Below are 70,581 nucleotides of genomic sequence, written 5' to 3'. Positions count from 1 at the left end.
AATCAAATAGACCACAAGGAATAATAAAATAAATAAACAAGTAAAAAAATAAACTACGAGTAATCACTCCTCACTCGTTGTGTAGAAAACGTTTAGCCCATGTTTTATTTGAAGATGCTACGGTATCGGAAGCTAAGAGAAGTTAGGTACCACTGTCCGTGGGTAGTGACGGCACACACTGGTAGAATTTTACAATAGAACTCGGAGATGAAAACGAACGTTTGTCATCTGACCTAGCAAATTCAACATGGAAGAAACCATCCTGAAGAGTATGTGTTGGAGTTTGCTGCGATTTCGTTTTTCTGTTCCTCGTTATCTACCCAAGGCATTCTCTGATTGCCTTTCATAAAAATGTGATGGCCAATTAGCTGAGCAGGAAGTGGATGGCAGGACTTCCTGGGAGGGAGACAGGAACTCTGGGAAAAAGAAAGAGGAAGAGGCTTTCACCAGGCGTTGTCAGAGGAGATGGATGTGACTATGGACCTGGAAGGTATAGCCGGCCATGAGGCTGGATGGGCTTGGTGGTCCAGTTAACTTAGATGAGCTAGCTGATAGTCTGCCCACACAAGACCCGAGGTTTGGAATATGAAAAGGTCTCTGTGCGATTATTTAGGGGAACTAATTGATTAAGGAATAATTGGCATCGTATTAATTTCTAGCCTTAACTAGATTAATTAATATTAATTAATTTTTAATATGTAAATAGTTTTAATTACCATCCTTTTTGTATGAATGTATGACAGACCCTGGAATAATGAATAAATGATGGGAGCATGATTGCCTATCAATTTTAGAAAGATTGGTTGATCTAAAATCATTGATAGGATCAGTTACTTAGAGCAGCACTTCTCAGCCTGTGGCTGTGACCTCTTTGGAGGTCAAAGAACCTGTTCAGAGGGGTTGCCTAAGACCATCGGGAATATCAGATATTTACATTATGATCAGGTAGCAGAATTACAGTTATAAAGTAGCATTGAAAATAATTTCATGATTGGGGGTCAGCACAACATGAGGAACTGTATTAAAGGGTCGCAGCACTAGGAAGGTTGAGAACCGCTGGTTCTCTGGAATTTGTTAAAATTAAGGATGAAAGCAGCCTAGCATGTTGTTCTCTTTGTGTTGTTGGCACTTTCATAAGAAGCTAATACACGGGGTTGGGGATTTAGCTCAGTGGTAGAGCGCTTGCTTAGCAACCGCAAGGCCCTGGGTTCGGTCCCCAGCTCCGAAAAAAAAAAGAAGCTAATACACATGAAACAATTATTATTTTTAAAGATGATGGGTTTTCTGACTCTAATTTGTTTTTAATGTTTTTTTGTTTCTTTGCAATATATTAAAATATATTTATCTTCATTAAATTATGATTTTCATTTTTACCTGCATGTATTTATGTGCATGATGTGCATGTAGTGCCTATGGAAGCCAGAAGAAGGTGTCAGATCCTATGGAACTAGAATTCTAGATGGGCTCTGGGAACCAAATCTGATCTTCTGCAAGAGCACTAAGGCTCTTGATGGATGAGCCATCTCTTCAGCCTTGTGTTTATGGGTTTGTGTGCGCGCGTGTGTGTGTACATATATGTATGTATATATACATATACACATGTATATATACATATATGCGTGTGCATACATATACATATATGTGTATATATTATATATACACACATACATATATATGTTGGGTTTTACAAATTGGCAAATTACATTCAATACTTAAAAGAAACTCTTGTTTTCTTGCAAGCTTTTCATGAGTCTGCTCTCTTGTACAGACACTCTGATATCATCTTATCGATAAAGTAGCTATCATTTCTTTTCAATGCAAGAAAATAAAGATCTTACCATTGTAACGGAGAAAATATCCCACAAAACCCTTGATAAATCAAGGGCTTAGACCATGTCTAATTCTGTTTGCCTGGTGAAGAATTGAACACATGGGAAAGGAAATCATAAGTAGATCTATAATAGCCTAGAAAATCAAGCTGACTAAAGGGTTCGCTGGGTTCTGATTGATAAGCACCACAAAGATTAAATTATGATTGCCAGTCTGACAAACCCTTACTGTGGGAGATTTATGGAGCTACCAAAACTAACCGTACAGAAATTTAGCTTTGAATCACATACCCAAGCTTATTTTCTGGAGAGAGACTGGGTATTGAATGGAGCCTTAGGCGGTAGACGGGGGATGTATATGTCTGAAATAATCAACGTGTTGGTTTCCAAGTCCATTTCACAGCCCATCTAATTTGAGTATGTGGCCATTTGATTTTGTCAAATATTTACCAAATGTACAATGGGTTGTGGTGCACTTCTAATGGGTCATATGTAAATCTGATCAAATCATGGAGCAAAACAAAAACTCGTAAGCCAACCATATGTCAGATCTCACATATAGACTTTGTATCCAATGAAGAATCTGGGCCAAGGAAAATTGGATCTGTAAAGCAGATATGTTTTCCCTGTGGAGAACATTGGCTCCTGCCAATAGTGTGGCTGGAAAAATACTGATGGCTGTGGTCCTGGTATCTTGGGGGGTTGTTCCTTCCTTCTGGTAATGATTGCTGCTTCCTATTATGTAAGAGGTCCCATGTGACCTGTATGACAGCTAGCAGCTGCATCGAAAGCTGAAATTATGTCATCAGATCTTTTTGGTTTCAAATGGTTCAGGTGACTGGTGGGTTTTACCAGTCTATCTTGATCAAAGGACTTTGTAGATGCTGGCTTTGCTGTCTCTCCTGTTGTCCCTCTATGTATCACAGCTGCAGCATGTACACACTATAAGAAGAGCACACCGGTTCTCCTGCTCAGGTACCCACGACAGACTCGGATGTATCCTTTAACCCTGCTCTTTGTTCTCGAAAGTCTTTCCTAAAGAGCCCTCGGTTCTGCACGATGTTTTGGTTGCTGTTTTCTTAGTATGCTCCTCTCCCATCTTTAGCCAGCCATGGATAAACCCAGAGTTCTGGAGAAGAACAAAACAGAGAGAATGAACATAGATTGCAAGAGAATGAACATGGATTGCAAGAGGGATTTATTTGATTGGTTTACATAACACAGGCTGGGGGCTGGGCCATCCAGTCATGGTCATCTGCACACCGGGGAGAATGACATGAGGTTGGGTGTCTGGGCAGTCACAAAGGCGTTGCTGAAAGCCAAAGGGTTTCGTGGGGAATCCACAGTCTTCAGTCTAGTTTGGAAGGATGAAGAAGCTGGCTTTCAGTGTTGGTGAGGTTTGGTGCCAACACTAACAGCAACACAGCAGATGTGCTTACCAGCAAAGAATGCAGGCGAGTAGGCAAAAACAGCCCTGCCTTGTGCTCAGATGTATTTATATCTGGGATCCTACCCACTAAAGGTATTGCTTACTCTAGGGGAGATCTTAGATCAGGAAGTAGCTTCACAGAAAGATCCTGCTTAGTTGATTCCAGATCCAGTCACACATCTCTGACCCAAGTACTTTGGTTTAATTTAGCATTTCAACCTTTCTTCTCGCCAAATTGCTACCCTTCTCTAATCAGTCTAATCTGTCTGCCCGATTTCAGTCTACAGAATAATTTCCTAAGCTGCTTTCATATTCATGTACCTCCTCTATTTAAAACACTCTTAAAAAGCCCACTGCCAATCAAATCAAACTTAATGTCCTAAGACATTCCCAAAGACCTGCTAGTCTTGATCCTATGATTCATCTCCATTCTCTACAGTGCAGTCCATAAAGAACTTTCCTGTATCTCTCATCGTCTTCCAACACCATGTGCTTGGAAGCAAAGCTTTTTGTGTTTTTGTTTTGCTTTTTTATTGCAATTTCCCTACAAGTCCCATCTTACTCAGTCGGTTCGTGTCTAGTTGTCATCTCCTCTCATGAGCAGCCCTTGACAGAACCTTGACAGCCATTCATCCATGCTGGAGCAGAGCACCCAGTTGTATCTATTGATTTCTAGAGTTTCCAATGGATCAATAATGCCAGGGAAGATCAGGTGGACACAAGGCCATGGCTGCTTATTTATCATAGACCTCAGCTATAGATTCAGAAGCAACAAGTCCAAGTTTGCTCTTTCTGAGTCTGAATCAGCTGTGTATTTCCTCCAGTGTTCACCAATCCATTACTTCTATTTAGTCTGCCTTGATATTGCCTTCCCACTGATTCCTGGTCCCCACAAAGATGCCGATTACCACTTCCTGTGGTGTTTCTCAGTTACAGTTCACCAGCTTGTGGGCACCACCCTTTACAAGAGCTTCGGAAGGCTTAGATCGTGTACTGCACTTTTCTGCTTCCCAGCTGAGGGGCTCTCCTCTTTCCCCGAGGTTTATAGCTCGCTGGACTTGTCTTTATCCGACTGTCATCATCTGTACTGTGACAGTGTAATTACAATTCTTATCTCTGCTGTCGGGCTTGCAGTGCCTGGAGACCTCAGGTTGTGTTTTATACTCCCTTACAATAAGGGAGTTATGTTCCCAGAATACACTGGGAATTTTTTTTCTTTAACTTTCTGGTACTACTTGGCACACCCCTGCCTCAGAGCCAGGTATTTCTCATTTGACAACAGTTTACATTGCAAGATCCTTGGGGGAGACTATCACATTTCTCTTTCCCCAGTAGTCTCGCTTACATTTGTGTTATACATTTATTCTAATATACATACACACACATACATATATATAGAGAGATTGATGAAGAGATGATTGATATATATGTGATAGACAGATGATAGAAGTTAGATGATTACAAGATATAGAGATAGATTATAGATCGATAAATAGGTGATAGATGGATAAATGATGATGATAAATTATTATAAATAAATCATTATAGATAGATGACAAGTAGATGTTAAATAGATGATAAATAAATGATAGACTGATACATTATAGGCAGATAAATGATAGATGATTGGTAGATGACATAAATGATTGATATATAGATAAATAAGTGATGGATGGATAGAGGATAGATAACAGATAGATGATTGATTGATAGATGACAGATTGATAGATAGATAGATTTGTCACATTAGCTCCCCATTACTGTCTCTCTTACCATGCTCAGCTTTCATTCTGTATAACCTCTTTCTTCTTCCCAACAAGCCCCAATTGTGTGTGTGCATACACACATGTATGTATATGTATGCATGTACGTGTGTGTGTGTGTGTGTGTGTGTGTGTGTGTGTGTGTACACTTGTGTGTTTGGTAAGGCCACTTGTATGACCACAGATGAGATTAATTTGCTGAAGGCAAGAGCCACTTGTTAGTGGTCACACCACTGAGGAATTGCAGTCTCACCTCCATTAACCTTCATTAACTGTCTGCAGCCCCCTGGGCACAGAAGAAGCCTTGGGATCTTCCTATGAGACACAGCTGATGGCCTGGTTTTATGAAGACAACCATAGCTGAAGTGAGTCCATGGCTATGGCAGCCATGCCCCAAACAGCTTTGCCTTGCATTCTTCCTCATCCTCCACCCTCCCACTCTTCCCATGCTCTTTCCTTCAGCATTTCCTGATCTTTGCGGAGGGATGTGATACAAACACCTTGTTTAGGACTAAGCACTGAACAGTTCTTTATTCTTATCATCTTGACCCATGATTAGCCACTGCATTTTTCCTCCATCCACCTCAAACCGAAGCTTCTCTCACCAAGGCTGAGAACAGTGCTTATTTGTGTACAGACAAACATTTAGAAGGCAATTTGACACCATGTCCATTAAACAAAACTGCCTATGACTTCCTCAGTCATAGGGTTTCGATTTTGTTGTTGTTGCTGTTGCTGTTATTGTTTTATTTTGTTTTGCTTTTTAATAGTACAAGACAAAATCTCCTTGCTGTAAATCAGGCTTGAGAGGTCATTGGAAAGTGGTTGATTATACCCCTAACAGTTTTGCCTCTAATACATCTATGGGTGATATACCCTTATTCCCTATGGGCACCATAGTTCTAGGGGGGGCAGTCAAAAGCAATGGCAGAACCTTGTATTGCTTGGGGGCGTTCTAAAGTCTCCTGATTAGCAGCCCATTAAGGAGGCATCCCTTACCACGCACTGGGATTTTCATAGGTTTCATTTAATAACCCCCTTCATCTTTATTTCCTTGTTAGCATTTTGACAAGTCAAAGTTTCTTGTTGAATTTATTCATAGTGTCTCACTTACCTACAATAAAAATGTGGATTTCAAGACTGTCTGACTTGTTCATCTCTGTCTGTTGGCAAACAGTAGTGGCCCACACACTCGTGTTTCATGTGCGTGCGTGCATGCGTGTGTGTGTGTGTGTGTGTGTGTGTGTGTGTGTGTGTGTGTAGACAAAATCTCCTTGCTGCAAAACAGGTTTTAAATGTCATCAGAAAGTGGTCGCTTACACCCATAACTGTACCTCTAATGCATCTATTGTTACCGTTATTGTAGCCCATGGGTAAGTTTATTGTTAACTGCTCCCTTTCAGCAGCCTAGCTAACACCATGAAGTCTATTCAGCAGGGAGGGAGCTTCCAACCAAGTTCTAGTTTGGTTTCTTTATGTTTTGCAACATGTGGCAACTTCAGCAAAGGAGACTTGCCATAGTTACGGTGGGTGCTTATTCCCTGACATTACTATTACTGTTACTATTATTGTAGCCCATGGGTAAGTTCGTTGTTAACCTCTCCCTCTCAGCAGCCTACCTGGTACCTTCAAACACGGTGAAGTCTAGTCAGTAGGGAGGAAGCTTCCAACTAAGTTCTAGTTTGGTTTCATGATCTCATGTGTATAGTAATTCTTTTACAGTATGAGAATCACACTTTACAGTTATATGTGTGAGTATATTAATGTGGCATCATTGCTTGTGCATTTCCTGATGTGAACTGTTTTTCCCCCTTAAGGGCATTCATTCCCATCTACTCTCTACTCCTGAGTATGAACTTAGAAAAGATCCAGTCAGAAAAAGCACAGACTTTCCCACCTGAGTCCTCCCCAGGTCTCTGCTGTTTCTTTGTGGCCTCCTTGTATTTCCCATGGTGAGATGGGAGCACCACTCACCACTCCTCACATTTCCCATGGTGAGATGGGAGCACCACCCACCACTCCTCACATTTCCCATGGTGAGATAGGAGCACCACTCACCACTCCTCACATTTTCTCAGCATCACCGTCATTCCCTTCTGCTCTGATGGGGCTGGTTGGTTCTTCATACTCAGAATAGCAAGACCCATCTTCGTGACCTGGTCCTGCCTCTCCTCTCACCATCTCATTGAGAAGCCGTTTATCATCACCACAAGTTTTCTCATAGATTTCTATATTTACACACACACACACCTGAGCTCACAGCATACACAGACTCAAATCGTCTCTTGAATCCATCTTTTCTTGCCTTCCCTGCTTATCAACAGAAATTCCCTCCTTCTAGTCATTCCAACTCAGTGTTGGGGCGCCTCTTTGGTCAGCTTTCTTCCTGCACTTATTGAATTCTAGCAATCCTGATTTTGTTTTACAGTTAACACAGCTGTATTACTTTCTTGGATTTTGTAGGTCACACGCTCACAGCCACGATGTCAGGTGTACAAGCATAAAGAAGAGGGCAAAATGACCTCAGATCCCACCTTGGTGTCATGTTCATTATCAGCAGTTTGTCAGAAATCATCTTGTGAACTAGTAAAGATAAATAATGGTTGCTGGAAAGATAGATGGAAATGAGATGATACATCGCTATTAAAGACAAAACCGCATCATGCTGCAAGAGTTGGAGAAAGTTATGCCTTAAATTTGTAGTCTGAAAAACTTCAGCTCTCAACGTTCTTATTATGGCTTCTCTGAAGACCAGCATAGCCTCATTGGGAAAAAAGAAAAATGCCTTAGAACTGTGTGATTTTTTTTTTCAGAGTTGGGGACCGAACCCAGGGCCTTGCGCTTGCTAGGCAAGCGCTCTACCATTGAGCTAAATCCCCAACCAGAACTGTGTGATTTTGAAGCTGGGCCTAAATGCTTTTACCCTGCGGTAAATGGAAGAATTGGGACTTTATTTTATTCACGATCTATTCCCCTGTGCACACTGTTGTGTTACATGGAGTATATATACATATATGTGCACGCGCGCGCGCGCACACACACACACACACACACATATGAATGGTCAATAGTATCATCAGAAATTTTTTGAAGACAGATCCTGTATGAGCCATTGACCATCCTGTGAGGAATGCACAGGTAAGTTAGACACTGCCCATGGTTTGCAGAGATATATGTCAGCGCTATTTAAAAACACCCACTGTAACCCGTAACCCTGTAAGCTTTACTCTGAGCTGCCCACCTTCATTCCCGGAAATATGTCCTTTGGTCCTCGGGTTTTGTATGGATTCTGAAGTTCCCGGCCTTGCCTCTGCACTTTGAAACATGAGAGGCCAGGCACATGGGAAAGGAGATCTGAGGAAGATGGTTTGAAGGGCATGAGAGTTGTTTGTGTTTTGAAAACACATTTTTTTTGTAGGCTGATGGCCATTGAGTTCTGTGCTATGGCCGCTGTCGGATCCCCAAACGTTGCAACATCTCGTCTTGAGCCTTATACGATGTTGACAATAATCTACCGTCTTCCTTTCACAGGCGAGTCCTCTCTTCTGGCAAAGGCTTCTTTCTGAACTCAGCCGTGTTTCCACATTCAAAAGTCAAAAGCCCATTCATGTGCAAACACGGCGGGGTATACTTAAAAGCATCATGAGCACCTTCAGAAGAGTCCAAAGTGAGTTCCTGGGAGCTTTCCAGGCCAGGAGATACCATTTTGTCACAGACAAGTGAGCAGCAAAATTTATTTTTACAGAAGAGGGCTAAGAACATCGCAGAGAACACCACCACCACCATCAGAATCCAACAATCTCAATCGTAGCAAAACTATTGTATTTGAAAATGACAATTTCTCTAATAAGAACGCTCTCTTATCACTTTGCACAATGCTCGCAATGATATTTAGGAAACGTGGGCTGGAAAGCCTTAAAAGAAAACGCAACCTGAGGGCGATTGTCAGTCTACATAAGAGCAGGCGTCCACCCACGCTCTTTAGGTAAGCACTTTTCAACTGCATGATGCTAATTTGGATACGAGAAAACAAGTAAGCGGACGCTGTCAATTTTGCCTGGGAGTCAACAGCAGGAAAAAAAGCAACAGTTGGTGTTTCTGAGTTCCCCTTTGATTCTTGACAAATTTTCAAAAATAGACGGGTGGAGCTCACAAACATCGCTGCCTCTGAGGTGCTCCTGACTCTGCAGACTGGACATGTGCCACCCATTCCCTCACAGTAATTTGGATTTTAAACTCTTATACCTGCCCGTGAAGTGGCCCCGGCAAAACAACCTGGCGATGGGCTCTGTGTTCACTGCGCTTCCCTAGAAGACTGCACATCCAGGAGCGGATCCATTTATTATACTGTATGTGGCATCTCCTGGGTGACAGCCACATTCATCAAAGCTCCGTTCCCGGAGAAGGGATAATGTTCAGGAAATATTTGAGCAGCTATCTTTCTTGCCCCGTGGCTCTTCGCAAAGTTAATTTTAAAAAACCTCCTTTCTACCAGTCTTCCGAAGAATACAAATTTTGTGTCTCCAACTTCTTGGAGAAGCCAAAGCAAACAACTATTAAAACTTTTTTTTTTACGGTACAGATCCATCAAAAGAGCTCTTTGTTTTAGCATCCTGCTTTGATGTCCTATCAGGGGCAGCCTGCTACTGACTTACCATCACAGACGACTCTATTTTCCAGGTATATTTTGAGTCATGGGCTCTCCAAATATTGAGCTCAGAGTACAGTATTCTCTTTCCTTAGCTTTCAAAAAGCCGAGAACAGGGTAGGTAAAAGACAGTCACTGGGTTGGCAGTCACAACCCAACCAAGGGCAAATTAAAGATCAAAATGGCCTGTATACAAAGGCAATGTAAAAGAATAGAACAAAATTAAGCACCTTCAGTTTTTACTGTCACATCCTGAGTCCTTGAAATAGTCTTACCTGCTGCAATGTGAGAGTTCAATTTCGCATTTTTAACTTTATTTCTGCAACCACTTTGGAAGCAAGTTTTAGATAGATTCCTTCAGCGAGAAGGAATGAGCACGTGTCAAAATTAAGTATTTTCTTCTCTACTGATTTGAGGTTTTCTAGGCTTAAGTCTAACCAGAAAATTTCATCTGTTGTTTTAATAACGGCATCCAAATGCACCCCACAATAGAGACAACTCCAGGAGCTAGGAGATTGTTCAGTCAGTAAAATGCTATTCTGCAAGCACAGACTTGAGTCTGTATTACCAGCATCATGGAAAAGCAGGTAAAAAACCTACATATCTGTAGTCCCGAGGACCAGGAGTGAAGGCAGGTAGCTCCTGGGAGTTCATTGGTTAGCCAGCCTAGCTGGATACGGTAACAGGAAGGAAGTTCTGTGAGAAACCCTGTCTCAAAATAGAGAGCAATCAAGAAAGGCACCTGATTTTCACACATTCACACGTGCACACACACACACACACACACACACACACACACACCACCATACCACATGTGCGCGCGCAAAAATCCACACTAAGGTATACCATGAGGGTGTACACACACCTCTTCATGCACGAGCACAAATCCACACTAATGTACACCATGAACATGTACACACACACACACACACACACACACACACACACACGATGGCATACAGGTGACAACTATGCCCGTAGGTGTGATGAAAGTGGAATTATAGTGTAAATTCTTAAGCCATTAACTAGTTTGCTATCAACAGCTTCCACCTCAGAAGCAAGGCTCGACCGGCCCTTTCCAACGAAATGTTCAAATTGCCCACGTTTGTTTGGAGAAAACGCTTGCTATTGTCTCTTCGGCACTGGGACTAATTAGGTCAGAGCATTTTCTTTTGATTGTCTCCCTTTTCTGAATTTAATGAAGGTGGAAAAAGAAATAAAGCTAATTTTTCCACCACATGCTAGAGCCCTCACCACATCTGTAGGACAATTAAGAGCATCCAGAGCACTTGAAATGGACAGGGTGGTGGCAGGAAGTAGGCGGGGCTCTGGAACAGAGCTTGGGAGTTTCCAGGACACAGAAGCCCCGCTTCCCTTGCAGCCCAGCCCCTCCACGTATGGGCTTGAAGAGACCCTCACGGTGAGTCTGCGCATCAGGACTCTCCATCAGGAAACAGAAGGTCCCCTTCTCAAACCTCATCTGCATAAATTGAAACTTATTCCAACTGGCTTGTCTTTGCCATGATGTTCCTCAGCTCTTCTGTCCTGGCGTCCGCCCCACTCTACCTTCTCCTTCCCCTCAACTCTTTTCCCCTCAACTTCCCCAGGCTTTCTCAAATCAAATTGGCATAATTTCCCTCTGTGAAAGCTCAATTGGTGACCTTGGGAAGTCAGAGCGGCTTCCAAAAGGAATTCATTACTGCGCTGAGGTGACATTGGCTTTCATGAAAAAAACGAACGTTCTGAAACAAACTATCAGCTTTGGAAAAATAATTCATCACATTTTCTTTTGGTGGGGAGGGGGATAAAATGTCTCGCACTAAAAAGGACCTCTCGCGTCGGTATCCTGGGTGACCTGTCTTGTCATGAAAGCGTTGTTGGGACAGTCCGCTGTTCGGAAGCCTGGAACATGGAAGCTTTCATGCCGACTTTCAGGAGAACAAGGTGAATCATGAAAAAACTCAAAATTATTCTCCGGTGGTTCTATTGAAATGATTCTAATTGTTTCTGAGGGTGCACCTGGGAGACGCAGTACACGGGACAGAGACGGGAAGTGGAGTAACTGGGCTCTGTCCAGTTCGGTGAGTGATGGGGACGGCGCTTCTGTGTCCCTGTCCGTGGACTCCTCTCACTGGGCAGGGACTGCCACAGTTTGCTTCTTCTCAAGGTGACAGAATACATACCACTTGCTCCAGGATTTAAAGGCTAACAAAATACCTTCCATGATTTTTTTTTCTCAATTTTGAAAGATTACCTTGAAAAGCTATTTAAGTCTAAGATTAATGTCTAGTCCGCAAGGAAGCTTACTGGGTAAAGTCTCATGCTGCCAGGTCTGACCACCTGAGTTCGATCCCCAGAATCCACATGGTAAGAAGTGACACCTGCAACTTGTTCTCTGGCCTCCACATGCTTACTATGGTACCATATGTGCATGTGCATACACACGCGCACACACATGCACACACACATGCACACAGGCTAAATCAGACTTAGGAAAACATCCACGTGTCGACTAGCTTAAACCTTACGATCGTGCCATGTTTGCTTTAGACGTTTACTTATTTCAAAGAAGGTGGGGGTGTCGTTTTAATATTTTTAAAAATTATGTATATGTCTGTGTGCCTGCGGTGGCACATGTGTTTGGATCTAGGAGCCAGCAGTGATGGAAGATGGCCTCGGATGCTTTGGACATGGGTTTACAGGCGGTTGTGAGCTGCCCAATACAGGTGCTGGGGATTGAACCCGCAAGAGTAGGAAGTGAATGAGCCATCGCTCCAGCCCCATTTTTCTCTTCTTTCCTCTTCTTCTTCCTTCCTTCTCTCCTTCCTTCCATTCATTGATTCATTCTTTCTTTCCTTCCTTCCTTTCGTTCATTCTTTTTTCCTTCCTTTCATCCATTCTTTTTTCCTTCCTTTCATTCATTCTTTTTTCCTTCCTTTCATTCATTCTTTTTTCCTTTCATTCATTCTCTTTTTATTCATCCTTTCCTTCCTTCCATCTATTCTTTCTTTCCTTCCTTCCTTTCTTCTTCCCATTCATTCTTTTCTTCCTTCCATTCATTTATTCTTTCTTTCTTTTTATCTCTTTCCTTCCTTCCTTTCATTCATTCATTCTTGTCTGTCTTCTTTCTTATGACTGCATTTAAGTCTGAGTGATGTGCATGTGCACACACTTACTCGGGTGGACTCACGGAGGTCAGAGGACAGCTCTGCAGAGTCATTTGTCTTCTTCCACCTTTATTTGGTCCCAGGAATCAAACTGAGATCACGAGACTCGTGTTGCAAGTACCATGAGGCCGTCTTGCCCATACCCGACCTCCTCTTCACAGGAATATATAAATTAGGCAAGGATGGAGTGAAAACCTTTTTATCCTTTTTCAGTCACACTCCCCTCTCTCCTACCCTAGAGACAAACACTCTCATAAATCAGGTGTGTATCAGTCTTCAGCTATAGAGTTTTATTGCCTATCTTTTTTTTTTTATTCTTTTTTTCGGAGCTGGGGACCGAACCCAGGGCCTTGTGCTTGCTAGGCAAGTGCTCTACCACTGAGCTAAATTCCCAACCCTTTTATTGCCTATCTTAATATGTCATATCTGAAACACACAGTTCTACTCCTGTGTAATGGCACAATTCCAGTTTGCATCCTGTCAGAGTCCTGGCACACTCATGAAAGCCCCGTTCACTTCCCCTCTTCAGCTTGGTGGTCTCCAGGTAAAGGGCAAAGTAATGGGTAAGAAAAACACAACTTAGTTTGGAACAGGGACCTATAAGCAGAAGTGTAAAAGCTGGACTTCCAAGAAAGCCTGTGTTTCTTGATATGAGGACATGAGTTCAGATTCATCCTTGCTTTTTATCCTCTGACTCTGGGCCTAAACAAACATGCCTTGTCTGGCACAAGGACTATTAGTTATCTTATAATCTTAAAAATGAAAGATACCAGAGAAGAAACAGAATAAACCATGAACCCTGTGGAAGGGGTCCTGGCTGCTCATTGGAGTCTGTATGAAAGACAAACCAATTAAACATTTCTACACATATTCTGCCCCATTCCCCTTGGACCCCAGGCCGAGTTAGTTGCCTGAGTCTCCAGTCCCTCCCTCTGTGGGCTCACACTGATCTGTGCCATCTACAAAGCCACCTTCAGCTACACTGTAACAGAACAACTGGAACTATTGGATTTTAGAACAATGCCATTAATACAATCCTATTGGGTTAGGACTGCAGCCAAGTAGTCCTAACTCACAAAGCCTTACTTTGGAGAATTTTACACAAATGCCAATATCCTACCAAGTCGTTCTGAAACTTACTTTCTCCACTACATAATTTGTTTGTCCCCTGTCTACCATGACACTGTGTAGTTTTGTGTGTGTGTGTGTGTGTGTGTTTGTGAGAGACAGAGACAGAGACAGAGACAGAGAGACAGAGACAGACACAAACACACAGAAAAAGAGAGAGAGAGAGAGAGAGAGAGAGAGAGAGAGAGAGAGAGAGAGAGAGAGAGAGAGAGAATGGCTGGTCACAGCACTTCATGAATGCTGGAAAGTTACCTCTGAGCTCTATCCCCAGACCTCTGTTTGCCTTTCAAGACAAGATCTCACCAAGTTGCCTTGGCTGCCTTGACTAGAGTTCAGAACTGTCTTACCTGCGTTACATTCCTTCTGCTTCAATTGTTCCAGTCGCGGTGATTAAAACCCACATCAACAGGCCTGGCTATATCTTGTTTCACTATACATGTTCTTATAACCAACTCATTTCTTATGGGTATTTAGGTCATATTTGACTTTTTAGTTGCATTTGTTTATATTGTCACAGAATCCTGTCCACCTGCACAGGCAAGGGTTTCTTTGGACAGACAGACAGACACACACACACACACACACACACACACACACACACACACACACGAGGGCTCTGGCTGACAGCTTGGAGGCTCTTATTAACTACCAGGTGGCTTTACGTTGACAGTAACTGAACATCTTCATGAAGTCCGCTCTGATGTTTGAGGATGTATTTGTGTTATACACCAAAAAACTCCATATACTTAGGATTTCCTTTACCTTAAACATGGATCACTTCTTTGCAATGAGAATATTCCGGATCCTCTTTCCTGGCTCTTTTGGATTACTGACTAAAACACCATTGACTGAGTCATCCCCCACTTTTAATCAGGGTTCAGGTATTCTGCATGTCTCTCTGTTATGTGGTTCCCAATAGTCGTTCTCGTCAAGTAGATTCTTAAAAGTCAAATTATTTGTGAATGATTATTTGTCTGTAGTTATATATAAATGTTTATAGTGGCAATTTGGGGACATCCATATTGGGTCAAAAGTTCTTGCTTCTGTTATTTCATTTGTAAAGGTTTTTTTTGGGGGGGGACTCTAGAATGAGAAGTAGCTAAAAACGATTCTGATTCCCACAAACTTCATGTTTCCTTCTTTCCTTCTCCCTTTAGAGGTAAGACCCTCAAATGGGGACTTTTGACCTCTGGGGCCAGGTCTTTCTTGCTGTTGGATTGTCCTGTGTATCACAGGACATGGAGTGATTGATGTCAGTGGCACAAGCCTACTCAGCCACGAACACCAAAAGTGACCCTGCATTGCCAAGTGTTCTTGTGGGAAATGTCATAAAATAACCCTAGGTTTATCACTCTAAATGAATACATTGAAATGGAGTCTGAAACTCACTGTCCTCCGGCTGAGATCGGGGAGCACCACAGAGCTGCGGTGGTGTTAAATTGGGTGACAGCAGTCAGTTTGAATGTACACAGATCAGTCTATGACCACGATGTAAATCGAGATCGGCATTTACTCATCGAAGCTATTTTGCACTGCAGTCAATTAATTTTAAGCAGAATATAATTGCCTCTTAAAAGATAAATGGGGGAGAATTAGATTCTATAATTTGTTGTAGAAATTGTTTATGCCTGAGCTGACAAATTTCAATTTTCCTTCCACTTTTTCTTGTCCCCCTACCCCCTTCCTCTTATAGAAAAGACAGGGAGGCGGCCGGGCAGATGTGTAGAGATAACCAAATGCAATAACAGCTGGTGCTGAGACAGAGGAGATTCAGGGGTGATGAGAAAACCGCTTACTGGACCCACACGCTGCAGAGGGAATGCTGTAAATTAGCCCTCCGTACTTTTCATGACCATGAGGAAATAGGAAACCTGGTTGGTCACAATCCCCGGGGAGCATCTGTCAGGGACAATGCTGCTGGTACAGAGACCTAGGTCAGACAGGAAGTCATCCCACGGGGCCTGACAAAGGCACTCTGTGTACCCTGCATCAATCAGCATCCTCAACAAACACTGTAATAAGTTGCCCAAGCTTGGAAGAGGATGTAATTGCCTTTGAAAATAAATACTGATTGTAATTTACAACTCTCGTGAATACTCCCAAAATCACCAAAACGGTGTGTGTTTAAGAATATTCTATATAATACTTTAAAAATAACTCTTGGGGGGTGTCTGTTTGACATTCTGCAGGTTTTTTTTTTTGATGAATTTATGTCTTTTTGACTCTCCTCTTACAGGCCTTTAAGATTCCATGATTTGTGCCTTGACTTCCTCCACCCCCACCCCAAATACTCAATGGAGCCATTGTGGGGTCACTGTGGCTTGTGCTACTAACTTAATAGCGATTTATGTAACTTCATTTCCCCAGTCAGCTCAGTCGCTCACACACTGTAAGTCTCAGGGGCACCTTATAAATTAATAATTGTTAAAAGTCTGTAAGAATAGCTGTGAAACCAGCAGAACCCACACCGGGCAGGTTTCACTTCCTGTTCCAAATTGCTAGCACGGGTCTGTTAGCCAGCAGGGCAAGACAAAGCCTAGGACGTCTTTGCCGACAATACATCCTTAAAAGAAGATTCTACAGACTGAGTCCAGGCGAGATAGCTAAAAATTTCATTTTCCTGTAGTAATCCAGAAAACACTGATATTCATCATCTCGTCATTATTTCACTATCGTCACAAATAGTGAAAAGTTGGGGATGCATAAATAAAACCCTGCCCCAGGGGCAGCCTGGAGCTATATCCCAGCAAGTTACCATGTGACTGTATTAGGAGAATTTTAACCATCATCAATAAAAAATGAGCATTACCGTTGTTACGGCAGTTTCCACAGTGACGGCTGTTTCCGCTATTACATCTCTTAATAAAAGGGTGATTCTCTCCCCCCATTATACGGTGTCAACCCCTCCACCTTTCCGACATGAAAATATAATGCACAATCTTACATGGACTCTTCCCTAGTGGAGACGCATTCCCATGGAGACAGAGGCATGGCCATAAGGATACTAAACTGTGGACAGAAAGGACAAGCAAATTACATTAAAAAAAAAGCAATAACAACCCCGAAATACTTCCATCCCTTTATCCAGAAAGGAATGGAGCTGAATTAAATTGGATGAAAATACGTATTTTACAGAGTGAGCCTGTGATCTTTAGTGGCAGAATTAGGCCAGACCAATGCCCTTGATGCTACGCTGGACATACTGTCTGCTACCCCGATAGAAGCAAATCCCTCATTATGCTCCAGGCTTGCTGGGTCAGGCCTGTGCATAGAGAATGAAAGCAAGATATCTTCCTCCCTAGCAGTGTGGTGGGTAGAGGCCCCTTCCTCTACAGTTCATTGTATTTCCTCCCACTAAACATTTATATTTCTGTTATTATAATTATCATTACCATCATCACCATCACCACCACCACCACCACCACCACCACCATCATCATCATCATCATCATCATCATCATCATCATTACTATAACCCAATGGGCACAAAGGTATAGACAATACTGAAGGGTAACTCCTTAAAGAGTATGCACAGGAAAGTTCCAGAAGACAAGATCTGGAAGAGCATTTCTGAGTTACGATCCAACCCCACCCCTCCTTAGCTATCTCCATTTTTGATGGCCTTCCACTCTTAGTACAAGGGCATCTGACCAGCTGCCATGATTCCCTACTCTTAAGAAACAGTGGGTGCCATGTCTGCACACACTCTGTTTATAGCCAATCGGACTTTAGGAATCAGATTCCTTTTCCCTCCCGATGGATTTAGCAGGTCAGTGGTGGAAAAGCTTCATTCTTTTACGGACAAAGAATCAGAAAAAGCTAACCTGCCCAGAGAAAAGAATGTGAGAAAATCAAATACAAGAGACAAAGGAGGGCTGCTGACTTGTTGCAGGGGATACAGAGACTTTCAGGGAAGGTCAAGAGATTGAGGTCAGGACCTGGAACCCAGACAAGGAAGGAGAGAACCAGTTTCTACAAAACTGTCTTCTGATCCTCGCATGTGTGTAATGGCATTCAGAGGCCTACACACATCTACACCAAATACAAAAATGAATGAATGAATGAATGAATGAATGACATTTGGAAATGGGAGCTGAGATTTAGTATTTTAATAAGCTTCCTGAGGGGAGGGGAGAAATCATCATTGTGGATCCCCCCTTTACAGTCCCCATGAGGTCCCACTGAGCAGCATACTTCTCCTCAGATGTGGTGAGAGTCCAAGGTCTTGGTGCCAGGGTCCTGTCATGCTTCTGAATCTGTATAGGGTCTAAAGCTGCAGGTATGTGTCTTAGGGTTTTCCTGCTGTGAACAGACACCGTGACCAAGGCAAGTCTTACAAATGACATCATTTAATTGGGGCTGGCTTACAGGTTCCCAGGTTCAGTCCATTACCATCAAGGCAGGAACATGACAGCATCCAGGCAGGCATGGTGCAGGATGAGCTGAGAGTTCCACATCTTCATCTGAAGGCTGCTAACAGAATACTGTCTTCCAGGCAACTGGGATGAGGGTCTTAAAGCCCATACCCATAGTGACACATTTACTCTAACAAAGCCATGCCTACTCCAAAAAGGCCACAGCTTCTAACAATGCCACTCCCTGGGTCAAGCATATACAAACCATCATAGTATGAAAAGCCCTAAAACCGTTTGAAACCTTGACTTGCCAAGAAATGACTTCCTAACCCAGGACCTTCTCAGGGTCATCCATAGGAGAAAAGGGACTCCATATGTGGATTCTGGCAACCATGTGTGAACCGTGGCATGTTGGTGCACACATGTACACACACTAAAATAAATACATAAATGAAAGTTATAAAAATTAAAGTATAATCTTTAAGATTAAAGATTTGGAAAAGAAACAAAAGGTTTTGTTTGTTTGTTTTTTTAAGGCCTGATGGATGTTCTTGGTTTTCTGCAATCAGTTTGGGTCGACGTTATCTTTTATCTTCGAAGAAAATGCAATCAGTGGCGAAACATCACTTATCTATAAATGAATTCTTACAAACACATGGGAACTTCTAAGACAGAAAAATACAGAGATTATAGTGATAATAATTAACAAATTATGCTTTGATGTATGAATGGGAAATAAGCATATCAAAGATAGAGCATTTATTAAGGTAGAGCATTTATTAAAATAGAGCATTTATTAAGTGCTGCTTTTTGCTGTTGCCAGAGCTTAAAAAAGGCTAAGATTAATAAGAAATAAATCCTTGACAAATGCATTTCAAGAGATAAATGGATGTAGAAATAATAATTACATTGAAATTTAAGGAAACACAAATGCTTACCATCAGGAAATATAAGAAAGAACTTGGAATCTGTCATATTTCCAAGGATACTTTTCAGTAACTAGTAAATTTGGACCAAAAAAAAAAATCTCTCTTTGACAGTTTTCTACTACTCTTTTTGAAAATTTAACTAATCCTATAGTCTGTCTGTTTGGCTAAGCAACAAATTAGACAAGGAGATGGTGTTGCAGGACATGCTTTGACAATCCAGCACATCCCAAGGGTGAGGCCACAGTTGAGAACCATGAAGGCCATGAAGTGTGGTGTAAAGAAAGCAGGACATGTAATTTCCAACAATCCTTCCTATTATTTTCCCTGCACATAGCTGTGAAGTCTTCCCTTACTGACAATAGTCTCAACTTCTGTGGGCTAAGTAGCAAACATCTGTACTTAGCCCACATAGTCTTAAAAAAGTAAAAGCCTTTCCTGTTTGCATTAGGGTTCTCTAGAGTCACAGAATGTATGGAATGTCTCTATATAGTAAGGGAGTGACTTACACTCTGTAGTCTAACTCCCCAACCACAGTCATCAGCAGCTGTGAATGGAAGCCCAAGGATCTAGCAGTTGTTCCAGCCCACAAGTCAAGCAGGCAAAGAAGAGAAACTCTTCCTTCTTCCAATGTCCTTACGTAGGTCTCCAGCAGAAGGTGTGTCCCAGATTAAAAATGTGTATCCCCATGCCTGGATCTGGCACTTGTTTTATCCCAGATGACCTTGAACTCAGAGATCTCCTTGCCTTAATCTCCTGGGATTCATAACCACTGTGCCTCAAGATCTCCATGCCAAGATCCAGGTCAGAAACTTGTATCTCCCGGCCTCAAGATATGGATTACAGGTGAGCCTTCCTGTTCTGGACTGCAGTTCATTCCAGATAGAGTCAAGTTGACAACCAGGAATAGCCACTACACCGTTTAAAAAGAGAAGGAAAGAAACAACTGTCATGTGTCCCAGTAAAATCAGTTCCAATGGTAACTAATTTATACCATGCTCTTATACTAGGTAAAATTTTTTTCATTTATACTAAAAAAATACCATCAGAGCCAAGATGCATAACAATGGTCTTATCTACGATCACTGTCTATGTGTTTGTACTTAATCCCATTAGGCCCTGAAGACAGTGAGTCTCTATCTTTTCTCTTCATATAAATGGGATAATAGACGCATAGCCTTCTTGCTCCTGCCTTCTTCCATTTTGGTGACTCAACAAATGTTTGTCTAAATTGCAAGTGTATGACTTTTGCCTTTGCTGACTTATTCCATTGTACGGCGCTGTGACAACTTTTGTATTGTTTCATTAGTTTGAAGGCACGTGATAGTTTTAACGCCTGGGGAAATTCCAAGCAAAAGTGCTTTGCCTATTTGCAGGAGGTTAGTGTATAATTATATCTAATTCTCTTCGATAAATACCATTGGTTAAGAAAAAAAGCATAAAAGAAAGAAGAACAAAGCAGACTTCAGTCCTCTTGTCTTGTCAGTGATGAACCATACTCTATTGACAAATGCACTCACACGCCCCTGAGACCAGAGATGCTCTGATAATCCCATAGTCACATCCCAAACATCTGTCTCTAAAGCCTTCAAACCATCCTTGCCTTCCAACGGCTGTATTCTTTAGCCCTTAAGCAGGGTTTACAAAGGAACTTAAAATCATGTCAGTGCTTAACGAGTGCAGATGGCACTTGTAAACTCAACCCACATGAAACCTCACCTACCAGCGTTACACTTGCACATCAAGCTTAACAAAGAAATAAAGAACAAAAGAGGCCATTCCCTTCCAGGAAGGAGAAACCACCCAAAGAGGATCCAACAGGGAAACTTCAGAAGGTTCTGGTTTCTCTGCCTGGCGTGTTATGAAAGTTCCCTAAAAACAATCGTAACTTCATAGGATCCAGCAGGGACTTCCCAGGTAAGTCTTAGATGATAGGCTAGTCAAGAGGAGATGGAAAGTTATAAAAACTAAAGATTTTAAAAAATACAGAGGTGCGCCAATGTTTACGTGGCTAAGAAATGGGAGGCCATATGTGGGAAGAAAAGCTATTTCTACATAGAACCATCAAATATTCAGTCCGTTGAATATGGTCATGGGATGTTGGATATATAAACTCAAGATGACACGTCATGAAAGACGCAGCTAGGGGGACAATTAAGAGAGAAATCTGGAGACAGAATCCCCAGACTCGGCTCTCGCCCTGAGGAGTTACCGTCTTCTAAGATAACTGAAATCTTTTAGAGAGTCTGGGAGGGTACTGTGTGTGTTAAATTACTAAGAACTAAATAAATGGTTTTTATAGATCTGTAGGCATTTCTTCTTTTATGTTATCCAGATGCCTGGGGATAAATGGAGCAAACAGCACGCAAATACATTCAAAGGACATTAATTAATCAGCAAAACGCTTGTAGTTCAACATCAGAATTAATGAAACTTGCTACGGACACCTTTTAAATTGATTGTTACAGATTATAACCAGAAAGCATAAATGTTGAGTCAATGACCTTGGGAGTCTATTTTAACAGTTTTAAATTTTTATTGTTAGGGCCTGGCTGTTTTCTGAGTCCAAGAGGCTACCGGAAAGGATAGCACTTTTCAAGGCTAAAAAACTCGGCCTCAGCCTGCATTCCTCTGATTTTGAAACTTACTCATTTTGAAATCGCAAACCAAGCGGGTGCTTGCTAAGGGTATCTCGGAGGTGACCTCAGATTCCAAGTGGGTATGGTAATATGTGGTTGTGGTCCCAGATCTAGGTCGATGGAGGCAGGAGGATCAGAAGTTCAAGGTTACCCTCAGATACAGGGAATCTGAGGCTAGCCTGGGCTATAGGAGACCCTGTATCAAACATTCAAAATGAAATAAAACCTACATTTGTGGAAAACGCATTAGAGGAGCCAGGAAATTAGACAGAGATAAAAGACAATGAGAAAAATGTAGCACAAAAATATTAGTTTAAAAATGCAAAACAACAACAACAAAAAAACAAAAACCCCAGGGCTTATTAAAGGTATACAAGAGCACAGAGAGATGTATAACAATGCAATGGTAGCTCATTAGAGTGTGGTACGGTGCACATTTGATTCTATGACTGAAAATACAGCCCACAGACACAGACTGGGGACTCTGGAACATTTCAATTTAAAAAAAAAAAGAGTGATTGCTGCAGTCTTGTAATTATTGGGACTGCTGACCAGTGCTGTTTAAAACTCTCTGTAGTTCACGTTCATCATCCTCTTGTATAAAAATAGGGAAATGGCATGTACTGCCGTTCACAAAGCAGGGTTCCTTGTATCATCCAGCCTAATTAACTGGTTAGAATAGACATCCATAAAAAAACGCAGGCTAGCACTTCAGGGTCCATTATCATCACCCTGTGAAGTTGCTCTCCTGAGCTGACTGATTTCTCTCCATCTGAGACGGAGGACCCATGCTACACTGAAAGAAGCCTCTGCCCTAGTTCTCCTTCTCTCTTCAGTCCCCTCAGTGGCTGTGACAGGCTGCTAATGGGTCATGTAATGAGCTAAACTCCCCAGAAGGTTGTGTCATATGGTTGGACTTTGGGTTTACAGCTTAACACAGTTTGTTCCATCGAAATTCATCAGTGCGTGATCCGGTGTGTGTGCTCTTCTAGAGAGCACACTGTAATTAAAGCTGGTGAACTTTAAAACATTTGCTCCATAAGGCAACCAACCCCCCAAATCATATCAAAAAAGAAAAAGAACAGTGGATCCAAGGAGAAACGTTTTCAGGTAGATGTGTAACTCAGAGCTTTCCTACTTGTGCATAAGCTCCCTGAATTAACAACTCTAAGAGTCAAATATACTTATTAATACCTAGACCACATAGCTAGGCATGTTCTCTGACTAGCGCATCACCTAATATCTTGTTTATTTTAATCAAACTTCTTCCACATGTTTGGTTAACTCTGCTCAAGTTCTCCCCTCCTCCTCCTCCTCCTCCTTCTCCTCCTCTTCCTCCTCCTCCTCTTTTTCTTCCTCCTCCTCCTCTTCCTCCTCCTCCTCTTCCTCCTCCTCTTCCTCCTCCTCTTCCTCCTCCTCTTCCTCCTTCTCTTCCTCCTCCCTCTCCTCCTCCTCTTCTTTCTCCTCCTCTTCCTCCTCCTCTTCCTCCTCTTCTTTCTCCTCCTCTTCCTCCTCCTCTTCCTCCTCTTCTTTCTCCTCCTCTTCCTCCTCCTCTTCCTCTTCCTCCTCCTCCTCTTCCTCCTCTTTTTCTTCCTCCTCCTCCTCTTCCTCCTCCTCCTCATCTTCCTCCTCCTCTTCTTCCTTCTCCTCCTCTTCCTCCTCCTCCTCCTCCTCTTCCTCCTCTTCTTTCTCCTCCTCTTCCTCCTCTTCCTCCTCCTCCTCCTTGGTGAAATATGAGCTTCTTTCTCTCCCAACAATCAATCTTCCTACCAGATCTTCCACCTTCTATTTCCTGCCTAAGCTTATAGGCCAATGGGCATTTAATTGACAGGTGCTGCATCCATACAGTACACAAGAGATTCTCTCTACATGTTTGCATGATGCACGCTGAAATGTATTTCAGGATAAGCATTTCCAGTGTCCACTGGTCCTTTCAGGAAGACTGTCAATATTGTTTGGAAGCTTGCAATAGAAATAAGCCATTTTTCTCTTTCCTCCTTAAAGAGGATTTTTATTTTACTTGCAGAATATATTAATATGCCATGGAATTTCACTATTTTAAGATATGTTATCAAAAAAGATACTAAATGAGAGTCTTGGAATTCACCACGCTGATTTTTTTTATTTGTTTTGCAACAAATCCCTTTTGGCAGGCAACTTGGGGGTCTTGGATATCATTCCAAGTCTGGCTTTCCCCAGCCGTAGGGCTGGGGGTGGCAGGAACAACTCCTTATTTTTATTCCAATATGTCTCGTTGTGAGCAAACAATTTTTGTTCAGTTGCCAAAGAGATATTAGCTACTACTTTATTTAGAGAATTAACAAACTTCCTGCCGGGCCTAGGAGTAAAAACAAATACATATATATATATATATATATATATATATATATATATATATATATATTCATATGTTTTCAATTGAAATGGCAACTAATTGTCAAAGATAGCCAAGATAATGCAGAATTTATACTAGGCCCTTATAAATAATACCTGTATCATAGAGATAAGGGACAAAATATATTGGCTATTCAAACATTAGTATAAGGCTTACCAAGACAAATTCTTGTTAAAACCAAAATCCAAAATCAAACCAAACCAAAAATCAAAAGCTAAATGATGGGCAAAGAAGAACCCATTCAGCCTTATTCACGGTCTCACATGAACAACTAATTCACATACAAGAATAAGAGTCCATGGAAACCACTCCACATAACTGTGCATAAAGGAAGCAGACCATATCAGAGGCGAGACAGTCTGACCCCCAATATTTTGGAAATTAAAAAAAGTAGTCACTAAACAATAAAGCATAAATTCAATGAGTCAGCACACACAAAGATGAGACAGCATTACAGGAGAATGCATGTTAGAGCTGGTTCCGCTGATGACGTCATACAGAACGCATCCCATAAACCAGGAAAGATTTCTACCGGATCACGAGAGCAGCCGTTGTGAAGGAAACACCAGACGATCTGAGAGACTCCGGGAAGAATGGAAAGACGAAGGAAAGTACTACAAGACTCAAGCATATCAGCTTGTTGTGAACAGTGACGTCTTTAAATCTGGCGCGACTCGATCAGATGTGCTGGGTAGCATGCAGAATAATAACGAATCAAATCAGAAGCAAAATAATCTTAGAACCTACAAGAAAATCATTAGCTACAGAAGAAGAAAAAAATGATAGAAACTTCCAGGAAACTCTCTTTAGCAGTAGACATCCCAGAAGTCTGTGAAGTTGTATAGTAGAGGCACTGGGCACAATGGCTGTCGGGCAAGATTCTATGTCCGGCTAAATTTTAAATATGAAAGAAAAGGAGTTTCAACCACATACCCAGTGAGAGTGTTCATACACTCAGCTCAAAGAATAATTAATTTGAAAAAATAAGAAACAACTCAGATGTTGACAGAATGTAATTGTTTATTGACTGCTAAAACAATGTGCTATTTTGCACATTTTTACAAGTAAAAGTATAACTTTAATTGAAAATAAGAGAACATATTGAAGAAGTATTTTTAAAAAATAAGCTCTATATTGTACAGGACAGAAAAATGTCATACACATGAGAATTTGTTAGGTAATGTTAGTAACTGCACTGCTTGTTTTAATTCAGAGTATCTACTGATATGATATGATATGATATGATATGATATGACATGACATGATATGATGACAACTTCTAAGCCAATAGAGGAAAATATTAGACACCATTAAAATTTTTTATTATCTTGAATCAGAATAGGTGAAGAAATTAAAAAAGGGAAATGGAATGAACAGAAAACCCAAAGTCTGATGAGAAAATAAATGTAAATACATTCCTCAGGCTGGGTGGCACTTGCTTGTATTGCTAACACTCAGGATATAGAATATATACCCAGGGGGATAGCTGCACATATGAGACTAGCTAGTCTAATCATGATATAGCATTTTTCCAAGCCAGCTATATTGGAAAAGACTAAACAGATCCATAAAGGTAAGAGATCAGGCTTCCGACAATTGCTCTCTTATATTTATTAATCAACATCCAAGCTAAAACTACCTTAGCAAACTAGAAGTGGATGGATAGGTAGGTAGATAGGTAGGTATGTAGATATATAGATAGATGATAGACAGATCAATAATATATAGATAGATAGTACATAGACAGACAGACAGACAGATAGATAGATGATAGATAGATAGATAGATAGATAGATGATAGATAGATAGATGACAGACAGACAGACAGACAGATAGATGATAGATAGATAGACAGACAGACAGATAGATAGACAGACAGATGATAGATAGATAGATGATAGACAGACAGACAGACAGACAGACAGACAGACAGATAGATAGATGGACTCCAAATGTACAAACAATAGGAGAAAAATTCAGATTACTTTCGTAAAGTGCTGGTCTGATGTAAAATCCTGACTAATAATTATGTGAGCATGAAATTGAAACAAAGGGTAATAAAAAGGAATATAATTCTTAAGCCATGCACCAGAATCATGACTCTGTATCATGACTACAGGAAGCCGGCCTGCATCTTTACAGAGTCTTTTTCTAAGTTAAACTCCAGCAGAACTGAAAGGTCAAACTTTGCAAACAGCAGATCATAATGAAACAGCTTCACTCAATTGTCAGAAGCTGCATGGGCCGAGCAGGCAGAAGGAAGACCGCTAAGATGTGAATATTTTGAATGAAGTACAAACCCAGAAAAAGTTTTAGAGACAGGGAAGGGGGTGGAGGGAGCAGAGAGAGGGGGAGAGAGAAAGAGAGGGAGAAGAGGAGGAGGAAGGGAAGGAGGAAGAGGGAGGGAGGGACAGATGGATTTACAACAAAGGAATATAAAACATGCTTTCATTCCAAGCGCTCAGGAAACATTACTTGCATTAATATATTCCACATTGTCTGACTCTCCAAAATTAAATTAAATTAGTAATCCAAGGGTAAATAGATGCTTTCTATTAGAATGTTTGAAATTTAGAAAGCGTGTCTAAATTGCTTGTAGAAATTTTGAAATATTTAGAGCTGAATAATACAAAATGCATTAAGCAGTGATGAAAAATGTTTAGTGGGCCTTTTATTTAGAAGGAGATTTGAGCCTTGCATGCCTTCGTTAAAAAGGAAAAAAAAAAAACAAGAATATTTTGAAAGTAATGGATTCAGCTTTCAAATCAAGCAAGAACCAACGACAAGCTCTTAAATACTAGAGAGGAGAAATCTTCATAAATAAGGAAAATTTTAATTCAAAACGAATAAGAAAAACAAATCAAATTAACCAAACTAAACATTCTTGTTCAAGGAACTAATAAATAATCGCACTCCCAAAAGGAATGAGTAAGAAAAACAGAGGAGTTGAAAACATTATGAACAAACATGATAAAATCACAGATATATTTATTTTTTGAGGTCATAAAGGAGCATTGTAACAAAAAGTAAGAGATACTTGAAAACTTGATGAAATACAGTATTAATGTTTTATTATTTATTATCTTTATTTTTGAGACAGAGTCTCACTCTGTAGCCTTGGCTGGCCTGGAGATCACTAGAAATACAATATTTGTAAAGAAAATGGCCAAATCAAAACCAAGAAACTGTAACAAATGGCCATTAAAGGAACTTAATCTAGAATCAAAATTATTGACTTCCTATCTTATTTTCCAACAAAATGAATTCCAGGGCATGACTACCCTTAAGACCCATTTTGTTCAAACATAAAAGCCAGTAAATACAAAATATTTACCCAAACAGAAAAAAAGGAGGAAACTGCCAACTTTTTTTTTAACAAGGCAAGAAATAACCTTAAAATCAGAATCAGACAAGAACACATATAAAAGCATTAAAATTATGAGTGTAGACAGAAAGTTCCTAAATAAAACCAAAAAGTAACATGAGCAGTCAATCCACAGAGGAAAAGGCTTACAAGCATTTAACTCAGAATTTACTAGCATTTGTGCAAAAACACATAATTACAACACAAAGACAAAAACATAGGCTTGGTAGATGGCTCACTGGTTAAGAGTGAGCACACCACATGCTGAGGGCCTGGAGCTCAGTGCCTGTGCCGTACCCCACAACTGTATCTCAGGCTTAGGGAATCTGACGCCCCCTTCTGGCCTCGACAGGCACCTGCAGTCATGTGCACATACACATGAACCACACTGGCATACAAAAAGACTATTTACATAAACGGTTACAAATATCTAGGAGGTCTGACAATACGAAATATTGGCAGAAACAGAAAGAAACAGGATATCTATCTTTTGGTGGGAAAGTTGTAAATTGCCACGAATGAAAATATTTTGTTCAGCAGTTGGGTAATATCCAATACAACTGAAAACCAATGCACCTTTGTGAACTGAAGCATTACACCCGTGTGTGTGTGTGTGTTTGTGTGTGTGTGACTCTGTGTGTGTGTTTAACTGTGTGTGTACTGAATCACTATATGTGTGTACATGTGAATGTGCAAATGACAGCACTGTTGATTTGTGTGTGTGAACTGAAGGACTGTGTGTGTGTGTGTGTGTGTGTGTGTGTGTGTGTGTGTGAACTAAAGCACTGTTTCTAATAACAACAAAATACCAAATTATATCGACAGGAATCTACAAGATCGCTGAAGATGAGGGGACAGAAAGATTGTAAGGTGGTAGATGGCCACAAGGAAACGGCCTCCCAGACACAACAGAGCAGTAGTGTATGAACTCAGAGCAGTTGCATGCACAAAATTCATGCACAAGCCCAAACCAGACCTAATTCCTTCTTGGAGGAGGGAGGTGGCCATGAAGTGTCATCTCTAACTCAGGAACAAATAGTACCTAATGGCTGCTGGGACGGAGAGAGTCAGTCCTGTTTTGAAGAGTAAACTCCCTGGAAAGTTAACCACACTCTAGTCAGAGACCACACATGTAAGGATATAAGAATAATATACATTTCACATAATGAGCTTAAAAAAAAAAGAGGACACAAAGTTGGATGGATGGGGAAGGGGGTGGATCTGAAACAAAGCTGGGGAAGGTGGTGGCTATGGACAAACAGATAGTATAAAACTCTCAAAGAACTGATGAAAATGCAAGTCCCAGGAAGTAAAGACTACAGAGTAAGAACTTTAATGAGCTTGGTTAAAAAGAAGAAAAAAGCAAAATTTTCAACTCATTAGTTGAGAATATTGCAAGAGCAAAATAAATACATAAATAAGTGGATAAATAACAGGTCAATTTACTTAGACAAATAGGGCCCCAAACAGCCCCCCCAGTACCAGTTGTGCAATCATTCGGCTTACAGCCATTTAATTTCATGAGGGTGCAGAAGTACAGAAGGAACTTAGCAGAGACTAGATTTGCAGCTGTACATGACGGCTCAAGCCTGTGATGCAGAATCGTGGAAACTGAGGTAGGAAGATGGGAGTGAGGTGGAGATAAACCTGACCTAGACCTTTGCTTCTAGTCAAGCCTGGGTTATGGTTTAAGAGCCTATCTAAAGAAAACAAGAAAGGAAGAAGGGAGAGAGGGAGGAAGTGGAGAGGGATGAGGGGAGGAAGGGAAGGAAGAGTGGGGAAAGGAACAAATCATATTTTGATCCTTTCCTAAGGTATGAGAAGACAAAACTCTATCCGTTCTGATACCCCATCATCCACATAGTAAGACAATCTTAAAATACTGCATGGCAAGCATACATTGCATGTGTGTATGCACTATCATAAAATAGGATGGATACAGGTCCCATTATTTCTCCCTACTGTAGAGTAGTGAATGTAGGTAGGCAGTGTAGTTCATGTAGACTATACTAAGCCAAGGGCAGTAAGTTGAAGACATCAAACGAACCTTAGCCTGCAACGTTTTCCATTTGTAATGTGTTTCTCAGTATGCAACCCCCATGTGAGGTGAAGAAATGAAACCTCTCTGTGTTCGCGTGGGCTGAAATGGCTTTAGAAACAAACATAAGGCATTAAAAATGAACCTACTGTGTATAGAGAATAGAGGGGATCTGTGAGCATCTCAAAAGGCATTGGCTGGTTTTTAATAATGTTTTCTTTCTGTGATGGGCTAAAGGAGACCCATGGATGATGTGCGGAGTTATCCCACAGCCTACGAATACGATCCATTCTGTAGCTCGAGGATCTTGCAGGGATGGTGACATTATAAAGGGCGGGACATCACCCTTTAGCATCCTGGTTGGGTCAACGTTACCACAATGGTCTTCATATGGAGAGACACGGGTGTCCATGTCAGGATAGGACAACAAAGATAGAGCCTGAAGGGGCCTAGTTACAAGCTAAGGCATGCTGATAACCTCTCACACATGGAAAAAGGGAGGAAGCCTCTCCCATAGATCATCCAGAAGAAGAACATCTCTTCAATGGCTTGATTTGGACTTCTGACACCCAACCCTATAGGACGCCAAACCTACACCACTTTAAACTACAAACTTGGAAAATTGTTTTCCAATTTTTCACACTAGAATAGCAACATTACAACATTAATGATAATAATAATAATAATAGTAATAGTAATAGTAATTGCTAGAATCAGAACCATCCATGGACAGCTAGAAGAAGCTGTTTACATCCAGCTTCTGAACCCAGCAATGACATCATCCCTGGGTAACTGCTACCCTCCTGCGTCTGTTGCCATGGCATCCTTCGCACATACCCTGTGTATGCATTACCTGCATCACCTGTGTGTCACTTGCATTACCTATATCATGGCCTGGATAAAAGGCAGGGACCCTGACCCATAGCTCTCTCTCACTCTTCCTCACTTCTTGCCCTCAGCTCTCACTCTCCTCCATCGGGGGCTCCAGTATCAGTAAAGGCCTCTCACATGAGATCTGACAATAATAATAATAATAATAATAATAATAATAATAATAATAAATTATCTTGACAAGCAGAGCCAAGATGGCTGTTCCTTAATGTTAAAAGACATCTGAGTAATACACTGTGAACATCCTCATGGCCAAGTGTGGATTATGTTCCTCTGAAATCATATGTGAAACAGAGACAGAGACATCCATTATCCCTTATTTTACTTAATGCCACATTGGAAATTCTTCCAAATGCTGGGATGCAGGAGAAATGGACGCTGAAAATCTTGAGGGGGAAGAAAGGAAATCTCCAAGATTTGCAGACGGCATGTTGAAGAAAGAAGATCCTGAAGAATCTGTAATGAATGCTGAGGTGGAGTTGTGAATTTAGCAAATCAAAAGGGCATGGGGCTCTTTGAAGACCTGGCTAATTTCATAGCCATTACAGTCAAAGATGAGTCTGGTACATTCTGTTATGTCAAAACTTAGAGCAGTGCCCACAAGTAGGAGAGGGCGTGTCCCGATGCTAACCAAGACAATCCGAGGAGGCGCCCTACTGTCTCTATAAAAGAAAATGTATTCTCGGAATCAGTAGAAGCAGGCTTTGACATTGGATAAAATAATCATAAGCCAGTCACGACAGCAAGCAAATAAAGAGGAGAAAGCCATTTTGTTTGATACAAGCTTATATTAATCAATTCACACAAGTGTCACAAATGCTTCCTTAAACTATTGGACGGATAGCTGAGAAGGACAGAGCCTTTGGATTTAAAAGTATCTCATCACACTTCATTGCGAGTTATTAATTGAAGAGATATAAATGTCATTGAGCAATTAATGGCCATTTTACAGTGAACATGATGGTCATTAAATGATCAAACTTAACTCCATTTACAGAGGACAGATTTATACCTTCAGACATGTGTAAGGGAACGTCTAGATAAACTGAAAGTTGGTGGAGGGAGGGAGGTAAATTAGGTAGAATATGGTAGAGAATTCATAGACAGATAAATAGATTAGGTCTATAGATGATAAATAGATTATAGATACCTTATCAATAGGCGGTAGATGAATGTATCCAGAGATAGATAATATCTGATAAAGACTATACACAACTGCCTGACCACCTCCCCAGTGTGATGCTGGCAAACTGTGAAAATTAATTCACATCAAATGTATTAATTTAGTGAAATTGGTGAATAATCTCTACATGGAAAATTTAGAAAAATAAAAGGCTATAAATTTTATGTATATATATACATATACATTACCACATTCATGAATTAGAACATACACTCGTGTACAAATCAGTATTAGTCCTAAGTATACCTACTATCTAAAAGCAAGAAAATAAAAAGAAGTCATTCACTCAAAAGAGAATTTCATATGTATTATCAAAAATGTGTGCAGAAATGCCATGTTAAGAGTGACCAAAAGTGAATCTGGGCATGATGGAGGGCCTGAGTTCAATTCCAAGCAACCACATGGTGGCTCAATACCATCTCTAATGAGATCTGTTGCTCTCTTCTGGCATGCAGTCTCATATGCAGGCAGAACGCTTTATACATAATTAATAAATAAATAAATAAATAAATAAATAAATAAATAAATAAATCTAAAAAAGAAATGGGTGGAGAGAAACAAAAGTGAGAGGAATTAAAACACTTAATAATGTGTGATATCGCTCTCACTTTCTGTTGATCAAAACTATGAAATGAGTCCATCAGAGACGAAGGTCTGATTGGGTACTACACCAGTAAGTGAAGTATTATGGGATCTATACAAAGATAAGCAAATTGGTCAGGGAAACACGCTCTCATGTATGACTTGTTATCAATCTGTACTAAGGAGCTCTGGGTGAAAACATAGTTTTGAGTAACCGTTGCTTAGTCAGTTGAATTGTCTTACATGGTAAAAGCAGAATTGCTTTCACTAACATCAGCTATTAGCCTGACGATTTTGGAGACCAGACAGCACAGTGAACGTCCATATTAACATCAGAATTCTGTCACGTGACTGACAGGCTGAGGCCATTCTTTAGTGGACAGAGACGTTTCCCCATTTTAGAAAAAATGTGAGAGAGGGAGGGAAAATAAGCAGAGCATTGTAGATAATTCATAGGCAGGCAGATGAATAGAATAGAATAGAATAGAATAGAATAGAATAGAATAGAATAGAATAGAATAGAATAGAATCAATGGATGGATGGATGGATGGATAGGAAGATATTTGTCAAGTAGAAATAAAAACTTAAAAGGTAGACCAGGCTATGCAATCATAATATTTACAATTTGAAAAAGAGGTATGAGTACATATCAGGAATCATTTCCAAGTAAGAAAGAAGTGAACATTTGATTGGAGCACTTAGATACAACCCTCCATCCCAACAGACCAGTAAGCATATCAGATAAGGATATGGCTTCATGGGTCAGTAGGGAAAGAGGCACGATTATCAGTGACTTCCATACCCAGGAAGAAAACAAGGCATTACGTAACACACCGTTCTACCAAGTGCACTGGTAGCTCTAATAGGTAGCTGGTAGAGGTGCGATTCTTAATGTCTGGATTTACGTGTGAAGAAACAGAAGTGATACAAGACCTGGTTGAAAAACACATGTAACCATGCCTGTCTTACCAAGTCCATTTTTCCGTTTTCTGTGACATAACATGGACTAAAAGCAACTTGACATGAGAAAGACTTTAGCAAGAAATAGTTTAGTTGGAAGAAAGACTTTAGTTGGCTTACAGGTTACAGCCTACTAGCAAGGGAAGCCAAGGCAGGAACTGGAGGCAGAGACATAAGCAGCGATCAGGAAGGAGCACTGCAGGCTGGCTTGCCCCCTCTGACTTGCCCAGCAACATTCTCATACAGCCCAGTCTGCCTGCCTAGGATTGGCGCCACCCGTAGTGGGCTGTACCTTTTTCTACTGATAGCTGTAGAGAAAATGGCGCACAAACTTGATCGCAGGTCAGTCTGTTAGAAGCAATTTCTCAGTTAGGATTCCCTCTTGCCAAATGACTACAGTTTGTGTCAAATGGACAAAAACAAAAACAAAAACAAAAACAAAACAAAAAAACTAGGATAGTTGTCGGGTTGTTTGTTGTAAAAACTGTGAACTGTGAGAGATTGCTGCCAGACTATCAACTTTGTGTACTCTTAACTGTCAAGCTCTTCTGCAAGGAGTGGTGGGGAAAGAAAAGCTGGTTCTCTGAGTCTCTGACTCAGTCTCTTCTAGTGCATGGGTGCTGCTTCCAGTTTTATTATATTTAAGTTATTATAGCATGATGGCTCTTGGTGGTATCATCATCATCATCTTATTATTATTATAACTGTTCATGTACACGTGTGTGCCCATGTGTATGTATAGGCACCTTCATGCTGAGGTCAGAGAACAACTTTCAGGAGTGGGGACTTTCTAAACGTCATTGATCCAGGATCCCTCCCATTTTAGCTGTGCCCTAGAGTAGCCTGCCTGTGAGCTTCTTTTGAGTCTCCTGTCTCTACTTCCCATCTCGCTGTGGAAAGAGCTAGGAGTGCAGACGTGTGCCTCTCCCTATGGCTTTTTTGAGAGTTCTGAGGTGCAAACTCAGATTATCATGTATGTGCTGCAAATACTTTTACACACTGAGCCATCTGACCAATTCTCCATGTCACCTTTTTAATATGATAAAGCCATTGTCATTGTACTTTGTTGCACTTCTTTGTCCTAGCTGACTTTGACAAGTGTTCTCTTTTCTCCTATCTGCCCCTCTTCCTTGCATTTGCATATACCCAGACACACCCAAACTTCTCAAACAGTTATGAATAGCTGAAAAAATGGTTTCTTACCCCGTTTCCCAAGACCCATTAGAGAGTTTAAGTTTTCCCAAAGACCAAGACACATGCCATTCATCACTGGGGGTGCTACTCGGCCCATAAGGAGCCAATTTAAATTTCTTCCCACTAAGTAATATGGCAGGTCACGTCCTGATGTCAACATTTGCTCTGAGTTCTTTCCACTCAGTGGGGTTTATAACATGTGTAAAGTATTTTCTTTCTTGGCTCTTCGAGAGTGGGTTACATATGTATGTAAAAGCAAGAAGGAAATGACTGTATACTTTTCCAGAAAAAAATAAAAGCCTTTTCAAAAATGAATGATCGCTTTATTACTTTCTCAGATAAAATTAACTCCATCACTTGAAAGAAATGCAACACTCATATTTAATGCAAAGTATTGAGATGAGAGAATGAAATATGTCTATATTTATAATTCATCACAACATTTTATATTCAATTTTCACTTTGCTAAGATGCATCCATCACTGTAATTTAGAAAAATAGAAGAATCATTAATACTTTACGGAGAAATGTCAGGGGATAGGCGGAAATCCTTCTAGCCCAGGTTTTATTTCAACACGTCATATTTTCAGTTCTTTGATGAAGACAAAAATCCCAAGGGGGAAAAGTAAATGTTGCAATATGTCCTCTTAATACGTAAGACATAAAGAATTAACCATCTAAGTTTATAAATGTAGTCGAAAGCAGCATCTGCCCTCTGATCCTGCCCTCTCTGGGGACTGGCCGCAGGAGCTGACCACTGGAAGAATGAGAGTTCATTTTTCCTTTTGAGTCCTGTTTCCATGAAGAGACAGCATCATGTCTCTAGGGATTGGCCTCAGAGCAGTGTTTCACAAATCACTTCCCATATATCAGTCTCTGCTCAATAGGCTATAAGTCGTTGGTACTTTCTGTTGGCAAAACCTCGGGATATCTATAAAGTGGAAGGAAGTGGTTTCCAGCAGGACAGCCTACACAGACGAAGGCGCATGCGTGCACAGTGAAAATGGTCCACGTCTTCCTACCGAACTCTCTTTCCTTCTTGACTTTTCAACCCTGCCGAGGAAAACTTAGGTTGTAAACATAATCTCAACTGAAACCTACTTTACTTGACTCAAATAATTCATCAACAATATCACAAGATTTCTTGGCTTTTAAGCCTTCGTTTTCTGCTCACTGCCTGGCTGCCTTTCTAGTAAATCTTTAATTCTCCACTTGGGCCCTCTCAGAGCCTGATTCCAACTTGTCTCGTATTAGAGATGAGAGAACTGGATCCACACACACACAACTTGCTCTACATTAAAGTCTTTGAAGCTGGTCCTTCTGGAGATTTGGTTTCTGTAACGGCTAAGAAACCACAAAGAGCATAGTGCAGGGACCATCTATGCAAAGAGAAGGGGCCGTGCCCCCGTCATTCACCATTGTAAATTAGATTTCCCTAAAATGATGTTGCAAATATGGGATTTATTACTTCATGTACAAGCTTAGATCTAAAATGAAATAATCCAAATGTAAAAGTAGCTTTACCCTTTAGGGAAAAGGTAGCATACCTCCGTGTTCACAGGCAGCCAGAATCCAAACAGGTTCAACAAACAGCCATTTAGTGGGGGGTTTTTCTGATGAGTGACACGTAAAGATCCAGCCTGGAAGTTTAAAAACCATGGTAATGAGGTTTGGGGATGAAAATATGTTGGAAAAACTTCACCATGGAAGGGTCATGCTGCTGAACAGAAAAGGTTAGCCTCTGACTCAGTTTCCCATTGCCTTAGCTTCCTAAATACAAAGGACAGAGAGAGTCACACAGAAATCAATAAGATACAGATGACTCTGAGGACCAAAGGCTGAGACAAAGGTGAGGAAATAAAACTCAAAACCAAATAAGGCCAATGTTCAAGCAGACAAAGCTACTAACTATTGTCTTTCTTTTAAACCAGAGTTCAGGAAATACACGGCCTCCAGCTGTTAAAATACATGGTGAAGCAAAAAAGACAGGGAGCTTCTTCACTTACATAAAACCCAGCACCTATTGTGGTAAAATAACACCAGTGGTTGTGGAAAATCCCCAACAAACCCAATCCCCTCATTGGAAGAGAGTGCTGAAGGCCAGAGGGATCAGAGTGCATAGCCATGCTCTCCCAGCATTCATGGAGGATGCTAGGACCAGAAATGGTGTCTCCCAGAAGCCGATGTTCCTGTCCACCAAGATGCTCCAAAGAGCGTGCTTAACTTCTTAATTTGCTGGCATCCATTACACAGTTATTTTAAGCATCATATGGATGTGCCAAGGATCTCGTTTTGTTATGAGGATGCCAGATACTGAGGCGTTACACAAGAGAAAGAAAATGATATTCTTGGAGGTTAATTTTTTTTGAAAACCCAGTATCAAACATTATTTACAAAATTAATGACAATAGCTAATTCCCATGAAGTTAACATGAGTGAAAACTTTGGAAGTGTGACTTGTTTTTCGTAGGTTCACTTTCTTTCAGTGCCTTAATTCCTCCCTCTGGAGTCCCCAACATAACCTCTTCTATCATTTTGCTTCAACCAACCTACTTGAATTTTCAACATGGCTGACTGTTTTGATTTGTAGGTTCTGGTGGGTGTCCCATCATCTCTCTAAACAAGAGCTTGGGTCACAGAGGATACAAACTCTCCCACAAGATAGGCACCAAAACCCAGCCTTGGGGATCCGGTGTCGATGGAATCAAGTGAATGGTGACATTAATGCCCAACACACGGGAGGAATTTTCATGAATGAAGTCTGGGTAGAGCAAGTAACTTGGAGAACAGAATGGAGGACACATTGACTCTGTTGACATTTCCTTAGAAATGACTGCTTGTCCAGATGTTTGAAGAATGCATGTAAGTTTTCGTACATTATAAAACCTTCTAAAGCAAGCACAGCATAGTCACTTAAACTACTATTACTTAATTATTATTGTTTTCAACTAGAAAATTGTGGGGTTTTTTTTGACATAGGATACCATTAGATATGAAGGAAATACAATACAAATTTAAAATCTGAAATGGCCGTCTCCACTCCATTCTAGATCTGACTTCTTTGTACCCTGCCTGACATATGACTTTCAGACAAAGGGCAAAGCCTGTACCCTGGGAAAGACAGTGCGAAGGAGATGAAAAATAAGAGTTATAGAGCAGCAGGAGATATCTACAAAGGGCAATCTGATAAAGATCAATTACAAAAAATATACAGTGAACTCACTAAACAAAATTTAGAAAACAAATCATTAGATTAAAAAAAATGGCCAAAGGCTTTCAGCCATAAATATGTGACCAGTGAGTATTTAAGAGCAGACTTTCCTCTCTATCTCACCAGGAGATATGAACAGAAACGCCAGTGAAAGATTAATGAAGTTTAATCTTGGTTGTGGTTAGTCTGACCACATTGAGAATTAACTAAAACCCAAGATGCAGGGCACTCCCATAAGGGATTTTCCTCACCTGGTTATTTGAAGCAGGAAGACCCACACTAAATGTAGGCAGCACCTTCTGGTGGCAGCCTGGGATAAAGAACCTGGAATGAGGAAGTTTTGTTCTTTGCCTACCTGTTTTCATTCTTGCTGGCAAGTTCATCTATGCTGTTGCTGCAGCAGTACTTCCCTCAGATTCTTCATGATTCTAACAAACACTGATGTGTAACATTTCTCAAGTGTTGGGCCCTGATAAATAATGTGAACGTCTACTGCTGTCCAATGAACTCTCTTGAGCTCTGTGCAAAATGGCGGACTCCCTTTACCAGCAGGGCTTCTCCTTCTCTGTGTCCAGGGAGCCCAAAACCCCCACACTCTCTACCTATGAAATTTCTCTTAGCCTTGGTTAGATTACAAGTTCAGCTTCTTTTCCATCTTTCCTGATAAGAACCTGTCCAACAAGCACCTTGAATTCCTGGAATGCCCCCCCCATGCCAATGAGGTCCCCTAAGTTGTAGCCAATGATACATAACCACCCTTGAAATCCCTACCCCTCTCCCCAAAATCTATATAGCCCTTGATTCGCTCCCATGAGCGTTAAGCTGCTTCTTTGAAGCTGATCCTGGTAGTCATTTCCATTGTACTCACGGGCAATCAGAATCCTGTTCTTAACTCTGTTTCCTTTGTCCTTGGGGAGAAGGGAGGATCACACTCATAGCGTCTTCTAAGAGTTGGGTGCCAGATTGGGAATGCTAGGATATCCAACATCCCTAATTATGGGAGATGGAGGACCACAAAGGTGATTTTCTCAAGACCAAGACCAACCATTGCACCTTGAGATTTCCATGAAGGTAAAAAAATATAGCTTCACATTTTATTCCAGTGGAAGACCTATATTGACCCTTTCCCCCTTGGGTAGAAAAATGAGCATAAGAAAAATGATCAAACGCAATGTACACATGAAGTTTGTACGACTTCCATTTATGATAGCCGAAAAGTGCAGGCAAGTCAAGTTCCCATCAAGACATAAATAGGTAATGCCTAAAATGAATACACAATGGAGTATTACTCACCCATTAAAAATGTATATGTATTGGCACATGTTATTGTAGAAAACATGTTTAGTGAAAGAAACCAGACACACACACACAAAAAAACATATATTTTTATTTGTAGGAAATCCATAGATTCAGAAATGCATATTGGTAGTCATCAAGAAGAAAGAAATGAGGAGTGGTTACTAGTTAGTAATATGGCTTTTCCCTGCTGTGATAGAAAGATGTGGTACTCAAGAGATGATGACTGTAAAACTGTACAAAAACACTGTGAAACTCTTTGTCGTTTATTTTGCATTTAAAAGTGGGATATGCAGTAATTTTTATCATATATATTTTACTAATAATGATAAAACCAGAAACAGAATCATTTAATTTACCACAATTTGGGTGTTGAGTGTCTCCCAAAGGTTTCTGGGTTAAAGGCTCACTTCCTGTTGTGGCAATCTGTTGGAAGATGGTGGGTATTTTAAGAGCTGTATCTTTGTGAAGGAGCTTAGTTCACTGGGGATAAGTGAAGAAGTTCGTGGGTCTGGTATATCCCCCTTTCTCTCTGCCTTCTGTCCAAGTTTGCTCCAGCATAGGACCCCACAATGATGTGAACCAGAGACTCAGAGCCATGACCCAACTAAACATGTCAACACAGTGAAATGAGCAAACCAAAATAAAGCTTTTCTCTTTATAAGCTGATTAAAGGATTTGTCATCGTGATGAAAAGCTGACTAGCAACAAGTCACCAGGATGATTGTGAACTCTGTAGTGGAATCTTCAACAAGGTTTAAGTATGACGAAGAAAATAATTGAATTCCAAGTAAGTACTTCCCTACTTAGCACCAACCCTGAAGGGCTACAAGTGATTCAGACATAGACCACAAAATGAGGTACCTGGATCCCCCTCTCCAACTACCTTTGAGAGAAGCAGCTGTTTGGGACAGAAAGAAATGGAGCTCATGGGAACTTAATAATTTTGACAAGAGACTGTTCAAGCTAAAAGAGACAATTATTGTCAACTAAAAGGCCCATAGATACTGTAATTGGCAAAGTTTTGGGGTGTTGAGTATTTCATTTTGTTTTTGCTACAGAAATGGCTGTTCCAGAGTGAGACGAACAGCTGTGGGAAATCAAAGGATAATTACATTGAGCATTGAGCATCTGTATAGTGTATGTCTGAGACCAATTCATATGGCAATAACACAGAACATAATACACTGGACACCATAGATTATTTTCCACTCTTAACACCTCACAGTGGGAATTAATCCAATGCTAGTTTTGGAAGGAACTATTTATATTAAAAAAAAAGATTGGTTCTTGCCTGTGCACTACCATGCATAGACATGTGGAATCAAGAGCCACCACTGAGCAAGGCAAGGTCTTGTGACCTTTCTGTTTCGGTTAAATGACATCATGATTTACATTAAGAGCGACCCCTCCCCTCAAGGTCCAGGGGCGTCCTCAGAAGAGGAGCCAAAAAGAGCGTAAGGATGGATGCCTTTAGGGTGTTGTGATATAACAGACATGAGCACATAAGAACTCGCAGCTGCTGGGACAGCATACAAAGGATCCAGCACAAACTCAAACAACACAAAACCACAACACTATGGAGAAGACACAGACGTGAAGTCTCACCCCTAACTGAGGACTGGTTGCCATTTGGCTGCTACTGGGAGAGGAAAAGTCAGGGCTTTGTGTTTTAATGGTATGATACTTGATATATGGACCACACTCCAAGGAGGACCCCATGCCCAGAAATTGTCAGCCTCCACAAACCAAACACAGTGAAGAGAGAAGGAGAGGGAGGGAGGAAGGGAGAGAGAGAGAGAGAGAGAGAAAGAGAGAGAGAGAGAGAGAGAGAGAGATTGATTTACTTTCCTCTGAAAAATGAGTTTTGTAATTAATTTCTTGGTAATCTGAGACGCCTAATAATAGAGTGTTATCCCATCACAGTGATGCCAAATGGCAGGATTTTGTGGCATGGAGCCCATAGAGATGAGACTGGGCCATGTATTAAAACAGAAGGGCAAAGTCTACTCTACTTGAGTAGAGTAGCAGAAGAGAGTTAACACCTGTCAGAGTGAAAGTCCAGCTAAGGATCTATTAGTAGAAAGAGCAGCAGACTTTTATTTGACATTTCGTGGGGAGCTAAATTATAGTAATTGCCCATTATTCATGGTCATGGTTTCAAAAATGTTCTACTTTTTTCATCTAAGCACACTGGACTGGCACTTGGTGGGCTGATGGACAGTCAGCTTAGGAACTGCTGAGTCCTACATCCGACTTATGAGAGGACAGAAGGAAGAGCTGTGCTCAATTTGCAAAGAATACATTTGTATCCATATCCATATATATGTAGAGAGATAGAGATAGAGATGATAGAGAATGACAGCATAGAAGAAAACCATCCCTTTTGATGGGAAATAGCCTAAGTTAACCCGCATGCCTGGGCTGAGCATGTCTCAAGCAGATCGAGTATCTACACACGGAGCTTAGAGGAGTCTGCCTCTGGGGTTCTAAGGCAGCCACAGGGACTGAATGATAAGAAACCATCTGCTGTTCTGTTTAGGTCACCACTGCAAACTCTGATGAAAGATTTAGCATATGTGACCTTCAGGTTTCTCCCAGGCAGCTGTTATGACACCACGCACATCAGATGTGTCGTCTTAAGGAAAGCTGATGGCTCAATTTCAGGACCTCCAAAATGACTACTTTTTAAACTCTGAGCAAATGAGGAGGGGAGACTTTAGGTTGATTCAGTAGCAGGTCCGCCCCACACCCCGCCCTTTAATATTTGTTTTACTTTGCTCAGGCATTAGAGTCTCCTGGTTTGCAAACATTCTGGCCTTGTAGCCTAATCTGTTGTCTTATGACAGAGCTGTTCAAAGTATGCTTTAACAGAAAATAGGTTAAAACATCCATGTCTCCTTACATGGGAAATAGAAACAGGCAAATCACTGGGGGTTGCTAGCCAGTCAGATGAGTCCATTTGGTGAGTTCCAAGCCAATTAAAGGTTCTGCCTTAAAAAGAAAAGCCAGAGGCAGCTCCTACAGAACTCTGCCTGAAGTTGTCTTCTAGCCTCCATATATAAATATAAATTATAAATAATAAACATAAATCTTATACATACATGTATATATGTGTATATGTATATATGTCTGTGTATGTGCACACATGTGGACCAACATGTATTCCCATACACATAAATCCACATCAAAACACATTGAAAAGAACACAAACAAGCCATTTTCCACATATATGGAGGTTTCATCATTTTTTTTATTTAAATTTTTGCAAAGATATTTTCTCTCTGGCTCACCTTTCTTAGAAGACCAGTATCGGTCACAGTTCCCTGCTCACCGACAATCTCTCCAAAACTGAATTTTACTCTGCAAAATTTTAAATTCCTTGCTTTTTTTTAGTTTCCATGACTGTGCATATTCTTTTTTTAAAAACAGTTGTGTGTGTGTGTGACTGTATGTGACTATGTGTGACTGTGTGTGTGTCTTTGTGTGTGTGTGACTGTGTGTGTGTGACTCTGTGTGTGTGTGTGTGTGTATGTGTGTGCATGTGCGCACACGCACAGTTACCCATGGAGACCAGAAAGGAGTGTCAGATTTTCTGAAGCTCACATGTGGGCTGTGTGGAGCTGTTCAACATGAGTGCTGGGAATTGAACCTGGATCTTCCATGAGCAGTGCATTCTCTTAACCTCTGAGCCCTGTCTCGAGCCCTTATCTTGGGTGTACTCTATGTTGTGAGCATCTCTCCATCCCCCCCATTGCCCTTCTATGGAGCACAACTCCCCATCAGCCTCATTTCCCTTCTTCCCACTCTACTCCTGGTAATCCTCTTTGTCTCCACTTCTCCATTCAGGTCACATAAGCCTCCATGTATACGATTTTTGTGTCTGTATAAAACCTAGGACTCACGAATGAGAAGAAAACACATTTACCTTTCTGAGGATGACCTAACTCACTCAACGTGATTACCCCCAGTTTCATTCATTTTCCCAGAAATGATCTTCTTTGTGGCTGAAAAGAGTTCCATTATATAGGTAGCTCGTAGTTTTCTGTTGCTTGATGCCTAGGTTGCGTCCTCATGGCTACGGTGAATAGTGCTGTAATGAGCAGCAGATGCTGAAGTATGCAAACATTTCTCTGAAATGTCAACATGGAGTCCCTTGAATAGCTACCAGGAGTGATTTGACTGGATGGCATTGGGGGAGGGGAGACTGATCTCTATAGCAGTTCTACCAATCTTCAGTCCCACCAACAGTGTATAAGTGATCCCATTGGTCCATATTTTCCTTGTTGTAGCTTTCTTTCATATTCTTCTCATGGCTAATGAATGAATATATATATTCACATATATATATTCACCTGCACCAACAATGCATCCAGCACAACAATCATCTCCAAATGATTAAATCTTAATATAAGACCTAGAACTCTGACTGTCATGGGGAAAATAGAAAAAAAAAATTCAGGATATAGGCAAAGCCTGGAACTTTCTCAATAAGATTCTGAATTATCAGAACATAAGGCCAATAATCAAAGAGGACCTCATGAAATTCAAAAACTCTATGTAGCAAATGAAGCAACTGACTGAACATAAAGAAAGCCCGAAGGATGGGAGAAAGTCTTTGCAAGGTTTATATCCAAGAGATTATTAATATCTGGAATCTACAAACGGATCAAAAAAAGAGATCACAAAAAAATCCTCCAGCATCCCAGTGGATAAACTGGGCTGATGAGATGAACACACAATTCTCAAAAGATGAAATTTAACTTATGTTAGGTTGGAGACTGCACACCTCCTCCTCTAGGGTCCAACTTGGTAAGTCTCCCTGAACTCCTCATCCACATCTTCTCTCTAATCTGCCACATCTAGCATGAACTCCATACCCAATGATCCAACCTAGTCTGCCCTCCCCTGCTTGTACCACAGCTCATCTCTAAGCTTATTCCTGAACCCTCCCTAAACATCCCCCAACTCATAGACTCTCCCACATCAGGTCTAACATTCCCACCCGATCATAACTACCCTACAGAACACAGGCTTGGCCCAGGAAGCCATCCTATATACCAACCTAGTTCCCTTTGTCTACCTGGCTTCATTCCAGCATTGCCATTTCCAGCTTTAGGACCCAATCATCTCGTATACCCTCTCTTCTGCTCTGACCTGTTCTTTCTAGATTAGACACAGAACTAACAAAAGAAGCCCATATGTCCAGATATCATAGGAAAACTACCAACCATATGAAAGGTGAAGCAAGTATCTTCTTTCTAAAATTTACCAGCCAGGCTACAAGTCATCCAGAAATGTTTTTCAATGAGAACTTTCTAGACGAAGCCCAGAGCACATATTTTAAAAGAATGATCATAAACCTGAAATCAAGGGGTTTAAAGAAGACATAAAGAATGACTCACTAGGATTAAAGAGAAAGAATTTAAAAAGAGTAAGTGCTTGAGCGATGCCCAGGAAGAAACATAAAACTATTGTGGATGATAAAGACAACCTAGGAATTGAAAATGGAATCCAATAAGAAGATAGAAACACTTAAAAGGACTCAAGCTGAAATGAAGAAGAAATTGAAAAGTCCAATAACTCAACTAGAAAACTCAAAAGAAAGTCTTAAAGGTAAAGGACTCAAGCAGAAAATAGAATACTACTACTTGAAGATAAAAAAAAAAGCTGGACCAAATAAGTGAGAAATACAAAACATTAACAAAATAAAAATGCAGGAAATGAACTTTCAGGAAATATTGGACACCATGAAAAATATAAACCTTTGATTTATACATAGTTAAGGGAGAAAAATCCCAAGTAAATGGCATAAATCAGATCTTTAAAAAGATTATATAAGGAAATACAAAGCCATTAACATATAAGAAGCACGCAAAACAACAAATAGATAAGACCAGAAAAGAAAATTTTCATTACGTCTCATAGTTACTACATTAAGCATACAAACAAAGTAAGTATCTTGTAAGCAGCAAGAGATAAAAATGCAAGTCACATAAAAGAAGACTCATCAAAGTGACAGCTGATTTCTCAATGGAAATTTTAAAAGTTAGAAGAGTCCTCAAAGAATATGACAGCCAACCTAGAATTATACACCCAGCAAAATTCTGCGCCATGATAAAAACACCCCCAAAATTATAGACTACAAATCAAACTTAAAGAAAACATAAGAAGTAAATTTCAAAATAGAGAGAGAAATGAGCATAGCAGAGAGACTATGGTGAAAAATACAAGGCCACAATTATTAAAACACAAAACACCATTAAGAATGCAAAAAAATACCCAAATCAACAACACAATAACAGTTAACACATTTAAATAATCACTTTTAAGTCATAAATTTAAGCAGTTCAGTTCTTCAGTGAAAAGACATGGGTTGACTGAATGGATTTTAAAACATAATCTATCTACTGTTGTCTACAAGAAACAAAGCCTGCTTTAAAGATAGGTGCTATCTTGGAATAAAAGGTCCAATCAAATGGGATCAGAAAACAAGCAAGCAGTGCTCTTCTGGTTCCTAACAAAATAGACTTCAAACTAACACTACTCAGAAGAGATAAAGAGGTAAACTTCACGCTGATCAAGGGGAACGCTTAACCAAGAATACATCACTACCCCAAATACCAAATATCTCTCTCTCTCTCTCTCTCTCTCTCTCTCTCTCTCTCTCTCTCTCTCTCTCTTCTCTCTCTCTATTCTCTCTCTTTTCTCTCTCTCTCTTCTCTCTCTCTCTCTCTTTCTCTCTCTCTCTCTCTCTCTCTCTCTCTCTCTCTCACACACACACACACACACACACACACGGAGCATTCACAAACTCTCTGAAGCTTTTAAATGAGGGTTTTATGAGTAGAGGGAGAAGAGGGAAAGAGGAAGAAGACAAAGGTGGAGGAAGCCATCATGGACCAGGACTACATGGCCAGGAGAAGCAACAATAACAGGGGCTTTATAGCTGGAGAATAAATTGATATAGCTCTAAGCCTGCCTGATCTAGGCTTATGGCTTGTAAATAAAATATATGGTTTGTGTGTCTTTTATACATGCTTGTTAGGATAATAAATTCCTTACACACACACACACACACACACACACACACAAACACACACACACATAGGGAGGTGGAGAAGAGGAGGAGGAGGAGGAAGAGGAGGAGGAAGAGGAGGAAGAAGAGGAGCTGAGGACGATGGCAATGGCTCGATGACTATAGGCCACTATTCCTAATGGACGTAGACTCAAAAATGTGAAGAAAAATGTTTGCAAACAGAATACAGACATATATCAAAAAGATTACTCACCTTGACCAAGTTGGCTTTGTCCTTGAAATGCAAGGATGATTCAACATATTGGAAGTCAATAAGCCACATAAATGGGTGAAAAGACAAAAACCTCACGATCATCTCAATAGATACAGAAAAATCCTTTTGCAAAATTCAATATTCCTTCCTGATAAAATTATTAAAGAATGTAGGGCTGGAAGAAACATGCCTCAACATAATTCCATGTATACTTGAGAAACCCACAGCCAACAACATTCTAAATGAAAAGGATTGAAGCAATCCCAATGACGTCAGAGAGGAGCCAGGGGTGTCTACTAGCACCACTCCTTTTCTGTATTGTGCTAGAAGTACTAACTAAAGCAATAAGACAAGGGAATAAAACTAAAGAGATACAAATAAGGAGAGAAGTCAAACTAAACCTATTTTCAGGTGACATTATTCTACACAATAGAGACACCAAAAAGTCTACGAGTAAACTTCTAGAAATGATAAATTTAGCAACGTGGCAGCATATAGAGTCAACTTGAACAAATAATATTTAAAAAAAAAAACACCAACAGCGTATTTGTAATATGCTGAGAAGGAGATCATGGACATGCTCACATTCATAACAGACTCAAAGAAAGTAAAATATCGAGGAATAAAGCTAAAACACACACACACACACACACACCACAGAGAGAGAGAGAGAGAGAGAGAGAGAGAGAGAGAGAGAGAGAGAGAGAGATGGAGGGAGGGAGAGAGAGAAAGAGAGAAATGGAAAAAAATACCATGATCATTGGTAAAAAAAAAATATTGTGATAATGATCACTTTACTGAAAGTGATTTACAGATTCAACGCAAAAACTCCCTCTCATTATTTGCAGAAATAGGAAAAACCTGTTTTTAAATTTAAATGGAACCACAAAAGACTCGAGGTAAACAAAAGCAATCCTGAACAAAACAAACACACTGGAGGGGTCACAACTCAAGATCTTAAAGGATATTGCAGAGCCAAAGTGATACAACCTGGAGATTTCATCTTACCTCAATCATGTTGGCAAAGATTAAGAAAACAGCCATCAACAAATATCCCTCATTCACTGTTGGTGGAAGTGCAGACTCGTACAACCATTATAGAAACTAGTATGAAGAATTCGCGAAAGCCAAAAACAGAACATACGTCCTACTCCGTGGATGGTCATGCTTTAACATTAGCCATGTTGTTGCTGCTCTAGTCCTGGTATTTAGGGAATTGAAACAACCTAAATGTCTTGATAGTGAAAATATGGTACATACCCACTATAGAACACTGCTCAACTGTAAAGAAGCGTGAAATCAAGAAACGTTTTAGGTCAGTGGATGGAGCTAAAATATATCATCCTTAGTAAGTAACTCAGACCCATGAAGACAAATATCACGTAGCCTCTCTTACTGGGGATTCTAGCTCCAAAGCTTCAGACATGAGGAAATACTCTGGAGTAAACATCAGCTTCTGGGAGACACCATTTCTGGTCATAGCATCCTCCATGGAAGCTGGGAGAGCATGGCCACACACTCTGATCCCTCTGGCCTTCAGCACTCTCTTCCAATGAGGGGATTGGGTTTGCTGGGGATTTTCCACAACCACTGGTGTTATTTTATCAAAATAGGTGCTGGGTTTTATGTAAGTGAAGAAGCTCCCTGTCTTTTTTTTGCTTCACCATATATTTTAACAGCTGGAGGCCATGTATTTCCTGAACTCTGGTTTGAAAGGAAGACAATAGTTAGTAGCTTTGTCTGCTTGAACATTGGCCTTATTTGGTTTTGAGTTTTATTTCCTCACCTCTGTCTCAGCCTTTGGTCTTCAGAGTCATCTGTATCTTATTGACTTCTGTGTGACTCTCTCTGTCCTTTGTATTTAGGAAGCTAAGACAATGGGAGACTGAGTCACAACTATGAAATTTGATTGGTTTTCTTGCCCCTTTTGACTTTCTGTTTTCTGTGGTTACTCAGCGTTGTGGAGCCCAGTCCCAGTGGATAGGTCTACAAAACACTCCCTCAGCTAAGGCTCAGGAAATGTTGTAGAAGAGGAGGCAGAAAAATTGTAAGAGCCAGCGTATCGTGGAGTTGGGTGTGAGGCTGTGTCTCTTTGTGTCTTAGTTAGGGTTTCCGTCGCTGTGAGAAAACACCATGACCAAAAAGCAAGCTTAAAACTGCTTTCCAAGTCCAAAGTCCCTAACTCTATATTCTTCTGAACAAATGGTCAAGCCTATCACAGCAATACCCAACTTCTGGTACCAACTTCTGTCTTAGGTTTTATTGCTGAGAACAGACACCATGACCAAGCCAACTCTTATAAGGACATTTAATTGGGACTGACTTACAGGATCAGAGGTTCAGTCCATTATCATCAAGGCAGCAACATGGCAGCATCCAGGAAGGCATGGTGCAGGAGGAGCTGAGAATTCTACATCTTCATCTGAAGACTACTAGTGGAAGTCTTGCTTCCAGCCCGCTGGGATGAGGGTCTTAAAGCCCATGCCCACAGTGACACTCCTATTCCAACAAGGCCATACCTACTCCAATAAGGCCACACCTCCTTGTCCCTGGGCTAAGCACATACAAACCATCACACTTTGTAATGCCAAAAGATGCACCCATAATGTCTAAGCAACATGACTTCCCAAACATGAGCGGAATAACACAAGAACAGTAGACATGTCAAAGTGGTCAGGGGAAAGCCTATGTGTCCTTAACACTACATAACAAACTACAGGCAACTAATTAATGCTGGACGGGGAAGTACTCTTCCTCAGGGATCAGCACACTAATTGGAGGTCTAACACCAAATGGTCAGCCCTGAAAACATATAACATTATACAGACTCTGCATTGTATTTATGTATTTATGAGTGCATATGTAAATACATGTGTGTATGTATGTATGTATGTATGTATCTATGTATGTAAAAATAATAAGAAAAGAAGCCATGCATTAGAAAGAGCAAAGGGGAGGGGACTATATGGGACGATTTGTGGGAAGAAAATGGAAAGAAGAAATTATGTAATTATAATTTAATTATAATTTGTGGGCATCAGAATTCACACATTCACTATTGCTGAATGTGTTGGTATTCTGTGCCATGAAGATTTTTCTACTTCTGAGCCACACAGTTTGATTTACATGGCAAAATCCACCTTGTGGGGACCCTGAAGGCCAATCCCCCCCATTCCAGAACCCCACCACATAGGACTGCTCTCACCACAGGTGAACTGCCACTCTTCCAAGAGGATCATTCTAACCTAAAGCACATTATGCAAATCAGATGGGAGAAAAGGAAATGGATATCTAGTGTTTCTACTAATATCCTAGGGGGCCGACCAAGCGGCTAGGTGCTATTTGGTGAGTAAGATCAATTTGATCAATAGATACAGATGAGTTCCTAGATTAGCTCACGGCCACCCCGGAGGACCTGACCAGGCCTCCAAATAATCGTTAAAAATAGCATTTGAAATCTTGCCATCACATTAGAAAGCTTGGTGCCTTCCAACACAGAGAGAAGTATAACTTTTAACTTAAAATGAGAAGTTTTGTGGTTCTGAGGTATGAATGAATGGATACTTCTCAGTAACTGCCAGTGGGATTTGGTTTTTGTTTTGTTTTGTTTTAGGAAAAAAATAATGACAGCAGTTTTCTGGTACCTCTGCTTTAGTAATCTTATTTTTCACAGAAATTAAAAAGAAATCAGATTACGGCCTTCAGGTAGCACAGTGACTCATCCATGGAGGGAGAAAAATACGCTATTGACTTCCCAAATTAGTCTCTCATTGTGGTCTAATCCTCCACAGACTCTGAGACCTAGTTAAATAAGCTTTTTTTTCTCTCTCCTTTTTTTTTTTTCATTTTATAAGAATTGATGGAGCAATTCGTCAAGACGATCATTGAGCTTTTGTTATTTTAATTGTGTGGCTGTCGATATTTTTGTAGGGATTCATTGGACATTGCTCTTGATACAATATTAAGATTGATTTTTTTCCCTCCCTCTCAACCCACGGTCATTCAGTTTAGAGGGTGGAATTCTTAGAGCAGTAGTCTGCTGCTTCACGGGATTATATCTCGCCTCTTGGTGAAGGCTAACACTGAATGCTTTAGCCCCGCCTATATGCTCTGAATAATGCATTTCGTTGCAACCTGTTACTCTTTGTGCCCTGTCCCCTCACCACCACATCAATACATACGAATATTCTATATTCCAACGATCTCTCGCTGGCCTGCTGTGTCCTGGAAAAGTGTTACTGAAAATAACATGAAAATGGAGAAGAAGCTCCATCTCGTGTAAAATAAATTCACCCTCAAAGATAATAAAGGGATGATATGCAATATTGACTTGAAAAAAAATCCATTTTCCCAGGCCCTTTTGCCCAGGGGTGGGCTATGTGGTCGTTTATAATCTCACTGTCCTATGTGTCATTTGCAAATTTCTTGTAGAGAGGGGTGGGGGGAGGGGCCCTGAGAAGCAGTAATTGAGACAATGCTAAAAACTTTAATTTGGCGTTGCCTCCTGCCTTTGTTTCGATTGAGACATTGCTGAGGTTTCCTGAAGAAAAAAAAGAAGAAGAAGAAGAAAAAAAAAAGAACTATTGGGAAATAGGGGAAATGAATTATTGCCAGAAACACAAACACAATGACGGCTGAATGTATACATTAAATTATCCTCCTAGGGGCTTTTTGTGAAAAGCCCGTCTGATAATGCACTTCATGCATTTACATCTTGGAATTTTAAAAGGCCCGTCTGTTAGTGGGCCTTCTGAATGGGTTCTCAATTGCACAAATGCTCTCCGTCGCGCGCAAAGCAATCTCGTGTTTTGTAAGGCCGCACACTTATTGCGCTGCCCACATGGGACTATCGGGGCCTATTGGTTAGCAACAATTGCCTTTGTAATGAAAAATATTGTTTTGTATCAAAGAACTGTTTGAGTCTAAAGGAGAAGCTTTTGCAGCCCGCCAATCATCCGCCATATCCGGAGGATTATATTGTTGGGAGTTTTATACAATTTACATGCAGAATATCACAGTGACTGTGGTGGGTTACAGAAGCCCACGGGTGTTTTCACTCCGCTCGGGTTGCGTTTCCCGACACTGCTGACATCAGAATCTTTCTGCAGTGGGAGGAACTGGCCCCCTCCTATTTTTAGAAAACTGAAGTCTGTCCAGCAATTGTTACTCTCTGTGTTGACTTGAAATAAGCCTTCCTTCCTGATTTCAGGGAGGGAAAAAAATCCTTCTCAGTTCAGCGGGGCATTAAGAAAAACAGTTATTACAAATGTCTGCCCTTATTATAGGTTTGGAAAAGCAGCAAAATGGAATGGCGTCCTAGATCCTCAGAGCAAGTCACTACTGAGTTGCGAGGAACAGGATGCCGCTGAGATATCTGTAAGACAGTAGTGATAGATGTTGGGTTTTTTTCCTATGGTGTTAAGATCTGCTTTCTCATCCGTTTTTAAAATCACGAAGTTGAGCTGGGATGTAGGTCAAAAACGTATTCCTTATTTCAAATATAACAACAACGAACAAGCAAACAAAACCCGGCGTCTATAACTTCCTTATAATACGCTTATGCCATAGCAGAAACTAGTCAGGCGGCCCAGAGAATGCCAGTTTCATCCGACAATGTATTCGTCTAGCTAGTGTGTGAGAGTAACTTATTTCGAAGCCTGATATGGGCAGATGTATTATTTGATAATAGGATATTTAATGAAGGGTTAAGTGTTACCAGACACTCTTGGGATCTCTGAGGCCCATTTCTAAAGGAATTCTTATCTTTGCCTTGCTCGAGATTAATTCTGGTTATTAACAGAAAGAGACATTTCATGTTAATCCAAAACATACAGACTTGATAGTTCAAAAACTGAAGAGTAAAAGGCACAGATGGAAAAGGCCTTAGGATGGTGCAGAGAATATTACTAGTCTCATTCATAAAATAAAACACGTGATACCGGGAGTGTTCACTAGAGAAACAGCGCTAAGCATCAAAAATATATGTGGGTATATTTTAGAACATACAGGGCAGCTATGCAACATGTAGCATACAGTATAAATAGATGTTTTATTATAATCTATTATTAATATATTAATATGATCAACATATTAACAATATCATTAATATATTAATATTGTTAATATGTTAATAATAGTAATATTATTGATAGATTAATATTATTATTAATATGGATATTAATATATTAATCATATTTTCAGGTTTCCAAAAGCACACAGTGTGACCACAAAACGACGCCCAAACTCTCCACTTCCTAGGCCTCTGTCTTTCATTTCCAGTAATTCCAGAGTCATAAGCATTGGTTGAGGCCACACACTTCCTCACTGACCCAGTGAGCTAGCCTAGGCTGCTGCTGTCAGCTATGTGATTACAGAAATGTTAACGGCCATTGACATGGGGGAACTCAATCCATTCGTTCCATTTTCCTGTGTGACCAAAAGAACAAAAAAATCAAACTATGTTTAGTTTACGGGGGCAAAGAAACTGGTGTAGCGTTTTCTGGTAATCTGTGGAGTTTCCAGAGTTTTTGACTAGAGAGGAAACATGAGGACAGCAGGTATTTGGGGCAGAAATGGTTGGAGAAAAGCCAAGATTGAGACCAAATGCAGAAATAAGAACCAGGGGGTTAGCCAGAAACTGGGAATGAGCCAACAGCGCCCTCTGACTGACGCATGCGCACAGCAGCAAAGCTCACTGGAGTCCACTTCCTGGTCGGGCTTTATTCACTTATTGTGCTTCTGTCACCCAGGTGCTTGAAAAAAAATATAGAAATCTTACACAGGTGACTGGTTAAAACATTTTCCAGGAAGAACTGAGTGAGAAGTTTGACTCAGAAATCTGTGGAAGGACAAGACTGGACCCAGCCCCCAAACGTGATGAGGAGAAAGCCACAAGCACCCAGAACCCTCAACCTTTCAATTCAAGTGGAGTTTGAATATGCAGTGTGCCCCCATGGGCTCATGTGGTTGAACACATGGCTGGTAGCGATGACCTGGAAGGTTGCTGAACAGAAAGGAAGGAGAGACTGGGAAGGAGAATTTAATCCTTCTGGGGTAGGCCTTCATGTTTTATGACATTGTCCCCTTCTTGACTCCCTCATGGTAGATGCTACATGACCACCTGCCACCATGGCTGTAGCTGTAGCCCTTCAGACCGAAAGCCACAGTCACATCAGAGCTTTGCTTTTGTCAAGGTGGTTGTCGTTGTTGGTGCTGTTGCTGTAGTTGTTGTGACAGCAATGAGAAAGGTAGCTAATGCAGTAAGAAAGAAGTCTGAGGCGGGAAACACAGCCCTGGTTCAAGCCAGAGCTCTATGTACTCTTCTTACATCAGGGATGTTGGCGTTACAGTGGCGGGACCGATATACCTGGGGTGGGGGTGGGGGAGGGTGAGGAAGGAGAGATGAGTATATTTCTAGGAAAAGACAGTCAGGGCTGGAAGTTGGAAGGCAAAGATACAGGCATGACTGGGTGAGAGCATCACTGGGGCATACATGAGAGGATGAGGTAGAAAGCAAGAAAAAATGGAAGGGGAAGCATTTACATATGACGTCATATCCGACAGGAGTTTAGAAACGGCTGGCATTTTGCTTATTCGCCTTGCTGGTGAGTTTTACTCTAACAAAGCCGGTCCTAGAAATAATTATGCCTCTTGTATCTTCTCTTCCACTTCTTTTCCTGGTCCTGCCAAACCTTAGGTCATCAGTGATGCACTCGACACTCCTGGCACGTCAACATCAGACTGTTTGATCTGCAAACTGTTTATCTTGCTGCTGCTAGGATTATGTTACAGAATGGGAGTTGCCAGTGTGCTAAACTCAGGAAACAGATCCACGTCCTGGAAGCTAAAAAATGGGACAGAAGCAGCGGTTTTGAAACTGAGCACAAGAAATATGAGCTTTATTGATTTCGGAGACACCTCAGAAGTGTACTTTGGGTTCAGACCTTCTCTTGCTTCCCCATCCTGATTTCTGTTCCCTTTCTTTGACTCCCCACTCCTTCTCCCCCTCCCTCCCTCTCTCCTTCCCTTAAAGCGTATATTGATTTCTTTCAATGTTCTAGCCCTTGGTTCAGAGGAAATTGCACTGATAAAATACTTGACCAAAGCAACATGGAGTAGGGGGTGTTTATTTCAAATCATGCTACTCCCTGGGCTGAGCATATACAAACCATCACACTATCTCCTAAAGATGCCAAGTTCATATTTGATAATATGTAAAATGTTTTCTCTGAAATTGGAAGTGTTTCTTTGAGATCATAATGACTGTTTAAGCCAAGATAGTAAGAAAAATGAAAGGAAATTTAATAACCCAGTGAAAAGAATAGAAGGGGTCATGTTTTACTCCAAAAATTTTCTATGAAGCCAGTGGGCCACCGGTCCTGTTGTGAATGGGTTAGCGTAGCATCTTTCAGTTGAACCCCTGGTCCAGTTCACCAAAGCTCTGCTGGTGAAACAACTTGAAGGTGGAGATAGTTGTGTGCCTGAGTTTGAGTTCAAAGTAAATGTTTGTCTTGTGGTTCCTTTAATCATCCACCCTTTGTTTAAATTCTCTGGCAGTTTGCATATCAGTTGCTACTCTCTCTCTCTCTCTCTCTCTCTCTCTCTCTCTCTCTCTCTGTGTGTGTGTGTGTGTGTGTAAAACCTGTTATCAGAGGGAACACGTCTTCTTAGAAACATGTCTTTTTAAAATACGTTCAGTGGTTCGTGGTCAAAACTACGATGACCAATAGTCATCCAATAGTTACTTCAATAGTCTTTTTAGGGATTGCACAAAGAATTGATTTAAAAAATCTGCCCTCAAATAAAAGGAATCATCAGTAACAAGGGCTTTGAATATTAACCACTGTCGAATATGCAAATGCTACAAAATATATATTCCTCCGCATCACCAACTCTCTGACTTCAAATTAGTTTTATTTTTCCAGTTAGTGTTAGCCCAGTTGACTGGCATCTGTCAGAATGAGGCTGTCCTTCTCGGGAAAGGCAGAAAACTTTATGCCAATGACATGATGTTAGGCTAATACAGATTACAGATAGTGTTTCCCCAAAAACTGGAGACGTACGTTTTACCTCTCCACTCTGCTTAGAAAATCGGTAATCTAAAAGTTACTTAAATCTTAGTTTCTCTCTAACATGTGATAGCACAGACTACATAAATATAAGAAGGATTAAATGACGTAAGCAATGTTAAGAAGAAAAACACTATCCATGTCTACAGACATATTGGCCCCTTCTTTTTATTATTTTCTTTTTATCAGATCAATTAACAAGCCTTGACCAAACACTTAAGTTGCTCTCTGACCTCGAATGCTATCCATTAACTTAAAGAGAAAAAAAGCATCCAGATACCTCAAAATACTGACATCGAGAGGTTGTAAGCCTCGTAAAATTTGATTTTATATAAGGTTAGGGAATCTATTAGTCGGTTTCTTGTTATTGTACCAAAATCTTGTTATTGAACCAAAAAAAAAAAAAAAAAAAAAAAACCAAACATGGATACTTTTAAAAAAACAAACCATTTCTCTCCTTGTTCTAGCTGGGGCCAGAAAGTTCCGGCTTGGGTCACTCCATCTGCTGGTGCCTCTTTCGGCTAAACAATGGGCCCGGGAGATGTTATCAGTGTGCAAGAGACTGAGAAAATATCCATTCAGTGAGACAGATTGGAGCAAGGAGCAGGGATTCTAGCTTCCTTTTTTTTCCTGTGAACTCCTAGAAATCAAGGAGTGTCCACTGAGAACTACTTTAAACCCAGCACTGTTAGACCCCGCCTCTTAGTTACTAGACCCCGCCTCTTAGTTACTAGACCCCGCCTCTTAAAGAGCAGCACCACAACTTCACAGCACCGGGGAACAAACTTCAAGATCAAACACAGAACACAAAACACCATGTGACTTTCCTGTTCGTTGTTTGTTCCTTGTATGGCCAGAAATCTAATAAAAACGCAGCGAGTTGGGGTTGGGGATTTAGCTCAGTGGTAGAGTGCTTGCCTAGCAACTGCAAGGCCCTGGGTTCGGTCCCCAGCTCCAAAAAAAAAAAGAAGAAAAAAAAAAAAAAAACGCAGCGAGTTAATGTCTGAACTGTAGACCTTCATTTCATCTAGGGCAAAATTCACGTAAAAGGCTCTCCACTTTGTGTGCCGTGGGGGCAGTAGTGTTTAATACATTCACAACGTGGTAGCCTCTTGCCATCCCGCATTTCTGCTTTCCCCTTCCAAAGACCCCCAAACTCACTCCCCATGCCTCTCCATCTCCAACTCAGGGGATCACTAATGTACCTTCTTTTCCTGTCAACCGTGGCATTTTGTAAATGAGAGAGAAGTTCAGCCGGAATCCCATGTTACACAGGCAGTAGTGATCTGGGCATCTCGTCAGAGGAGATTGTCCTCTCTACCACACCATTATGGTGTTTCATGGAGCCGTCGCCTAAGCAGCTTCTTTAAGAAATGTAGCTCGTTTTCCCCCTTTCTTGGGTACATATAAGACTGTCATATTAATTATGGTTCCACTAGCTCGAGTGGATGACTGAAGACTATTTCCCAAACGTGTCCAGTAGAAGCTAGCTGCACGGAGTCATAATGGTGTTTCGGGCTCGCCTTGGAAACATCACCTTACGTCATCCTCAGCATATCTGTTGGGGGGGGGGGAGGGGCAGGGGGGGGACTGACACGACATTTTCTAGCTTTTTTTTTTTAGGTGAATGAATTACAATAGAAGGACCTTAAGTCTCCTACTCTTGGTTACAGAGATGATGAAGTCAGTATGGTCATCAGATTTCCTTTTGAGCGGATGGTTAGAAGGTGCATAAAAGATGTTCACCAATGTTCTCCAGCGCAAGGGGGACTTCTTTGAGAAACCATTAGCAGTCTGTTCAACTTCCGCGAGACTTCTCATGGGCAAATAGCTTGTTCACTGTCATAATTATTACTATGTGTTCATGCATTATACATTGATCTTATCAATCTCCCACTCCACCATCCTATTGGCCCTATGTCCCCAACTTTACACACGTTATTTTCCCACAGTCTGATTAGTACTATCCCATGTGCAGAGGTGAAGGCTTCTCTTCTGAGGCATGAACAGTTTTCATTTATTTATCCACTTTACATTCGATTGAAGCTCTCTCTCCCAGTCCTCCCTCCCTCACATGGTCCCTCTGACGACCCTCCTCCCCTTCTCCTCTGAGAGGGTGAAGCCCCTCCCTGTATATTCCTCCACCCTGGCACGTCAAGTCTCTGTGGGGCTAGGCACATCCTCTCCCACGGAAGCCAGATAAGGAAGCCCAGGTTGGGAACATATCCCACAGACAGGCAACAGCTTTTGGGGTAGCCCCCTACTTCAGTTACTAGGGATCCCATGTGAAGACCAAGCTGCATATCTGCTACATATGTGTGGAGAGACCTAGGCCCAACCCGTGTATGTTCTTTGGTTGGTGGTTCAGTCTCTGAGAGCTCCCAAGGTTCAGATTAGTTGTGTCTGTTGGTCTTCCTGTGGAGTTCCTATTCCCTTTGGAGCCCCCAATCCTTCCCCCAATTCTTCCATAAGAGTCCCCACCTCTGTCCAGTGTTTGACTGGGGATCTCTGCATCTGTTTCAGTCAGCTGCTAGGTGGAGCCTCTCAAAGAACGGTCACGTCAGGCTGCTGTCTGCAAGGATAACAGAGTATCATCAGTAGTGTCAGGGATTGGTCCTTGCTGATGGGATGGGTTTCAAGTTGGACCAGTTATTGTTTGGCCATTCCCCCAGTCTCTGCTCTGTCTTTGTCCCATCTTTTCTTATAGACAGGATAAATTTTGGGTCAGCAAGTTTTATGGGTGTGTTGGTGTCCTTATCCCTTCATCGGACACCTTGCCTGGCTTCAGGAGGTGGCCTCATCAAGTTCCATATCCCCACTGCTATGAAACTCAGCCTTCATTGACTCCTGGGAGCCTCACACATCCTGGCACATCCTTGAGATGCCCCTCACCCCTTACTCCCCAAAGCTGAAGATTCCATTCATTCTCCTGGCCCTCTGGCCCTCCCTCCTGTCTCTCCCCATATGTGAACCTGAATCTACCCCATTCCCTCCCCCATCCCCTCTCCTATCCAGTTCCCTCCCTCCATCTGTCTCCTGTGACTATTTTATTCCCCTTTCTAAGTGAGATAAAGCATCCTCACTTGGGGCTCCTTTCTTGTTTAGCCTCTTCGGGTCTTTGGAGTTTAGCATGGTACCTGTATTTTATGGCTAATATCCACTCATAGTGGATACAGACCACGCATATCCTTTAGGGACTGGGTTATCACACTCAGGCTGATAGTCTCCAGTTCACCCATTTGCCTGCAAAATTCAGGCTGTCTTTGTTTTCCATTGTGCAGATGTACCCCATTTTCTTTATCCATTCTTCAGTTGAGGGACATCTAGGTTGTTCTCCTTGCTTCACCAGCATCTGCTATCACTGAAGTTTTTGATCTTAGCCATTTTGATTTGCGTTTCCCTGATGACCAATAACATTGAGCATTTCTTTAGATGCTTCTTGGCCATTCAAGATTCCTCTCTGGAGAATTCTCTGTTTAATTCTGTACCCCATTTTCAGTTGGGTTGTTTGGATAGTTGGTGCCTAATTCCTCAAGTTCTTTCTAACAGTAATTCCTTTCCCACAAAGAAGAGAAACTTTTCCTTCTCCAACAACCATTAACAGCAAAATTCCTCAGCTAAAGGTCTCATGCACGCCACCCCCCCAAAACCTCAAGACTCAAGAAACATCCTAGAAAACGAGTTGAAAGAAATGCATGAGCTGGAGAATGGAGAGGCATCCTCTGGATGCCACATGGCTATTATACACATGAAATCGGACACGCAGTACTTACGTGGCTAACACATTTTGAAACAAGATGATAGCATGCAGTATGTATCAAGCATTTGACCCAATGAGTGAATGTGTCAGCGATCATTGATACACAGTAACTAAGCCAACCTTCAGTTCAACGCTCTATGAGCATTAATAACGAACAACAAAAAAAGAGCCACCTCTCCCCACAGCCTCAGGGAGCTGCCCCGCCCCCCACCCTCACGGCTCCCGGTCATCACCGCACTGCTGTGGGTTAAGTTTATCTCTATCTAGAGTTCATACATAGGGTCATACAGTGTGCAGCCTTCAGGTCTGCTGCTCCAGTGACCCACCTCCTCCAACCAGGCCAGACCAACTCTGACCAGGTTACACCTCTGGACACCTGTCAAGTAGTACCACTCCCTAATGACCAAGCATTCAAATACATAAGCCTGTGGAGGCTCATCCTATGCAAACCACCATAGGACCACACCAGAAAGCATTTAGAGAAATGTGGTAGTGTGTGTGTGTATGTGTGTGTGTGTGTCTGTGTGTATGCATATGTATGTGGATATATGTGTAGTAGGTGTGTACATGTGTGTGCATTTGTGCGTTCTGTGTGTATGTAGTGTATGTGTCTGTGCATTTGTGTATGTGGTATGTGTGTACATGTGTGCATATATGTGTGTGGTATGTGTGTATGTGTGTGTGTGTACTTTATGGTCAGGCTTTAGGACAGACTGACCATCGGACTTCAGTGTATAGATTGATGGCAAGTGCTTTGCTCAATGTAATTAATTAACCATTGATTAGATGTTGGGTCTTACGACTATTAACCTTCCAATTCTACAGAGCACACAAGCCATACAATGTATTATTTTTGCAATTATCTTTGTCATCTGTCTCTCTCTCAACCACCATCCGGAAGCTCCTCTTCTCTGTTACTGTGCTAATAAATTAGGGGTCCCTTAAGTGGCTTTGTTCAGATTCATTTTCTTCCCTCACTTAGTGAGCAGACATCCACAGCTGCTCCTCAGCCTTAACCCATCTGCCCGGAGACGCACTCTTACAGACAGCCATCCACAAATATTGCCACATTGGCAGGCTGGCTATTAATGGGAGCAGGGATATTATTACTATTATTACTATTACTATTACTATTACTATTATTATTATTATTATTATTATTATCATCCACTGATTAGGAAAGAGGCCAGATTAACAATACAAGGGCTCTGAGGTCCCTTCTATTTTGCAAATTGTCTGTTCGCATAATTATATTTCTAGGAACAACATTACGATACATGTTACGCTCATCGATGCGGTTGTCGGGGAATTGACGAGGGCCAGCTATGCTCTGCATTTTATGAGGCAAAGCATGAGGGGAGGGAGAGCTCAGACTTGGAATTAGGAGATAGTCTCACTGTATAAGGAAACCTTACCAGCTGGAGCCACAGTTCTGAGATGTTAGTGCACACGTGGAATCTTGCGGCACATTTAAATGCATGGATTGCACAATGGTCTTCCCGTCCGTATGTTGTCCCCACTGACACAGTCAGAACCTGGTGATATTCTGTATTTCAGTTCAGAATAGGGATGACTTTTTTAAATTATATACTAGCTTTTTAAAAAGGGGGGTTACAGCGTTTATTTATGTGTACATGTGCGTGTGTGGGTGTATGTGAACGCTCGCGTGTGTGCCAAGTGAGGTATTTGGTTCTCCAGAACTTGAGTTAGAGACAGTTGTGAGCTGCCTGAAGCAGATGCTGGGAATCGAACTTAGGTCCTCAGCAAGAGCAGCAAGTGCTCTTATTCAATGAGCCATCTCTCCAGCCTCCTAAATACCTTTTTAATGGGACATCTTAAGAGATGACACATTCACAATTACTTGAAAAACTCTCACTACCAAAGACTTAGGCTATTTCTGTCCCCGAAAGTGAGAGAGAAAACTTGGTTCCAGTTTGCTTTGAGGGTAAATCCTAAAGATGCCTAGAGTGTGAAAACCATTGCGTTGCATCATGGGAATGGTTTAGAAGTTCTACGGAGTTTCTGCATGGAGAAAGGCTTCACTCCAGCAGAGGAAGACAGATGTTGAGCCTGACATCACAGCTGAGATTACACACAAATACAGGATACCAGGAGCCAATCCCTAGCGACCACAAACATGCTCTAGAAATAGAATCGTGCGATAGGAAACCCGGGTAGGACTCCCACTTTTCAGCCCATATAATGACCTAGAGATTCATCCAGGCTGTCATGTGTCTCATGTCCGTTAAGCAGCACACCTCCTGATGATGGCTTATCACAATTCTGCTTAATTGGTCTGTAAAAAGAACATTCTGGTCCTTTCCAGTTTGGAGAGTGTAAGCCTCAACAGTCATGTACAAATGGAGAGAGGGTTCTTTTTCAACCCAGGAGGCTAGTTACCAGACTTACGGTGAGAATGTATTTACTTTTGAAAACAAACCATGAATTATTTTTCAGAGTGGCTCCGAGCTCTGGTGTTTGATCAACAGTATTCGGGATTCAGTTTCCCAGCGTCATTGGAAACACTGGGTGTTCTATAAATTAATTTTACCTGTTCAGAGATATGAGGGCATGTCTAGACTGTGGGTCAGTTTGCATCTTCCTGGTAGCTAGCGATGCAGAGTATGTTTTCACATGCCTTGTTGGCATGCCAGGCATGTGTCTTTCTTCTTCCCGTTTCTGTGAATTATATCTTCGCGTCCTCTGTCCCTTTTCTATGTGAACTGTGTGAATTTTGCATTCCTATGGGTTGAGGGTGATTTCCATATTTTAGGCATGGTCTCCTCTCAGGTAAGTCATTTGTCAATGCTTCTGCCAATCTCCAGCCTATTGATCCTCTTACCAGGCACGTTCACTGAGAAACATTTATACTCTCCTTATAAATATGTATAAGTGAGTCCGGGGAGATGGCTTAGCTGTTTAAGCATACTTTCAGCTTTTCTCAAGACAACCCAATATTGTTTGCCAACACCTGTGGTTCACAACTACCTATAATCTAGCTGTGATGCCCTCTTCTGGACTCCTTGGGCACCTGCACACACATGACGTGCACTTACACAGACATGCAAATTAAAAAACACTAATAGTTTATATATTATATTGTATTATATACATTATATTTATATACATTATATTATATATTATACACATTATATAATGTGTATGTTTTATATACATATATTATCCAGGCATATGTTTCCTATATGTTTTCTAAACTGCTGAGACAAAGACACTGGTATCAGGATCAGAAATGCTGCTATCTACCAATCATGTCTTGAGAAAGCAAATGAAACAGGATGCATCCTGCCATAGTCTACATCAGGTTCTGTGGAATAAGACGCATCCGAGGCTCAGGCGATCTCCCAGCAGACTGGCCATGCAGGCGGCCATGGAACCAAGATCCTCAGAGCACTTTCACTCAGGAGAATAACTGTCTGCACAGGACGGAGATGAGGAGCTCTAGGCACCGGGGACTCAAGGAGGGAGAAGAGCGTCAGGGTGTGACGGCTTCTCCAGATAACAGCCTTGGTGAGGTGTCTGTGTCCCCACATCACAGTTCATCCAAATACACTTGTTGGGAACCCAAATCAAAACTTGGAAGGATTGTCCCTGATGAGACGCAATGGAAAAGGATCAGAGGGAAGTTACAGGGTGTGAGGAGGTCTGTGGTTAAGGAAGGAACTTGAGAGCATGGGCAATCTCTGGCTTTTGCATCTGTGTGAGTCTTCCTTGTTTATTTTTCATAACTGATTTAAATATTCCGCGAGAGTCAACATAACACAAAAATAGGAATCTTCCTTCCAAGTTTCATAGTCTATGTTATTTATTCCCAGTTCCAACTGGCAGGTGGAACTCCGTAGCTAGGATAAACACTGCTGACCTGCTTTCTGTGTCAGGGGAGCAGCAGGTGACTCATGTGTTTGCATATCTGGTTCTTTAAGCCACTAGATGAGGGGATATAGTTTTCCTAACTAGCGTATACATATAAGCATGCATCATATATGTATGTATGTATACATATATGTATAAATATATATGGACATTTGTATATATATAAACACACACACATGTCCAAATATACACAAACCACAAGCTGAGAAATCCTAACTATAATGAACAATCTAACTTATAAAATGTGCTTGTCTCTACAACACCAGCCATACATTTATCAGCAACAGCTTTGGGTTGGGTCTAGAAAGTAGGTCGAAGGTTTAATTCAGTGGGACACCTCTAGTATTCAGAGTTTTGTTTCCAGGAAACACTTTTAAGATTGTCGTTTGAACTTCAAAGATGGAGCTATTTTGAAACTATCGAGTTATAATACCTAAATTATTCTACAAAACTACCCTTTACTCCCTAAAACATACACACACACACACACACACACACACACACACGCACGCATACAGCACACACATGCACAGGGAAACATACACACAGAGGCACATATGCACACAGGCACACTTATACATAATCACACAGAGAAACACAATACACACATAGACACACAGCACATACACACATGCATCCACATACATACAGGCACACCTACATACATACACACAGAGAGACACAGTACACATATACATACAGACACAGGCACACTTTCACATATGTATACATAGGCACACATTATATACCAGAGACACACAGGGGCACATACATGCACAGAGAGAGAGAGAGAGAGAGAGAGAGAGAGAGAGAGAGAGAGAGAGGGAGGGGCAGGCAGACAGACAGACAGACACAGTGTTCTGAGCTTTCAACAAAGAAACTTTCCTATTGTCAATCAGCTTTGGCTATCCAAAGACATTTTTCCCTGGGAAACAGTTGACGATTCATTATAGGTGAGGAGGATCCGCCTTCACAAGGAGGGACCTCAAGATGCCTGTTGGCCCACTGACCTCTTGGATTCTAGAGAATCTCCTCCTGACCTATGTTTAGTGACGATGCAGACTTCCTTCTCCTAGCCCCTCATGACTGCTTCATCCCAAATGATTCCTGCTGGTTGATGTGAGATCTACAGTCATTGTCCCGTCACTCTCAGACTCTCAGGGGCCGTGGCTAGTACTCATTCTGTCTTTTCTGACGCTGGGGGAACCAGGGGAGAGGGCAAACTGACTTACAGACCAGAATGTGCAACAGCAGGCAAGAGGTGAAGCCACTTAAATACATTCCAGATCCATCTTCCTGAGGCCACAGCAAGAGTAGTCTCCTGATTGACAGAACAATATCCCCGTGGTTCACGGAGCGCACTGCCAGGAATATATTTTATGAGTTAAATGCTTACAATAAAACATTAATATAATTTATCCTAAGAATGTCTGCTGAATCTCTTTCCCTCTTTGATGGCAGAGAGGGAAGTCAGGGGCAGTTTGCCACAGTGATGTGATACCCTGGCAAGAAAACTCTGTGTGCTATATCACAAACATATGGTCCTGGTGATGGTTTCACAGTCTTTTAACTGCATTTTCCCCATTTGGAGGGACCTCTTCTAGACAAGAATAATATGTTTTCTTGTCAACCTATCACAACAACCATTAACACATGTCTCTGCTTCCCGAGTTTACATGGTTAAGAAGTTAAAACTTAACCTCAGATTTCTTCTGACCTAAGTTTCGATTTTGTAGTAATGCCGATCGTTCTAGCTTCTCTCTGGTGAGGTAACTCGGTTTGCCTCTCAGTTAAGGAATTGCTCCTCACGCCCCTCCTCCGCCCACAGTTAACATTCCTCCAGTTACAACTGATTAAATCGGGATGTGCACAGAGTATGGCAACCTCGATGGTAAGAGGACTCCAAACTTAAGGTCAGGACTTAGCCTCCCGTACGACAAATCTGGCTCGCAGATGTGTCTTATTAAGCTTAGAAAGTATTCAAGCATTTTTTTCTAAATTAGCGGCCAAATTTTAAAAGTTGATATATTGCAAATAGAAAATGAGGTCTTCAAGTTAAAAAAAAAATAAAGTTTAGCAGCCTCGACCTTCATTGGTTACATTGTTGCTTAGTCATTTTTCAGCTTAGCCCTCATCTATGTGGCAGGGCCTCCCTTAGTTCCCTTGTTTACGTCTACCCTACCTGATACACATTCGTCATTGACACTGGAGGTCCCAAACCTTTCCATATTGGAACAAGCAATACTCTCTTTTGTTTCCAATTATAAAGAATTCTGAAAGAGTGAACTGCATTGAACCTGAAAGACAGTCCGGAAAGACTGACAACCATCCCTAGTAATAGGAAGAATTATTCCTGGCAGCATCCTCGAGGTAAATAACATTCTCTTGCCTTCTAACTATAGGAAGCACATTTTGCTCCCATGTAGTGATTCCATCACGACAGGGAAAGGCACAGACCAGACACAACTGCCTCTGGGAGCCTTTAGGGGACACCACCAGTGGCAGTAGAGCCATGAGCTGGCCACTGGTCTCTGAGCCTCCTCTAGTTCCATGGAGGTATCAAGCGTCCGTTGGGGATGTTAAGTGGAGTGCCTGCTGACTAGAAATCCAGTTTAAGTTGGAAAACATTCCATGAGCCTCCGCGTCTGCAGCTGGCAGAGACCTTGACTGCCTAGGCTGAGGGTTAATGCACATCAGTGTCATCCTTCAGAACCTACACACCGCAGTCCTGTAATTAGATTTGTTACAGAGTTTGACTCTCTTGTCCCAGAGGGTTTGATTTTTTTTTTAATTCTGATATCACATGGCAATCAGATGTATCATTTTCCTCCCGGTAAAAATATTGATTCATTTAAAAATAACTGTAACATCAACACAAACTGTTAAAACGGACATCTTAAAGCAGGGTAGTGCTTTCGAGGTGATTCTGAGACTGATTTGCTAAAAGCATGACTCATGCATACATACACATTATGTATGTAATCTCCCTGAAGTCTTTATAAACCGCTAGAAAAAATGACAACTGTGGTTGTGTAAAAAATAAAAAGCGATAACCTTCAAAGCCTAAGACAGATGTAGGCAGACTTTTCTCCTCTGAAGTTCGGCCTTTTTACACGGACCAGGGTCTGGCAAAGAAAAAGCCTGCTGGTCACGCTCAGCCTGACGCTTATTTTTGTCAATAAAGTTTTATTGCAACACAGCCAACCAATCGGTGGCCGATTGTTTGCCACCAGCTTCTATGCAGTTCCGGTAAGGACTGATTCCAACAGGAACTGCGGTCTCCCAACCCTAAAGATTCACTGTGGGGCCCTTCGTGGGAGAAGGAGGTTAACATCCGTTATCAAGTCTCCCAGGCACTGCCTGCATCGTGGTTTCTTGCCAGTCAAACAAAAACTAAGCGAACCACTAAACAGGAAAGCCACATACTCCCTGTCTGGGGTAAGCCCAAGAGAACTTTGTTTTCCTTTTTTTTCTGGCTGGCCTAGTTCTATTTTTACCTCTCTTTTTACCTTGCCATGAAACGGAATGCCCTCCCACAAAAGAATTTCTTGAGCCGTAGAGAGTAACCTGTGTTGCTTAGGGAATGAGGTCAAATGTGAGTCTTGTCGCCTCTATAACTGCCGGGGAGATGGCTCAGTGGTTTAGGGTGGTTTTGTTTTTCTCCTGAGGAAGACCCAGGTTCGAATCCCAGTTTCGAATCCCAGTTTCTACATGGTAGTTAACCATTTTGAACTCCAATTCCGGGGGACCTGACACCCTTTTCTGACCGCTGTGGGCACACCAGCCATGTATCCGGTACACAGACACGTGCACATTTAAATCAAAAAATTTCTAAAAACACGTTTTTTCAAAAAGCTCCAAATTTCCTGAAAGCTGCTAATAGCTTTGTGTCAGAGAGTTCTAGACCACTGCTGGCTTCCTCAAAGAGAGCAAGAGGGAGCAAACGCAAGAGAGCTATTTGTTTAACTTTGTGGAAATGTTTCGTTTTCTTTTTCCCACTTAGGGAGATGCACGGCGGAGCCCGCCATTGTGGTTTGCAGTCTTGACGCACTGGTGAAAATCTGGCCCAGCGAGCCGATTTGTTCATTACTGCAGTGGCTCCCACTGTCCTTAGCAATTCATCTCACACAGTCTGCAAAAGTGACGGTATTACTTCTGCTGCGAGGATTTATACCTCCAAGAGATATCCTGGAAATTACATTCTAGATGACAGAAGAATATATTGTTGCTAAATATAATTTGTATATATCGTCAAATGAGTGGATTTCGCTCAAAAATTGAATATACTGAGGATTCCTGTTGCTGGCAGTAAGTCAGCATAGATACCGTGAGACACAATTCTTCACTTACACCTGAAAATACTAGATAAGATGTGAACATTGCTTTAAATGAAAAGGCAAGGTCTGGCAACGTGGCTCGGGGGGTGGAGGCACTTGCTGCAAACTCAAGCTCTCTGAGTTCGAGCCCTGGGACTCACACAGTGCAAGGAAAGAACTCGTTCCTTTAAGGTGCCCTCTTACTGAGATCAATGTGTGTGTCGTGGTGTAAGAGCATCATGGTGTACATGCAGCATGGGATACATGCACACCACATACACACACACACACACACACACACACACACACTCATATACCACACACCACACACACACACACCATGCACTCACATACCACACACCATACATACACACACCACATACACAACATCCCAGATATACACACCACACATCACACACACACCACACACACATACATACACATCTCACACACACACATGACACATACACCACACACACATACATACACATCACACACACACACGACACATACACCACACATATACAACACACACATACACACACAACACACACACAACACACATACACACTACACACACACATATCACACACATACACACACATACAAACACATACCACACACACACATACACACACACACACACACACACACACACACACACACACACACACAATGAGCTCTCCATGGAGGAATCCACAAGAGCCTGCAACTGAGCAAGGATTACAAGAACTTACTCTCCTGTCTCTCTTCTGCCTACCACGAAGCTTTCTGGATCTCTCCAGGCATCTTTAGTTCCTCATCTGTGCTGAACTTTTGGCTCCTGCCCTCCCTCACATATACAAGGTTATGATATAAAGGTCATTGCTCCCTAGAAGCAAAAAACAAAAAACAAAAAACCCAAAACAACAACGAAACCAGAGCAAGTAGGACTTGATGTTGAAAACATCATTTATGCTAATATACAATCAAGTAAAACAGGTTGTAGAGTTAGAAAAATATCTGAGGTCTGTGAGGGAAGACTACAGCACTGATAAATAGAATCGTAGAACTAAAAAACCAAATAAAGCCTAGAGATGGCTCAGTGGCTACAGCAGTTGGCTGTGCAATCATAAGGAGATGAATTCAAATTCTACTTAAAAAACTATCCAGGTGCAGTGTCGTGCAGCTGTAACCCCAGCCCTAGGGGAGGGGATGAAGACAGGAAGGCCCTGGGGTTGTCTGGCCAGGGAGTCCAGATGAAACAGTGGGAGTGGGGGGAGTGAGAGATCCTACTCCAGAGGATAAGATAGGAATGATAAAAAAGGACAGGCTTTTTTATCTTCTATACTTTTTTATACTTCTAACCTTGAGATGTATTCACCATGGATGAGTGAGTGCATGTGCACACTAGTACACACACATATAAGTACACACACATACACATACATATACACATACATACACACATACACACATGTACATACACACATACATACAAATACACACACATACACATGCACACACACATGCACTCACACATATATGCATACACACATACACACATACATGAATGTACACATATGTACACACATACAACGCATCCATATACACACATACATACACACACATACATACACAGACACATAGACATAGACACATACACCACATACACACATACATACACATGCATTCACATACACACATACACTCATACATACACGTGCATGCACACATACATACACACATATGTATACATATACAACACATACATACACAATGACACACATATATAGACACACATACATACATATACACATACACACATATGTACACACATACAATACATACATACACACACACCTACCATATACACATACATACACACAGACATGCACATACATGCACATGTACAGATATACATACATATATACACACACATACATGTACACACAAAGAGAAAGAGATTCAGAAAAAAGGAGTAATAATCACCACGTTCATGGATAAAAAGGGTGAATATTATGAGTTCAGTTTTCCCTCGTGTGACCTAGACACCCAATACAATCTTAGTAAAAACCCTAGTGACCTTTTCTGTGGATTTAAATCTTAGCCTGAAATTTAGGTAATGCACAAAATACATAAGAAATGATAGGAAGAGAAAAGACGAAGGACTGATGTCACCAACATCCAGCCTTAGGTCAGAGCTGCAGACCTTGAGGCACTGAGGAGCTGGAAAAAAAAAAAAAAACAAACCTACATGAATAGAATCCAGCAAGAGAAAGAGACCCACAGAAGCACAGGTAACCAATCTATGTCGAATCAGCAAGAGTGGGGCTGGAGAGAGCGCTCAGCTGTTAAGAGTACTGACTGCTTTTGCAGAGGACCCAAGTTCAGAACTCAGCACCCATGTGGTGGCTCAGAACCACCTGTAACTCCAGTTCTAGGGCACCCAGCAGCCTCTTCTGGTATCCAATGGCACACTGCACTCGCATGGCACACAGATGTGCAGGCAAAACTCTAATAAATACAAAAAATGAAATAAAACAATATAAAATTTTTAAAAACAGCCAATGCAATTGCAATGTGATGGAGACATTTTCAACCAGTAGGACAGTGGACCACTGCGTGAGAATAAAATAAATCAGTACACAAACTTACTTCCTGTATAATTTCCACTTGAACTGGACAACAGAGCTCAAAATAAACTTGAAATAGATAACTCTTAATAGATGAAGCAGAAGAAAGTAGAGATGAGAGTGGACGCACACTGTCTCATTAGCTAAGACGTCACAGGCTCAATCTAGAAAAGGAACACGGTACACGGTCCTTTGTCAAATTTAAAAAGTTGTATCTTCAAATAAAAATGCTAATGCCAAGAGTTGGGGGAGGGGCTTGAAGAGGGGAGCGGAGGGGCCTGAAATGACTGAAAATACAGACAAATCTACGAAAGGACATTGACACAACATCAAAAGAGCAACTGAAACTCATCAGTAAAACAAACGACGACCAGGAAACATACTCAGGGAAGACAAATGAGCACGGGGTAATCACAGGTCATCAGGGAATGCTCACAGCAAGTGCGCTCACAACAGCTACAGAAACCATAAATGACTGACACGGGTTAGGAAGAAGAAGTCAGAATCTGGAGGGTGTGTGTGTGTGTGTGTGTGTGTGTGTGTGTGTGTGTGTGTACATGTGTGCATTCACGCATACTTGCGCTCATTCACGCATACATGGGCTCACGCATACTTGCGCTCATTCACGCATACATGGGCT

The 70,581-nt window shown here is 41.3% G+C and overlaps 2 long non-coding RNA genes across 2 annotated transcripts; one reads left to right on the top strand and one right to left on the bottom strand.

Moving 5' to 3' along the window:
* Positions 1–34,793: 34,793 nt before the first annotated feature.
* On the bottom strand, positions 34,794–56,870 carry LOC102555815 (uncharacterized). Its single transcript, XR_362170.5, has 3 exons — positions 56,565–56,870; positions 36,040–36,132; positions 34,794–35,545 (listed from the first exon to the last, which is right to left on the bottom strand). It is a non-coding gene; the product is annotated as an uncharacterized LOC102555815 (long non-coding RNA).
* Positions 52,968–54,395, top strand: LOC120098883 (uncharacterized). The gene is made up of 2 exons (XR_005497577.2): positions 52,968–53,344; positions 53,988–54,395. It is a non-coding gene; the product is annotated as an uncharacterized LOC120098883 (long non-coding RNA).
* Positions 56,871–70,581: the final 13,711 nt, after the last annotated feature.

The sequence above is a fragment of the Rattus norvegicus genome, chromosome 20 (genome assembly GCF_036323735.1).
Source record: "Rattus norvegicus strain BN/NHsdMcwi chromosome 20, GRCr8, whole genome shotgun sequence".
Classification (NCBI taxonomy): Eukaryota; Metazoa; Chordata; class Mammalia; order Rodentia; family Muridae; genus Rattus; species Rattus norvegicus.
Note: the sequence above shows the minus strand (reverse complement) of the source record. Positions and strands in the feature narration are given on the sequence as shown.